Below are 60,948 nucleotides of genomic sequence, written 5' to 3'. Positions count from 1 at the left end.
TCCAAGACAATTTAGAAGTTCAACAGATCTGTCTCACTGAGGTAATGGGAAAGTGCAGTCCAACACAGGTGACCCTCAGGTCAGCTAGAACTATGCTGCAGCCTGGCCAAACAGAACTGAGTGTCTATGCATTTGACATAGGCCAGAAGTCAGATTTTAAGCCCCAATGGAAGAAACTTGAAAAAGTCACCCTTGTACTCCAGGAGCAACATATGAATGTGAGCCATGAAATAGGCTGGAAACATGAACACACACACACACACACACACACACACACACACACACACACACATACACACAAACACACATACCCCAGAACTTGACTATAAAAAGTTGCTGTGGTAAGAGGGAAGATTAAAAAACAAACTCAGAAAAAGATGTCAAAATTGTCTGCATGTAAAATTTTCCCCTGCAAAAATGTGAATTAATCTGTGGCTCAAAGAGAATTGCTGAAAGAACTCCGAGAAGATTTAAAGATACAAGAAAAAGAAGTGGAAAAAATCACAAGACAAACAGAAGGGAGAAAAAAGAGTGATACATGGGAATCATGAAAAAGTAAAGGAAGTACAAAAAAGGAGGGAAAGGTAATAAAAATATTTCCTGAAGAATGTAGACTTGGACAAATGGAAAATGAGGGACAAATCTCATTTTAAAAAAAGATTCCTTAAAAATTAGAATTGGGCAAGTGGAAGCCATTGACCAAAGTGAGATATCAAGAGAAGAACAAACTCAAAAGAACAGTGAGAGAAAAGAAGAAAATGTGAAGTATCTCATTGGAAAAATAATTGCTCTGGAAAATAAATCCAAGAGACATAATTTCAGAGTTTTTAGACTACCTGAAAGCCATGATCAAAAAACGTTTGAACATCATTACTCAAGAATTAGCAAGGAAAATTGTACTGACATTCTGGCATTTGAAGAGAAAATAGAAATTGATCTTGTCTTAAAAAAAAAAAAAGAAAGAAAGAAAGAAAGAATATTGTAGTCAAATTCCAAAGGGAAAATATTACAAATAGCCAGAAAGAAGCACTTCACATGTCATAGTGCTATAATCATGATTGTACAGAACTCAGCAGTTTCTATCTTAAAGGATAAGAAGACTTGGAATAAGACACTCAAGAAAGCAAAAGAGGTGGGATTTTCACCAAGAATTATCTACTCAGCAAAACTGAGTATAATCCTTCAAAGGAAAAGTGAATAGTTAATAAAACAGAGTACTTTCATACATTCCTGATAGAACAGAGGAGGAGTGATTTGAGAGGTAGTGGATCCATCCAGAGGGTGGATTTGAGAAAGTAATAGTCAAAAGTAAGGTTTGTGAGGAGAAACAGTAGAGACAATTGAGAGAAAAGCTGGAAATAGAATGGAGGAAAATGTAAAGGCATCATAACTGTAGTGTGAATGGGATAAACTTCCCCATAAAATGGAAAGAGAAAGGAGAGTTGATTAAAAACTAGTATCCTACAATATACTGTCTACCAGAAACACAATGGAAGCAGAGAGATACACAGAGTAAGGTGAGGGGCTGAATCAGAATCTATTATGCTTCAGATAAAGTAAAAACAAAACAAAAAACCACAGCTATAGCAATCAGGATCTCAGACAAAGTAAAAGCAAAAGTAGTCCTAATCAAAAGAGATGAGGAAGAAAACAATTCACATTTTGCTAAGAGGTACCAAAAACACTGATTCTAAATATATTTAGTTAGACTCCAAATGGTATAGCATCCATATTTTTAAAGAAGTTAAATGAATTAGGGTAAGTAATAGGAAAACTTTATTAGTGAGGGGATTCAATTGTCCCTTCTCAGAACTAGATGAATGTAATTTTTTTTTAAATTCAAGAAAGAAATTAAGGACATGAATAAAATTCCAGAAAAATTACATTTGATAAACCTTTTGAGAAACTTGAATGAAAATAAAAATTAGTATGTTTTTTCTCAGTAGAACCTGGAACCTATGCCCAAATTGGCCATATATTGGAGCATAAAAATCTTACAATCAAATGCAGAAAAGCAGAAATAACAAATGCATCTCTTCCAGACTATAATGCAGTAAAAACTGCATGCCATTAAGAGCCATGAGAAAAAAATACGTTAAAAATAATAGGACAATTACAAAACATTTCAACACAAGTAAATTCAGATTTAAATAATTGGGAAAAGATCACTTGTTCATGGGTAGGCTGAGCTAAAACAATTAAAATGACAATTCTACCTAAATTAATTTTCTTAATCAATGCCATAACAATCAAATTACCAAAAAATTATAGAAATAGAAAAATAATTCTAAAATTCATTAGGAAGAACAAAAGTATATCATGGGAACTAATGAAAAAATGTGAAATAAAGTGGGCTATCTGTACCAGATACAAAAACCATAAGCAGCAATCAGTAAAAATAGTTGGTACTGGCTAAGAAATAAGAATTGTGGATCAGTAATCAATAACTATAGTAATCTGATAAATCCAAAGATTTCTGGGATTAAAAAAATCACTATTTGACAAAAACTGCTGGGAAAACAGGAAAACAGTTTGACAGAAACTTGGCATAGACCAGCATGTCACAGCCTATACCAAGATAAGGTCACCTTGGATATTGCATGTAGACATAAAGGATGATACCATAGGCAAATTAGGAGAGCAAACCTGTCAGATCTATGGAGAAGGTAAGAATTCATGACTAAACAAAAGAATATTATGAAATGCAAAATGGGTAATTTTGATTACATGAAATGAAAAGGTTTTGCACAAACAAAAATAATGTAACTAATATTAGAAGGGAAGCAAAATGTTTGGAAGCAATTTGTTTGCTGCCAGTGTTCCTGATAAAGGCTTCATTTCTTAAATGTATATAGAGAAGTAAATCAAAAATTGCCTGGAGCCTCAGCAGGAACCACAGAAATTTTCACTCTCCAGACTGTTCAGAGTTGGGGGTCTGAATCTGGGAAGACTGAGAGAATCTCTGCTGAGTGGGAATGCCAGACCTAGTCTTTGTGCAGAAACATGGAAGGAACCAGCACACCGGAAGTATAGAAATAATGGGGCAGGGATGTTGCTGGCTATGGGTACTTGCAAGAAGAGAGAGCATTTGGTTTGGGGTTCCAAGTCATAGAGAAGAGCTGACATGAAGCTAGAGGCACAGTCCCCTCATTCCACAATTAGAGGTACTCACACTAATACTTCTTATTAAGAAAAAAAAATGAAAAGGCAAAGAAGAAAGAATCCAAACAGAGAAATTTATTATGGGAATAGGAAAAACTTCAGTTCATCTTCAGAGAAGTACAATAATGTTAAATGTCTCTATGCCCAGAGAGAATTATAGAAAAACTCAAAAAAAAAGTATTTTAAAATCAAGAGAGAGAGATTGAGGAAAAAAATTTAAAAATCAATAACAAAAAGAAGTTAACCTACTAGAAAAGGAAATGCAGTCTTAAAGAAGAAAATAATTCTTTAAAGATTAGAATTGGGCAAGGGGAAGCCAATGAAGCTATAGAAAACCAAGATATAATAAAACAAAATATCAATAATGAAAAAGATAGACAGAATAGAAACATAAAAAAACATAAATGTAGAACAGATCAAGAAGAAACAATATAAGAATAATTGGTCTACTTGAAAATTGTTACCAAAAAAAGAATCTTGACACAATAATGCAAAAAATAATCCAAGAAAAATGTCCTGGAGTGATAGAGCATGAGGGGAAAATACTAATAGAAAAAAAAAATTCCAATGATCACCACATCAAAAGGATCGTTTATGGAAAACATATAGGAATATTATAGCCAAATTTTGAAACCCCCAGATCAAAACAAGAAACAAAGCAAAGAAACAAAACAAGAAAAAAGATTTAAATATTCTGAAGCTACAATTAGTATTGTACAGGACTAATTATCAGCCACAAGAGAAGACTTCAGATCCTGGAATCATATATCAACAATCAAAAGACTTTGGTATGTTGCCAAAAAATAGATCCAGCAAAATTAGTTATAATATTGAATGAGAAAAAGAAATAGACATTCAATAAACTTGCAGCTTTTCAGTACTTTCAACTAAATCCAAACTTAATAGAAAATTTAAGATATAAGAGTCAATATCAAAGATTAATTTCAAGGAACTTAACACAAAATGTTTATTTTTTTACACGGAAATGTATTCCATATGTTTAAAGTTGACATCAATAATTGGGTAGCTCAAAAGAAACATTGGGGAAGAATTGAATATGATGTGATTCTAAAAAGCAAAACTGTCTAGGAAAAGGTAAAAATAATTGTTATACAAATGAATTATAGAAGAAGAATAGAAACAGAGGCTTTGGGGAAGAGGGGAAGGCTCATAATTCTGAAAACCTACTCAAATCAGGAATGGGTTAAATAGGCATTATTACATACATACCATGAAAGGCATAGCACTCTCCAAAACCTATAAAGACATAAAGGGTGATGGATAAGGGGACAAGGAAGAAAACTAAACCAGAGAACATTACAGAGTCGGAGGAGATTAAGTAATAGCAAGACAAATTAAGGAGCAAAATTAAAATAGAAAAGTTAGCAGGAATAGGAAAAAAGAGATATACAAACACTATAAAAAGAAACAGGAGTAGAATTTATTAGGGGAAAAAAGTAGAAATAATAATCATTGATCTCAAAGTCCAACTTAAAGATTCAATCAAAAGAGAAATTTACATGTTAACCATACTAATATGTTAGAAGCATGTTTACATATAGAAAAATGCATGTGTGTAGATATATATATGGGTCCAAAAATATGTAGATATGTATGCATCTAGCTCTATGTATGTATGTATATAGATATATGTATATAGGGGTGGGTATAAATGAAATTTGTGTGTATATCTATATATGTATATATGAATATATCTGTGCTTAACTATAGCCTGTTTTAGATAGATTTAGGGGAAAAATAAAAAGGAATAACAGGACTAAAAAATTAATTGGAAAGTGAGTGGGTAAAAAAACAAATTATACCCCAAAATTCCTTTCATTAATGAAAATAATAAGAATGAGACAACATACCAAAAATGTATGAGATGCAACCAAATGTGCTATTCCATACATCCGGATACTTATCACAAAATTTTGAGTTAGATATACAATGGACATCTCAAACTCACTACATCCAATATAAAACCTGATACTTTCCCCCATAATCTCACCCTTCTTCCAAAAGTCCCTTACTTTTCTTGAGGATACCACATTCCTCCAGTTACTCAAATTTACAACCCCAGGTTTATTCTTCACTTCTCACTATCTCTCAATTCCCATGTGTAATCAGCTGCCAAATCTGGTCATTTCAATGGCCACTACATCTTTTATATTACCCTTTCATTCACACAGCAATTACTCTAATTCAAGTTTTTAACACATGTCACTTGGTATCTAATTTGATTTCTTGACGCAGATCTCTCTCTTCTCCAATCCTTCCATTAAACTGCCACAATAATGCCCCTAACATGTAGGAACAAATGTCACTCCCCACTCAATAACTGTATTGCCTCTAAGATCAGATATAAACTCTTCTTTTTGGCATTTAAAACCTTTTGCCATCTTTCCAGCTTTCTTATGCATCGCTTCCCTTCAAATAGCTTGTGGTCCAGCCAAACTGTCCTTCTTCTTCCCCACATGTGATGCTCCTTCTCCAATTTCCACACCTTTGTTGTGACTGCCCCTCATTCCTGGAAGCTTCTTATGCCTTCTCTCAGCTTGTTCAAACTTCTTACTTCAAGACTCATCTGAAATCAGTCCTTTCATAGGAAGCCTTTCCCAGTTGCTAGAGACTTCCTCACCATTCCTCTCAGAGATTATCTCCAATTTAGCACATTTTTATCTTATTTGCACATAGTTGTATACATGTCATCTCAACCACTGGAACAGAAATGGGGAACATCTGGCTGACTGGCTGGCAGTATTGCTAAGGCAACTGCAGGCAGGATGAGCTGAAAGTCAGGTACAACAACCTCCCAACTGCTTGACTTCTACAAGTTGATGATTTCGTATGGCCCATGAATGACATTATAAATATCCAGATGGCCCTTGGCAGAAAAGATGTTCCCCAACCCTACATTAGAAGAGGAGCTTCTTGTGAGTAGGGACTGGTTCTATTTCTGCACTTAGTATAACAGCTGGTGTATAGTAGGCACTTAAAAAGCTCTCATTGGATTTTTGTTGACTTGCCTTGAAGGGACCATGTAAAGTTATCAAATATGAAGCAATTATCCAATAATGCAATTGACATACTTATAGCATGTTTTTGCTAAGCACTTTTGCAATCATGTGATCTTCACAACAGCAATCATTATTATTTCTCTTCACAAAAAAGAAAACTGGGCAGAGATAAAATAATTTGCCATAAATTACATAGCTAATACATTTATGATTATTTGATCATGTTATTTGTTACATACTTCTAGCATGTGTTATGTTACTATGTTACTATGTGTTTATGTAATCTATGTAATTATGTGTAATGCCTCCCATATTGATGGATTTATGTTTCAAGGTCATGACCACCCTATGTTCTAAATCAAAAGAAAGGGGGAGATGTTATGTTCTTACTAAGTGCTAATGAGATAATAAGATATTAGGTTCTTACTAAGTGCTAAGTCGGTACTTAACAAGGGAAATCAAATTGTTAATATCAAATATGAAAAGGGAGAAGTTTCCATCAATGAAGAGGAAATTAGAGCAATAATTAGGAGTTACTTTGACCAACTTTATGCCTATAATTTGGTTATTTAAGTGAAATGGAGGAATACCTACAAAAATGTAGACTGCCCAGATTAACAGAAGATGAAATACATTACTTAATTAGTCCCATTTTAGTAAAAGAAATAGATTGAGCTATTAATCAACTCCTTAAAAAAAAATCCTCAGAACCAGATGGATTTACATGGGAATTCTACAAAACATTTAAAGAACAATTAACTCAAATACTATATAAACTATTTGAAAAAATAGGGAATGAAGGACTCCTACAAAATTCCTTTTATGACACAGACATGGTACTGATCCCTAAACCAGATAGGACAAAAACAGAGAAAGAAAATTATAGACCAATATCCTTAATGAATATTGATGCAAAAAAACTTAAATAAAATATTAGCAAAGAGATTACAGAAAATCATTCCCAGCATAATACATCACAACCAAATAGGATTTCTACCAGGAATGCAGGGCTGGTTTAATATTAGGAAAACTATTAGCATAACTAATTATATCAATAACCAAATTAACCAAAAAAATATGATTGTTTCAATAGATGCAGAAAAAGCATTTGATAAAATCCAACATCCATTCCTATTTTAAAAAAATTAGAGAGTATAGGAATAAAATAAAATAGTCAGTAGCATCTATTTAAAACCATTTAAAACCAAGCATCAGATGTGATGGAGATAAACTGGAACCATTTCCAATAAGATCAGGAGTGAAACTATCACCATTACTATTCAATATTGTAATAGAAATGCTAGCTTTGGTAATAAGAGAAGAAAAAGAGATAAAAGGAATTAGAGTAGATAATGAAACCAAATTATCACTCTTTGCAGATGGTTATTATGGTATAATTAGAGCACTCTAGAGAATCAATTAAAAAACTATTAGAAATAATAATCCATAACTTTAGCAAAGTTGCAGGATACAAAATAAATCCACATAAAACATCAGCATTTTTATACATCACTAACAAAATCCAACAAGAAGAGATGCAAAGAGAAATTCCATTTAAAATAACTGTCAATAATATAAAATAGTTGGGAATCTATCTGCTAAGGGAAAGTCAGGCACTATATAAGCAAAACTACAAAACATTTTCCACACAAAGTCAGATCTAAACAATTGGAAAAATATCAAGTGCTCTTGGATAGCTCAAGTGAACAATACTACCTAAATTAATCTATTTATTTAGTGTTATGCCAATCAAATTCCCAATAAACTATTTTACTGACCTAGAAAAAATAACAACAAAATTCACCTGGAAGAACAAAAGGGCAAGAATTTCAAAGGAATTAATGAAGGTGGCCTAGCTGTACCAGATCTAAAACTATATTACAAAGCAGCAGTTACCAAAACCATTTGGTACTGGCTAAGAAATAAAGCATTTGATCAGTAGAATAGGTTAGGTTCACAGAACAAAATAGTCAATGACTATAACAATCTAGTATTTGACAAACCCAAAGACCCCAGCTTTGGGGATAAGAATTCACTATTTGACAAAAACTGTTGGGAAAATTGGAAACTAGTATGGCAGAAACTAGACACTGACCCATACCTAACATTGAATAAGGTTGAAATGGGTTCATGATCTAGACATAAAAATGATATTATAAACAAATTAGAAGAACATAGGATAGTTTACCTCTCAGACCTGTGGAAGATGAAGGAATTTATGACCAAAGAAGAATTAAAAATCATTATTGATCACAAAATAGATAATTTTGATTATATTAAGTTAAATTTTTTTGTACAAACAAAACTAATGCAGACAAGATTAGAAAGAAAGTAATAAACTAGGAAAACATTTTTACATTCAATGGTTCTGATAAAGGCCTTATTTCTAAGGTATATAGAGAATTAATTCAAATTTATGAGAATTCAATCCATTCTCCAACTGATAAATGGTCAAAGGATATGAACAGACAGATGAAGAAATTCAAACGGTTTCTAATCATATGAAAAGGTGCTCTAAATCACTATTAATCAGAGAAATGCAAATTAAGACAACTCTAATACCACTCTACACCTGTCAGATTTGCTAAGATGACAGGAAAATATAATGACAATGTTGGTAAGAATATGGGAAACCCAGGACACTGATACATTGTTGGTGGAACTGGGAACAGATCCAACCATTCTGGAGAGCATTTTGGAACTATGCTCAAAAAGTTATCATACTGTGCATACTCTTTGATCCAGCGGTGTTACTACTGGCCTTATATCCCAAAGAGATCTTAAAGTAGAGAAAGGGACCCACATATGCAAAAATGTTTGTGGCAGCCCTTTTTGTAGTGGCTAGAAACTGGAAATTGAATGGATGCCCATCAATTGGAGAATGGTTGGGTAAATTGTGGTATATGAATGGTATGGAATATTATTGTTCTGTAAGAAACGACCAACAGGAGGATTTCAGAGAGATATGGAAAGACTTACATGAACTGATGCTAAGTGAAATGAGCAGAATCAAGAGATCATTGTACATGGTAACAACAAGATTATATGAAGACCAATTCTGATGGAAGTGGCTCTCTTCAACAATGAGATGATTCAAACCAATCGTTCAGTGATTAAGAGAGCCATCTATACCCAGAGAGATCACTGTGGGAACTGAGTATGGACCACAACATAGCATTTTCATGCTTTCTGTTGATATTTGCTTGCATTTTGTTTTCCTTCTCATTTTTTTTCTAGATCTGATTTTTCTTGTGCAGCAAGATAACTGTATATATATATATATATATATATATATATATATATACATATATATATATATATATTGGATTTAATATATATTTTAACATATATAACATGTATGGAACTACCTCCCATCTAGGGGAAGGGGTGGCAGGAAGGAGGGGAAAAGTTGGAACAGAAGTTTTTGAAAGGGACAGTGCTGAAAAATTACTCATGCGTATGTTTTGTAAATAAAAAGCTTTAATAAAAAAAAAATAAGAAGAAGTGTAAGTAATATAAATTATCCAAACAAGAGGACCAAGAGAGGTCAGAAAGTGCATTGATCAACAAATATCTGAATTTCTTGGCAAATAAAGACATCAAAATGGACTGCAAATTAGTTTGTAAAATCTTAAATTTTTGTTATTTTCTTTTTTGGTTGACAATGGAAAAAGCACTACTTTGGGACCCTAAAATCAGTTGTTGATAGGTTTACACATTAAGTAGAAATGGCAGAGTGGATGGAGAGGAGGGAAACATCCCCAGTTGTCTAACCTATATCTTGCCACTGGATACTAGATGATTAGAAGAATAAAGCTGATTGACTACACAGTTCTGCTTCACCAATTCAATTCACTTGGAAGTCAAGACATCACCACCACCTCCCATGGCACCAATTTTTTACAACAATCAACAATACAATAGACAACAATAATCATAAGTTCAAAAGTTAAGAGTCCCTCTCTTAGTTAAATGTAAAAGTTCAGTTTTCCTCTTAATCATTTTCCATTAAAGAAAAACTCTGAGCTAAATTTCAAAGTGCAGTACTCTCATAAAATGTTTTAAACCAAAAGGAATTGTTATCTCAGCACCACTTGTACTTCATGTTACAGAAACTCATTATCTTCTATACTTTTAACTATCCTCATTCAAATCTAGGGCATCAGGTGCTATTTTATTTCAAGGTTATTGTCCACTTCCTTGCTAGGAGCAACCCAAATAAGGCAGCACAGTTTGTAGCCAGTGAGGTACAAAGGCCTTTTCTGTACATACTCAAAGGGCAACATAGACCAGGAGTAGAAGATGGATACCAGTGATTGTTCCACAGATGTTGCATATATATTCATTTAGAAAAGATTTGGAGCAAAATTCATTCATAATACTGTCTTGGAGTTTTGTTTCTGTATAGATTAAAATTATCCTACCTAACATTAAAAGAAACTGGGCAGAGTTCTGAATCAATGGCACTTTAGTAAAGGGTCTATGGTCTCCTCCAATGAAGTATACCTCAAATCTTCCTCACAATCTGAGATGCCTCTTCTTTCCAAGGCCCTATTTTTATAGGATTAGATGTCCAGTCATTCCAAATACAAAATAATTTCATCGATTGACATGTGATGCATAAAATAAAATAAGCAAAATAATGTCATTAAGGTCAAAAGTTGGATGAAGTAAGAAATATCTCCACATAAGATGACAGACTTCTCCCTTGTTTCAGCAGAAGGAAATGGTACAAGCTCTCATAGTCAGTGACTTAAATGGTCATAAGATGGTGATCTGCTCTTACTGGACAAGGGTTGGTACAAATGCACAAAAATGTTTTGTGAGACTTTCCATGTAGTTGTGTTCTCTTCCATGCTGGGCTTGGACATCATTACAAGACAAAACAAAGGTGGGGGCCGTTAACTTCCTATAATTAAGCCAGGGAATGTAGAATCTTCAGCCTTGGGGTCTTATATATATATAAAACTTTGATATGATTCTATCAGTTTGACTAATACTTATTGGAATAGGTTAGTCACCCAAATGAATTAGTTCTCACATTAATTTTGACTTTCCCTGGTTTAGGAATGAGATCTATATTTCTCTTGCTAGATTATGGATACTAACAGTTCTTTCCAAATTTGATAAAATTCTCTTATAAATCTATCAGAAAATGGGTTTTTTTTCCTTTTTATTCTTATACATCTAAATTAATTTTCTTTTCTGAGGTTAAACTATTCAAGATTTTTATCTGGTCTAATAGAGCATTTCCTGTTTTGGGAATTATTCCTTCACTTATTTATTGTGTGTTCTCACTTTCTTTAACATATACTTGTTCATAATATTATTATGATTAATTTTTTTATTCCTTATGTCTTTACTAAAATTTTTTACCTTTCTCCTGTTTTATAGATTTGGTTTTCTGCTTCCACTTAATTAGATTAGCTAAGCATGTTATCACCTTTATTAGTCATTTTCAAAGAACTCATTTTGGGTTTGATTTGCCATTTTTCATTTCCAAATTATCTATTTAATTTTTATCTAATTATATGTTTTCTTTTGTGCTTATTTTAGCTATATTTCTTTTCTTAATTTTTTAAAGTACATATTCAATTTATCTATCTTGTCTTTTTCTATATTCTGAATGTATGATTGCAATGATATAGTCTCCCTGTTCACTGCTTTAGCTGATTCCCACAAAATTTGGCATGTTATTTCATTATTATCTTTTGATTTTATGAAGCTATCATTTCTGTGATCTTTTTCTTTAACTCAGATGTCCTTTAGTATGTCATTGTTAAGTCTGCATTTGTTTGTAGTCCCTGAATCAATTTCCATTCTTATTTTACTAGGAAACAAAAGGATGTATTGATTATTTCTGTCTTTTTACATTTATTTGCAGTATCTCTGTGCCCTGGTGATTAACTTTTGTACAAACTCCATGTGTTGCAAACAAATATCCATATAACTTTGTCGTCCCATTTTTAAAATGCCATGTCTTTTAACTCTAGTTTCTCCAGAAGTTTGCTTATCTCACTTTTCATCTCATACTTCCCTCCCTTTTTTCCTTTCACTTACTCATATAGATCTGCCTTCCTTTCTTTTCCTTTATTTAGAACTGTTCAATACTTTTTCCTTTAATTTCATCCATTTTTCCTCCCTTTTTCAATAAGGAAATTTCTCCTCTTCATGGTCCATCTTTTCTGTTTTACCTAGATTCTCATTCTGAGATCCCTACACCCTACAGGTATAAAGGATGTTCAGTAAAGACTTGTTCCTCTGATTGGTGATGATCTGTTGAGAATTCTAGAAAATTTTCAGGCCGTCTCTCCAGAATTATGTTCTCATCAGTAATCAAGGTGGCTCAATTAGCATACCATACATCTTTGGCCCATAAATAGCCTTCTGAGTATCATAAAGATACTTTGGAGTATTACTACCTTTTTTTAAAAATACACATTTCTTTATGAATCATATTGGGAGAGAAAAAAATCAGACAAAAGGGAAAAACCATGAGAGAAAAAAAAGAGAGAAGAAAAAGAGGGAGGGGGAAGGAAGCATAATGGGTTGATTTATATTCAATCTCCATAATTCTCTCTCTGGATGCAGATGGCATTTTCTATGCAAAGTTTATTGAGATTGCCTTGGATCACTGAGCCACTAAGGGGGATCAACTCTTCAATAGTTGATCATCATGGATTATTATTATCAGGATAAAACTGAATCACATCTGTCTTCATACTGAACCAAGAATCCTGCATCTCTCTAAGCTTTGCTTGTGCCTTAATTTTGATGGAGTGAACTGCCTTCTTAGAGATGGATGAACTATCCTACTTGGCCATGGTCCCCCCCCCCAATAAAGTATACCTCAGATCTCCATCATGATGTTGGACTTTGATTTTTTTTCTCATTTAGCAGTTTCTGAATTTTCCATCATTTTCATTAAAAAAGTCTTCATGTTTGCAATTGTGCCGACCCAGATGAGTAAATGTAGTGCTGTACACCAAGTCTTGGAAAGCTGCCCACTCCTTTTTGGCTCATCTGTTGCCATCCATTCATTGGCTCAACTTTCCCTCCAAGTCAGCAACAAATTGTTCTTACTCACATAAGTGCTTTTTAGTAACATTGGAAATCAACAGTATATTAAGTCTTCTGGTACTCATCTTGCTGTGGGGCTGTGGCTTTTGTTGAAGGCAAATATTGAACATGGAGAGGATTAGTTTATGATCTGAACAGTACTCTGCATCCACATTGTCATGCTGCCTGTCTCTTCCCTTTACAATCACAAAGTCTATTCAATGCTAATGTTTGCTGTGAGGATGCATCCATGAAGTTTTATTGTGTTAGCAACAAGATCAATTTGCAATCATGTATGAACTGTGATGGACGTGGCTCTTTTCAATAATGTGGTGATTCAAGGCAAGTCCAATAGATTTGTGTTGGAAAATGCCATCCACATCCAGAGAGAGGGCTATGGGGACTGAATGCGGATCACAACAGAGAATTTTAATTTTTTTTGTTATTGTTGATGTTTGCTTGTTTGTTTTTTTCTTTTTTTCTTTTCTCTTTCAGTCTGACTTTTCTTGTGCAGCATGATAATTGTGGAAATATGTATAGAAGAATTGCACTTGTTCAACATATATTGGATTACTTGCTTTGTAAGGGAAGGAGTGGGCAAAGGGTAGGAGAAAAATTTTGGAATACAAGGTTTTGCAAAGGTGAATTGTGGTGTCCTGTTTCCTCTAGATTGTAGTCGTTCTCTTGGGGGCAGATTTATTGCAGGGCTTCTGGAGGCAGCCTGTGTTTCAGTTCAGTTCAATAATCCCAAAATGCAGCCAGGAGTTAAAGTCCAGATCGTTTATTGTGTCCTTCAAAATCCTGAATCTTTTCCTGGGGCCTGCTTAGCTTTAGTAGAGGCCTATGCCTCTTCTTGGCTCTTGAGAGCTCTTGTCAGAATGTCTCCAGCCAGCACTAATGTGGAAGTGGGAATGAAATTTTGACTCCGCCTCCAAGAGTATGGGATTGTGGGTTTCCCAGAAGACAATCCTAGTTGTGAATCTCCCAAAGTCCTCTCCTCCAAAGTCCCCTGAAGTTCTCCCAGGAAGTCCTCTCCTTGACTCAATCCTGGCTCTGAATCCTGGCTTTTTATATCCTCCTAGAGGGTGGGCTTGTGGGTACTCCCTGGGCTTGTGGGAGCTCCTTAAAAGTATACTCTCTTAAAGGTGTAAATGTAATGTGTGGGCCAATGAGCAAACTCCTTTACAGGTATGAACTCCTTTAAAGTTGTGAACTAAGTGTATAAGTACCTTATAAGAATCCTAACAGTGAATGTTGAAAACTATCTGTGCATATGTTTTAAAAACGTTAAGCTTTAAACAAAGCTTAATAAAGTTTGAAAAATAAAAATTAAAAAAAAAATTCATGGAAAAAAAAGGCAACTCTGTATACTCAGGGATCTGAATCCCACGACTGCTTACCTTTGCTGCCTGTGCGTAGAGTGGTGTTTCCCGCTCCAATTCCATCCGCACCTACTGCATCATCAGTTGTCTGCTGCCACAGGACTTTGAGAAATGGTCACATTGTCTGGCTGATGTCTTGGGACCCAGGCACAGGCTGGATTTCAGTGGGGCGGGGTTGCACAGAGTTGTGGGCCTCCCCCTCTCTTCCATAGCCGCCACAGTGCAGTGGCAGTTAAGACACCTGGCCGTGGCTCCAGGTGCAGTGGATGACCTTGGCATCTTGGATAGCTAACCAAGTTCTAAGCACACCACAGCCCCGGCTTCCGCTGCCTTTATGGTCCTCCTCCAGCCATCCCACCGGAGTAAGCCTTCACTCCTTGGGGGAGACATCTCCTAAGTCACCTACGAGTTTGGGATCCTTTGCTTACCCTTAAGCTGACTTAGCCTGTCCCCAAAAGGGCCTTACTGGGCTGTGGCCTCGTGGAGTCACAGATGAGAGACAGGGGGAGGTCCTAGTCTTACAGCCCCAAATGCCCAACAGTTCTGACCCAGTCTCCTGAAAGCTTTGTCAGGGTTCCTGATCACAGGCGTCCACGCCCAATTTGGGCTGCATTTGGCCTTAAGCTCTGGCCTGCTTGTGAGGGGCAAAGTTCCGAACAGTGACGGGTGCCCCGATTTTTCCTCAGAGAACAGGATCCCCTACTTTCCATTACTCTGGCGGGGCAGTTTCATCGGGATGCTCTTTCTGCTGGGAAGGAGAAGGGGCTGTGTCTTGGGGAAAGGAGGGGGTGGAGGCGCTGGGGGAGGAGCGATGACCAGCCCAGTGGGCGGTGGCCCAGGTGGAGCGGGAGCACGGGGCGGAGTTTAGAGGAATGGGCGGAGTTTAGGGCAGAAGAGACCATTGTGTGGCGGGGGGCAGACTTCAGGGAGCAGAAGCAGTGACAGTCCTTAAGTCCCTGCCTGTGTGACTGAAGGAAAGGGCTCAAGCAACCCAGCGGTTGGACAGGGTCCAGCTCTGGGGACAGGGAGACATCCACCCCCTCCCAGTGGTCCGGAAGTAGGAAGTCTCTGAGCCGAGACCGGAAGCTGGAAGCCTTGGAGCCTAAGTCGTTCTGCCTTCCCTGAGGCTGAAATCGCCCTGTCTTCCTCTACAGCTGACATCTTTTTTGTCTTCTCTGAGCTGAGATCGCTCTGCCTTCCCTGGTCCCGAGATCGCTCTGCCTTTTCTATAGCTGAGATCGCTCTGCCTTTTCTATAGCTGAGATCGCTCTGCCTTCTCTGAGCTGAGATCGCTCTGCTTCCCTGGTCCCGAGATCGCTCTGCTTCCCTGGTCCCGAGATCGCTCTGCCTTCCCTGGTTCCGAGATCGCTCTGCTTCCCTGGTCCCGAGATCGCTCTGCCTTCCCTGGTTCCGAGATCGCTCTGCCTTCCCTGGTCCCGAGATCGCTCTGCCTTCCCTGGTCCCGAGATCGCTCTGCTTCCCTGGTCCCGAGATCGCTCTGCCTTGTCGATAACTGAGATCGCTCTGCCTTCTCTGAGCTGAGATCGCTCTGCCTTCCCTGGTCCTGAGATCGCTCTGCCTTGTCGATAGCTGAGATCGCTCTGCCTTCTCTGAGCTGAGATCGCTCTGCCTTCCCTGGTCCCGAGATCGCTCTGCCTTCCCTGGTCCCGAGATCGCTCTGCCTTCTCTGAGCTGAGATCGCTCTGCTTCCCTGGTCCCGAGATCGCTCTGCCTTCCCTGGTCCCGAGATCGCTCTGCCTTCCCTGGTTCCGAGATCGCTCTGCCTTCCCTGGTCCTGAGATCGCTCTGCCTTGTCGATAGCTGAGATCGCTCTGCCTTCTCTGAGCTGAGATCGCTCTGCCTTCCCTGGTTCCGAGATCGCTCTGCCTTCCCTGGTCCCGAGATCGCTCTGCCTTCTCTGAGCTGAGATCGCTCTGCCTTCTCTGAGCTGAGATCGCTCTGCCTTCCCTGGTCCTGAGATCGCTCTGCCTTCCCTGTTCCTGAGATCTCTCAACCTTCTTTGAGCTGAGATCTCTCCGCCTTCTGGAAGCCAGAACTGCATGCTCAGGTAGGTCTCGGATAGAGCCCCGCGCATATCCTGGCTTCTGCCGGCTGCCCTTGCCTTTAGGTCTCCATGGTTTGCGTCCTCCCTGTCTGCCCGCCCCCAAACCTTTTCTAGACTCCCAAACACTACCCACTCCTCCTGGTTCCCCCGCCCCAGACTGACCATCACACTTTCCCAGACTGCAGACTTTTCCCATAGAAATCCAGGAGTCTTGAATTCAGTCTTCCCTGTTCCCTCCTCTTGGTTAGCGATTCAGGTGTCGTGCCTTCAGACCCGGTTGCCTTGAAGAATCCTGCCTTCCTATCCCCAGAACTCCACCTTGGACAGTTACCAAAACTCTTTCCTGATCCCCTGGATCTTGGGCTGGTACCATTTCAGGTCCCAGGCTTGGGGCTCCCTGTCTCCACTTTCTTTGTAGGGACTCCATGTCCCTAAATTTGGTAAGCTCTACCGGGACACAGGCTTCCTGCTTTCTCGGGTCAGCTGTTTAGCTGGAGCACTTCTGTCCCTCCAGTGCCCCGACCTCCCTGCCTTGACCTATAGTGGCCAGTCTTGCTTCTCAGAACCTACCCCTGCCCCCCCAAATCTCCTACTTCCTCCTCCTTCTTTCAGAGCCCTGAGTTAAATCCTAGGCTGGATTTTGTCTCCCAAGTCATTCCCTAGGGTTTCTGTTTCAGAGCCCTCCCCATCCGCAGCCTATCATAGCTTTCCTCTCTTATGTGAAGCAGTGTGGGGACAGGGCAAACAGGGAGGGCAGAGGACCAGGTCTGGGGAGAGCTCTGATTCAGGAGCCATAGAGGATCTGGCTGGTCTCCTCCCATCTGAGATCAGTAGTTCTGGGGCTGTATGAGGATGGGGACTGGAGCTAGAGAAGCATAGTAAAAGAAGGAGAGGAATAGTTTACCTGTCCAGGGCATCTTCATTTCCTGGACTGACCTTCCCAACTCTGTGGGGTGGAATCTCTCCCCTGAGAGCAGGGCAAGGGCTTTGTAACTCCGAGAACCTCACCCTCTGTAAATCCCAGGAGTCCAGCTTCCTACCCAGAGAAAGAGGAGCAAGCCCTCTACCCTTCTGGAATCCCTCTTCAGCTCAGTCTTCAGAAGTTAAAGGCTTGGCCCAAGCAAGTACTGGGTCAAATGCAGATGCCAACATTAGAGAGGAATTAGAATGGTTTTATTGTGAGGGCTCCTAATACCAGTCACTCAAAGTATGAGCACAAAGGCAGGCAGTCAGCCTAGGACTAAGATGATGGGGTGGGGAAGATGGGATTTTCTATGAGAGGAAAAGGGAGGCACTGTCCTGTGGGCTCCTGACCTTTCTGATGGTTATCAGAAAGCCACAGAATTGTCCATGATTGGGTATGACCTCTGATAGCTAGTTTTGGCTGTTGCTACAGCTGTGGGATTATAAAGGTGGGGGCTGCGGACCCTGAGATAAAGACCAGGGACAAGATGGAAGAACCTGACAAAATGGAGTCACCTTGGTTACTTTGCTACCTCCACAGGGAGCCTGGAGCCAGAAGGAATGGGCCCTGGGAGCTTCAGACCTCCTCCACAGGTGAGTACAGTCTATTCAATGATTTCTCTCCCTTGATCACATTTTCACAAACTTTAGTTTTGTTACCTTTTCTTTTCCTGAGCAGAAATAACAGAGGTAGGAAGATGTACTGGATATCTGTCTCCATTTTTGCATAAATACCATTCTCATCCCAACTTTTGTTGTGTTACTTATTCGCCCATTCCCCATTTATGAGTAATTCCTCAGATACCCTTTGCCACCTCAAAAAAGAACTCTATGTATTTCTGTACTTTCTTTGAGTTTGTTTTGCTTAGGATTAATCCTTCCCCTAATCTCTCTTACTTTTTTGGAATGGAATTATTCTTTCTGGTAGTTTTGTATTTACTATCTAGACATGCTCTTAAGTTTGGAGCATTTTCCAACCTGCCCCTAGCTTAAACTAATAATTGTCATACTGATATTTCTGCTGATTTCCTGGGTTTTTCCAAGTAACTCATCCTAACATCAGCATACAAGGATATTTTGATGCTCTTCTTTACCTGTTTTTATTCCTCTAGTTCCTTTCTCTTGTCTTTTTGCAATTGCCAGCATTTCTACAAGACTAGGAAAGTAACCATCCTTGCTTCCCTCCTCCATTTAATGGAAAAACTTCTAATGAAATCCCATTTTGTGTGATACTTTTGGTTTTAGATAGATGTTTTTATGCTCTTGAAAGTGGTCCTATTAGGCCTATACTACTAATTGAATTTTTACCATAAAAGAATGGTGCACTTTATCCAATGCACTTTTGAAATGACTATGTGGTCTTGGATGTTTTGGTTTAGAATATGATTAGTGATAGTCATTGTTGTCCTAACATTGAACTATCCTTGCATCTCATGCAAATCTCATTTGATCAGAATGAATGATTCTTGGATAATTCCCTATAGTCATTTTGATAGGACTTTATTCCAAATAATAATATGAATACATTTCTCAAATTTCAATAAGACTCTTAATAACTATGGTTCCAAGAGTTGACTCTGATACTCATAAAAAGAATGACCTTTAGACAAAATCCTTCCCTGTGTTTCAGTTTCCTCCTATAAATTGGTGAGGGTCTGTGAACTCTTTAATTCTGAAGTGTCTTTTAGCCCTACAACTTATGATTTTGGTGATTTAGGAGATAGTGACATTCAAGGATGTGGCTGTGGACTTCACCCAGGAAGAATGGGGCCTCTTGAACTATCCTCAGAAGGAGTTGTACAAGGAGGTCATGTTGGAGAATGTCTGGAACCTGCTCTCCTTGGGTAAGGCATTTTCTCTGGTAACTGAATCTGCAACCAAAGGACATACTTTCATTGGAGGGGTGATCAGTCACCAGAACAGGTTGGTCTCTTGTGTCCAAAAAGTAGGATCCTCCCGTGGGCTGATGTTCCTGTAAAATGTCTTTGCAACCTGAGGGTGTCTTTCTCTTACCAATTCCAGGTACTTTCAAGCGAAAGATCAAATCAGTGTGGAAACATCTCAAGTGCAGCTGATCTCAAGGATTATTTAATTAACCTCTACCTGAACATGAATTTTGTCTGCCAAAGCTCTGAAAGCTGGGTATAGATGTGAAAAATTCTTATGTTTAAAGAGCATCAATTTGTCTTTCAAAGCCCCTAATTGTCCCTGTATAAGAAGTTTGCCCTTAATTTTCCTCTTTCTTGCCCCTAAATTTCAGCACAGGTGATGGGAAAGGAATGGAAGGGATTAAGCATTTGTGTTCACTTACTATTTGCTGGGTGCTGTGTCATGTGCTTTTTTTTTTTTTTTAATACTTTTTTTTATTAATTTTATAATTATGACTTTTTTTTTTGACTCATACATATCCATGGGTAATTTTTTACAACATTATCCCTTGCACTTCCTTCTGTTCCAAATTTTCCCCTTCTTCCCTCCACCCCCTCCCCTAGATGGCAGGCAGTCCCATACATGTTAAATGTGTTATAGTATATCCTAGATACAATATATGTGTGCAGAACCGAATTTCTTGTTACACAGGAAGAATTGGATTCAGAAGGTAAAAATAACCTGGGAAGAAAAACAAAAATGCAAACCGTTCACACTCATTTCCCAATGTTCCTTCTCTGGGTGTAGCTGATTCTATCCATCATTGATCAATTGGATGTGAGTTAGCTCTCCTCTATGTTGAAGATATCCACTTCAATCAGAATACATCCTCATACAGTATTGTTGTTGAAGTGTATAATGATCTCCTGGTTCTGCTCATTTCACTCCGCATCAGTTCATGTGAGTCTCTCCAAGCCTCTCTGTATTCCTCCTGTTTGTCATTTCTTACAGAGCAATAATATTCCATAACATTCATATACCATAATTACCCAACCATTCTCCAATCGATGGGCATCCATTCATCTTCCAGTTTCCAGCCACTACAAAAAGGGCTGCCACAAACATTTTGGCACACACAGGTCCCTTTCCCTTCTTTAGTATTTCCTTGGGATATAAGCCGAGTAGTAGCACTGCTGATCAAAGGGTATGCACAGAATGGTTGGATTCTTTCCCAACTCCACCAACAATGTATCAGTGTCCCAGTTTTCCCACAGCCCCTCCAACATTCATCATTATTTTTTCTTGTCATCTTAGCCTGACAAGTGTGTAGTGGTATCTCAGAGTTGTCTTAATTTGCATTTCTCTGATCAATAGTGATTCTGAACACTCTTTCATATGCATGGAAATAGTTTCAATTTCATCATCTGAAAATTGTTCATATCCTTTGACCATTTATCAATTGGAGAATGGTTTGATTTCTTATAAATTAAAGTCAATTCTCTATGTATTTTGGAAATGAGGCCTTTATCAGAACCTTTAACTGTAAAAATATTTTTCCAGTTTGTTGCTTCCCTTCTAATCTTCTTTGCATTAGTTTTGTTTGTACAAAAGCTTTTTATTTTGATGTAATCAAAATTTTCTACTTTGTGATCAATAATGATCTCTAGTTCTTCTTTGGTCACAAATTCCTTCCTCCTTTACAAGTCTGAGAGGTAAACTATCCTATGTTCCTCTGATTTATTTATGATCTCATTCTTTATGCCTAAATCATGGACCCATTTTGATCTTATCTTGGTGTTAAGTTTGGGTCCAGTCATGTGCTTTTTTAACATTACATAAATAGCAACATTGTTTTAAAAATGACTTTGAGCAAATAAGTTATTTTGATTAACATAAATACCCAAATTCACTATACAGGACAAATGAAGAAAGACATTATCTGCATCCAGAGAAAGAACTGATAAATAGAAATATGTACAGGACAATATGCCTATTTCTATGTAAATAGCCATCTCTAGGATGGGTGCACTCAAAGTGATGGGAAAAAATTTACTTGATAATTTTGTGGTCTATTTGAAAGGAATAGTAAGTTATGCTTTATAGATTTACAGCTTCTCGTGTACTCATCTTTTTTATTGTACTGTGTTATAGAAATGTTTTTATTCCATAAATTAAAAATGAATTAAATATGTTACTTTATCCTCACAATAACCTTCCAAATGAGATGATATTATTTTTCCCCACTTGAGAGTTGAGAAAACTGAGGCAAACTGATGTTAAGTACTTAAGAAGAGGCACACAACTAGTGATTGTCTTGAGGTTCAATTTAAACTCAGGCACTCCTGACTCTTATGTCCAGGTCTCTCTCCATTGTACTATTAGCTCCCTATCACATCAAGATAATGGAGAATATGAATGGGTCTGTCCTTCTATGAAAAACATGGGCTGAGACCATCCTTTTTGATCAGGCTGGAGACTGCTCTGGCCCAATAACACTTGTTAACCAGTGTGGAGTTAGAAATTTTTTTCCAGAATGGAACCTAAAAGGATGGGAGTTGGGGATTGTGGCAGAGGTTTTGGCTCTTCCTCACAACAAATTGTACAGCAGATAATGTGGCACATTTTTGAGGAGTTACTTGCTTTACAAGCTCTATGAATGACCATAGATTCCTATGAATTTGAATATAATGGGTTGAATCTCAAATGGAGCAGTTCTAGATCCTCACTCTTTTTGTAAAAAGAACTAAATTATGAGCTTCTCTCCTTTATCTCTGTCTGGTTTCCCTGCTCAGGCTTTCCAGTTCCCAGAGAAGATGTGATTTCTTATTTTGAGGAAAGGGAAGCACCATGGATGCTGGACCAAAAAGGCCTAAGGAGCTGCCCTTCAGGTGAGTGAGGGAAAGCAGGGATATGAGAGAGATAAGAAGAGCCTTCTTGGTCTTGTCATGAGGTGAGTGCTAGAGTTGGGGTAGAAAGACCTGCCTTAGAATTCTTTTTCCACTTTTTTTTTTTTTTAAAAGCAGTGGCTTCCTAGGCTAGTCATTCAATCTCAGTTTCCTCATCTATAAAATGAGAAGTTTGGATACCATGGCCTTTTAGCTCCCTTTCAGTGATCCCATATGAAATCATTGTTTGGAATTTGGGGACATGGAATTCTCCTCAAAGTGCCAAAAGGGATTAGGTTATCCAAGATGAATTCTCTCTTAGAACTTCAAGTCATCAAATATTTTAATTGCCTGCTACAAGCCAGACCCTCAGATGAGCACCAGGAACATAGAGATATGAGACATTTCTTGTTTTCTTGGTGAGACAGACTACCCACCAGTGGGTAAATACCCACTGTGGACTGGATAAAATGGTACTAATTTAATGCTGCATCAATCACTAATTAGTGAGGATAGTAATGGTCTAAGGAAAGCAGAATTGGGGAGGAAATAGTCAAAATAAGATAAAAGTCATAGTCAGCATTTATAAACTACCTACCTATATATATATGTTGTATAAATGTCTCAATTTATTCTAATAAGAATCTAAGAGTTACTATAATAATTATATGAATAATAATCTATTTAAAATTATCAGAAATGGATAATTTACTGCTGAGGGATGGAAATCCAATTTTTAAAAAATTCTCTACAGAGTTCTAATGACTATTTACTATTAAAAAGATTTAGTTTTCTATTAGCTCAAAACAAGTACTGCATAAAATAACTGATGTACTTGCAGGTCCATTGAAAATACTGCTTTGCTTTTTCAACATAATGTTTTTATATAAAACAACATTTGAAAAAACAGAATTTCTTCAGACATAACTTGATATTTTTTACCATTAGTAAACTGGCTACACTCTCACTGAAACACTACTGAATGACTAACCCATGTTGCCAACCAGTTTCTTAGAGAAGCTGCCAGGTAGAAAAAGAGTAACATAAATAGAGGATAAATTCAGATTAGAAAACAAGCCCAGCATTTCAGTGAATGGCACTTTGAGATCAATAGAAAGATTGTGGCCTTCCATGCTGATTTCATGATGGCCTCACATGGGGTATTCCTAATGACCAGGGTTTTCACAGAGGGGTTGCCATCCCTTCTGTGAGAATGCAGACCCAGGCAATATCTTGTTCTGGTGATTACAGGTTGGATGAGGTGTGATTACTAGGTAACTCAGGAAGGAGAGAACAATTCTTGTGCAGTGAGACACAGCCACTGAGGGTCTTGTGTGGCTGTAAACATTTGCAGATGAATGTCTAATATTCCTGGAATTTTGCAAACAATCTAATATCAAGTGGAGAATCTGAAAGACTATGTTGCCCTTAGTCAGTTTGATGGAATCACTGCACAATTCCCCAAAATAGTGTATTCCTGATCATGATATTTTAGAATCACTTCAGAAAGCTGTTACAGCTGAAGCATGCACATACTTATTATCCCAAAAGATAAAATACCTGGAATCAAATGGTACAGTTATTGATCACAAAAGTTGCCACTGACAAATTTTGGGGTCAAATCCCTGGGAACATTGTCTTAGCCCTCCAAGGGAATTGTGAATTCCCTCCAAAGGGGAAGGAGTATAGAGGGACCAATAGTGAAACATGCTCTTCCCTTCTTCACCACAGGAAGATAAACTCAAATTCTTGTATGAAACACATTTTCAAACATGGAAAATTATACCCATTCTTAAAAATTGATTTGTTAGAAGGATTTTCATTTTATTTTATGTGCAAAGGCATTTGAAGATAATTTTGAAAAAAAAAAGTAATGGTTATCTCAAAAAAATTAATGGGTCAAGGTAAAAAAATATATCTCATACCTCAAGTAAATGCAAAACTTTGTTAGTATTTTGCAACCTTAGACAATGCAACATAAAAAAAAATAGGATTGAAAGTGATCATCAGGAAAATTCATTATTCTTACAGGTAATATATACACAATAATATTTAGCATATATGCACCAAATGGTATTGTATCAATAAAAAGGATTGAAATTATTGACAATGAAAGGGAAAGATTGTGAATTGAGAAAATTTGTCAAGTACTGTGAACAGAACATGCCTATTCACAGTTTGAATTCTAGTCTCAAGTGGGGAGGAATTGTGTCAAGTCACATTGCCATTCTGAGCTCACAGCCTAAGTGTGCATATGATGAGATTGATGGCTCTTTTTGTATCACAAGTTTATTGGGAAGATCCACTGTAATTATGTGGGAAATTAAATCATCTTTGGAAACTAAGTTAATAGGATTTTAAAATGATTGGTTCTGTCCATTTAAAATATTTCTCTTTGGGAAAATAGGTAGTAACTGAGTTTGTTCTGCCTATTATGGGGAGGGGACATAAGAGAGTGTGTGTCTGTATGTATGTTAACTGTATTTGCTTTATCTTTTGGGGTTTTTTCTTTTTTAGGAGAGATCAGACTCCAAATGAAAAATATTGCAGAACTCAGCCCTTCTGTGGATGAAATTCACAAGCAAACATTCATGAGTGGTAGTCTTAGTGATTTTACTTGGAGAGAAATCTGTGCTACACATGAGAGAATCTACACTGGACATAAACATGATTATGACCAATTTTTACCGAGTGCTCTTCTTATACATCAGAGACTCCATACAGCAGAGAATTCTCATGAATGTAATCAAGTAAATAGCTATTGTAATACACATCTGAGAGTCCACACTGGAAAGAAACATTATGAATGTAATCAATGTGGAAAGACTTTTACACGGAGGGATGGTTTTAATGCACATCAGAGAATGCATACTGGAGAGAAACCTTATAAATGTAATCACTGTGGAAAGGCTTTTAGAGTTAAGCGTTATCTTCTTGCACATCAGAAAGTTCACACTGGAGAGAACCCTTATGAATGTAAGCAATGTGGAAAGACTTTTACATGGAAGAGTGGTTTTTTCCGACATCAAAGAATCCACACTGGAGAGAAGCCTTATAAATGTATTCAGTGTGGAAAAGCTTTTACATGGAAGAGTGGTTTTATTCACCATCAGAGAACCCACACTGGAGAGAATTCTCATGAATATAAACAATGTGAAAATTCTTTTAGAGTGAGAAGCTATCTTATTGCACATCAGAAAATCCACAATGGCCAAAAACCTCATGAATGTAAACAATGTGGAAATGCTTTTTCACAGAACTCAGGTTTTATTCAACATCAGAGAATCCACACTGGAGAAAAACCTCATGAATGTAATCGATGTGGAAGGGCTTTTACACAGAGGGTTCATCTTATTAAACATCAGAGAATCCACACTGGAGAGAAACCTTATGAATGTAATCAATGTGGAAAAGCTTTTACATGGAAGAATAAACTTACTAAACATCAAAGAATTCACACTGGAGAGAAACCTTATGAATGTAATCAATGTGGAAAGGCTTTTAGAGAAAAGAGATTTCTTACTGAACATCAGAGAACCCACACTGGAGAAAAACCTTATGAATGTAACCAATGTGAAAAGGCTTTTAGAGAAAAAAGATTTCTTATTGAACATCAGAGAATCCACAGTGGAGAGAAACCTTATGAATGTAATCAATGTGGAAAAGCTTTTACACAGAGGGCTCATCTTATTAAACATCAGAGAATCCACACTGGAGAGAACTCTCATGAATGCAATCAATGTGAAATGTCTTTTAGAGTGAAACGTTATCTTATTGCACACCAGAGAATCCATACTGGAGAAAATCTTCATGAATGTAAACAATGTGGAAAGGCCTTTACACGAAAGACTGTTTTTTTTCAACATCAGAGAATCCATACTGGAGAGAGACCTTACAAATGTAATCAATGTGGAAAGGCTTTTACATGGAGGACTGGTTTTTTTCAACATCAGAGAATCCACACTGGAGAGAAGCCTTATGAATGTAATCAGTGTGGCAAGGCTTTTACATGGAGGACTGATTTTATTAAACATCAGAGAATCCACACTGGAGAGAGGCCTTATGAATGTCATCAGTGTGGAAAGGCTTTTACACAGAGGGCACATCTTACTAAACATCAGAGAATCCACATTGGAGATAATTCTCATGAATGTAATCAATGTGAAAAGTCTTTTAGACTGAAGAGTTATCTTACTGCCCACCAGAGAATCCACACTGGAGAGAATCTTTATGAATGTAAACAGTGTGGAAAGGCTTTTACACAAAACACTCATCTTATTGTACATCAGAGTAATCAATGTGAAAAGTCTTTGAGTGAAGAGCTATCTTATTGTACATCAGAGACTTCATAATTAGGAAAATCCTTATGAATGTAAGTATTGGAGAAAGAATTCCACAGAAATCCAATCTTGTTCAATGTCAGAGAATCCACACTGAGGGGAAACTTGATGATTGTAATCAATGTAGTAAAAGCTTTAGCCTAAAGTCAGTGCTTGTTTACTATCAGAATTTGTGGGTGATATAGAAATCATATATGAGGAAGGCATAGAAATGGAGCATAGAACTATTTAGCAGAAAATTCACTCTGGGGACAAGGCATCTATGAACTCAAGGATTTATAATGAAAGGAAACCTTAGGAATGTGCTCAGTGAGACCATGCTTTTCTCTAGCATATGGAGGTCACTGGTGAAGGTTAAGTTGAGAAAAATAATTCATAAGCTTCCTGGAGGAGACAATAGGCTCATAAGTCACACAATTCAATGAAAGAATAATTCTGGATGATCTCAGAAACAAAATGTCTTCAGAATAAGGAAAAGATATTTTGTCATTATTAGGTCAACTGGAGAACAATATTGAATAAAGGGGAGAAAAATGATTTCTTTGATCAAAGGTATAAAAATGGAGGAAATTTCAGGGAATATTGTAGTCTTGTGCAGGCCATCAACATGCAACATGTCACTGAATGTGACAATCAAGAAGCTTCTCATTAACTTGAGATAGTTTCTGCCTCCTGATTTTTGTGACCCAACAATTCTGGGGATGAGGAAATTATTCTGCTGATGAATTTGAGACAAAAAAAAACTATCATGTAAAAAACAAAACAAAAAAAAACAGCCACTACTGAGCAGGCAAGCGGTCTTGCAATTCTGTCTAAAAAGCTTCCCATGCTTCCTCCTACTCTGTCAGCCTGATAAGGAAATCTAAAGGAGGAACTAAATTCCATATAAGAGGCTTCTGTTGTGCTTGCCACATGCACTCTATAAATCAGTGAAAGCCTTAGGTATTTGTGACAGCAGCATACTCTAGAGTAATGGTTTCCCATTCAGAGACATGTTGGACCTAAGGGAGCAATTCAAAAAGCACTATGGGAAATCTCTGTTCTTTCGAGCTAAGTCTGAGAAATCTTCCTTTGCCAGGAAAAAAGGTTTCTAACCAGATTCATTTGGATGTTAATGATGCAAACCACCTCTTGTTTCCTAGTCACTGGAAGTGGCTTCAGGGGCCCTCTAGTCCAAACTCATATCTGCACATACCTGATAGGGAACCTGTTATTAAGACACTTATCATGTCCAGCTGCCTCTTGCAGCCTACACTCTTTGGTCCTAGGGAATCCCTCTGGGGCCAAGCAGAACAAGAGTGATTCATCCTAGACATGAAAGCCTTTCAGTTCTTTCAGCTGGTCCTCTTTTGGCAAAATCTCCATCATATTCATAGGTCTTCTCTAGATGTATTCAGACTTATCAAAATCTCTTAATTGCCTCCCATTCATCACAGATAGGTGGAAACATATATGTTCTTTGTCATGTTTATTTCTGTATTGTCACTTGTATTAGACTGTGAGCTCCTTGTGAGCAGGGAATGTCATTTGCCACTTTTGTGTCCCTGGGTCAGAGGTTCAGTTCAGTGCCTGGAATATAAAAGGTGCTTAACACATGCTTGTTGACTGACTGTTATAAACTGGTCTGATCAGGTCAGGCAAAGTACAACAGGACTGTTACCTCTATCTACAAAAAGTGGTTATCAGGACTTTCTTAGTCCTTTTCCTTCCCAATTTGTCTTGTCTACAAAATGACCAATCTCCCATTGACACAAAAAGGTGGGGAGAGGGCAGAGATTCGAGGAAAGCAAATGAGTCTTCCTTCATCTCCCTGAGCATGAGGTGGAAGAAAATTGTGACAATTGTAATCATCTTATCTGTTGTGTTGTTTTCCTCCCAGGGTTTCTATTGCTTTTGCAGTTTCCATTTATAAATGGTACCATTCCTTCTGATTGTACTCAAAAAGGCTCAAAAAACCCCATTTAGAGTCACTCCAGGGAACCTGTGGAAGAGATTCATAAAGTATACATGGGTGGCTTTCAGAAATGGAATATGGGGTCATGGTTGGTAAAAGCCATACCAAGGGTAATAAAACTATTACAAGGACATCGTATCCAGAAAATAACGTGTGTGTGTGTGTGTGTGTGTGTGTGTGTGTGTGTGTGTGTGTGTGTGTGTTATGTGTGTAGAACTTATTCAAACTGATCCCACAGCCCTCTATGAAAGCCATAACAGGGAGGGAACAGTCTTAGCAAGGACACAGTGACTGGTAGATGGCCTTGCTTGTTTAGAGCCATATCCAACAGCACTAGCCTGCACCTGGATTCTAGCAGCATCAAAACTTTATCCAAAAGCACATTAATATATACCATAACACTATAGCTTCTGCTTCCATTGATTTCTCCAAGTCCCATGGGAATTTTCAGGGGTCATTGTGAGGTCACTCACAATTCAGGGGTCACTGAAACATCTGATGGCCACCCCAGTTTGTCCTCTTTATGTAACCTACATGATGATGAAAGGACTTTTATAATCCTAATAAGAGTGCCTGACCTTTCTTCAGTACCCCTAAGCCTCCTTGGTTGAGGGAGGCTCCAAATTTCCTTGGGAGGGGAAATCTGGACCTTACAGATTCCTATTCTCCATAGACTATAACCCTGCCTGTTGGGTACCAGACCTCCTGATACTTAATGCCACCTGCTACAAAGTTAAACCTTGATGGAGGGCATCACACAGTAATAATCTGCCTCCCCCAATGATCATTTCTCCCACCAATGCTGCTTCTTGTGGCCTGACTGTTCAGTGATGACCACACTCGCACCCCCTCATATGCCATCTTCACCAGGAATTCTGAAAATAGTCATTAATGTACAAACCTTCATCCCCTCCTTGTCTACACTCTTCTTCACTGTTTTTACGCCAACCAGACTTCTCTAATGTCCTCCCCTTTTTAGAGTTAGGGAAGAGAGAACTGCCTTAGAATTATTTTTTTCCATGTGTTTCTTATTCCTGGATTGGTCATTCAATATCAATTTCTCTATCTGTAAAATGGAGATGGATGCCATGGCCCTTTAACCCTCTTCCACTGATCATCTATGACCATATAACACTGGAATCTGGGGCATAGAATTCTCAAAGTGTTATCAGCCTAGTCCATTTTAATACTTTTACTTTCAAAGACACAATAAACAATAAGATTTTTCAGTCTGCAAAAGTTAATAATCGCTACATACGGGCCTAATTATGCCATCCCACTATCCCCTCCTCCAAACACACTAAAGGATAAATTTTACTCAGCGCTCATACATGTAACAGTTTTTGTGCAAACAAAATTGGGAAAGGAAAAGATTGAAAAGGAGGGAAGGAGAGAGGGGAAAAGGAATGGAGGGAGGAAGTGTGTCAAACTTGGAATGCCAATCAGATGCTATGCAAATTTACCATTATGGCAGCCACTTTTATAGGTCCTGAAAATTTTCAAGGGTTCAGACATATTTATTCTTTTAAAGAAATCCCCTTGAGGAAAGGGCAAATTTTAATGCAAAGGAACATACTCCTAATGGCAAATTTTCATGGATCTTTTGATTGGCAGGTTGATAAGGGAATTTTTTTGTTTCTTTTTTTGGATAGTGGATTTCCCCAGTAAGCAGAAATTTGTTTCTCCTGTGAATTTTGGCTATGGGCGGCTGGATACAATTGTGGAGTCAGGAAGTCCCGAGTTCAGGCTTCTATATATTTGAGATATGAGACCTTTATTGAAGAAATTATCAATTCCTATCCCCACCCCCCTGCCCCACTCCCAGTTTTTGGCTTTCCTTCAATTCTTGGTTGCACTGGTTTTATCAATACAAAATTTTTTAATGTAACCAAAATTCTCCATTTTACATCTCATCATGTTCTCCATCTCGTTTACTTGTGAATTCTTCTCCTATCTGATGGGTAATATGTTCTAGGGTCCTCTAATTTATTTATAGCTCTATGTCTAGGCTCTGTATCCATTTTAACTTTATGTTGGTAGATGGTGTAAGATGTTGGTCTATACCTGGTTTCTGCTAGACTGCTTTCTAGCTATAACATGCATTCTGAAGATGGGAATTTGTTCCAATTAGAGAATGACTGGAATAGAACTCACCTGCTGTGTTAGCTTACATATGCTTCCATCTTGAAGAGCAGCCAGAGAAGACAGGAGACACTAGTTCCTCAGAACTCCTGAGCTGCTACCCTGATTCTGATCCCATGTCTGAAAATTTCAGGTCTTTGTTTCACACACCCTCCACCATGACCTGAGACCACCTTCTCACCCAGAGCAGCTCCATTTTGCCAACCCAGACCCGACAATACTGGAAGCAAACTGAGCAGCAGCCCTGGTCTGGGATTCAGCCAATATTTACTACAATGTCTAAGTATTTCTGAACCAGTTAGCCTACGACTGTACTTCCATAGTCTAGATTTGGTTCCTTTTTTTTAAAAAGTGTCCCCAATTGCCTCAGCAAAATAAACAAATAAATAGTAAAAATAAAAATAAATGTGTCACTGACACAGATTGAGTGTTTTGCTCCTGACTCCATTTTTCCATCCCTCTGAGACTTTTAGTGTGTGATTTTGTGTAGCCAGGGATGTTTAAGAACATGTATTCTGTTAACAGTAAAACAGACTGAACAGGGAGATCACCTTGGGCTCTGCATATTATAAAGCTGCTGCTTCTCTGACTGCTTCCCCCTTCTCTGCAGAGCCTGTGATCTGCCAAGCATGGCTCTCTACAGTTGGTTGTCCACTCTGGCCTCCAGTGCCTTCAACTAGGTGTTTTTTCCCAGTTTATCTGGTATTCAACCCTAGCTTTTGGACGGTTAACTGATGCCATGGGCAATTCATCCACTAAGGATGTGATTAAGATGGCAGCTCTTTCTCCAGATCTCAGCCAACCACATTATGAACTTGGTCCCTCCCAAAAGAGACTCCTCTTCTGCCAACCATTAACCATCACCCTTTACTTCCCCATCCCCCAGCTCAAGACCTCCTTAGTCAAGGGAAACCTGCACGTCAGCCCCCACTAACAGAGGTTGGCTATGTGAGCTCAACAGAAAGGGAGGGTCTTCAGTTTCCCTAGCCAGCCACTGGAGACACCCACTGTGAAAGCTTCTTCAATCTTCCCAAACAGCAGCTTCCTCCTCCCCAAGGCTCCATGTTCAGCTCCACAGGCAAGGAGCCATCAGAAAATTTTTCTTCTTGGGCTTACTCGCCTGGAAAGACTGAAGGTTCTAAACTGAACTTGGGCCTTCTCAGAATTCTTTTCTAACTGAATTTCTAGCCTTCTTACTGGACGAAACGGCTGAGACCCTCTGCTGTGTCGTCTGGGGGTCTCCATCCAAAGTCACCAAACAGATGTCAACAAAGTCATTTCCACTCTTCTATTGGATTACCTGGAGAAGGCCAGTTCTCCCATCTTGCACACTCTCAGAGCCCTCGTGGTCCGTGAAAGGGGACAGAGAAACCCGGCACCTCCGATGTGTTTCAGAAGTGATGGAATAGGGAACTCCATAGGACAGGAAGAGCTGCAAGCTCCTCCATGCATCTCAAGCCTGCAGAGACCAGTGGAGACTCCAGGAAAAAGTCTGAAGCCTATGTATTTTCAGAGCAAGGATGCGTCGGGCTCCAACATGATACCCAACTGGCTTCTGCCTTTGCTGGCTTATTCCTCCCATTGAAAGCAAGGAACATTTCAGGATCCATGAGTTGTCAGGGAGGAGGTAGACTCCTCAAAGCATCCCACTCGGAGCACTCACAGGCCCTTTGATACCCAGATTGTCGGTGCTTCAGAGAATGCCCAAAAGGACTTATAAATCATCTCAGATAAGGCAAGGAGAACGAAGCAGGAAGACTAAGTTAGGCTTAAAGTCATCATAGATAAAGAAGTTCTGTAAACTTAGTATACATGCACTAGCTGCCTAGCAGCTAAGGACTAAAGAAAAAGCAGATCAAAAATATGGGAGAAGCAAGGAGAAAACCTGTCAGGGAAGGGGACCTCAATTTAAGGCACTCAGGTAAGCATCTCCCAGGGACCAAATCCAATATGCCCTCATTGCTATTTTAAAGTTTCACCTTAACACTCTGACCCTTGTGAAACTGAGGGAGGTAGACCCTGGGGACTTTGCTCATCCTTGGGTTATGGGTTTATCTCAGGAAGAGGCAGTCAGAGTCTGGGACTTCTGCTCTTTTCCTACCCTGAGGTTTTCCAGATAAAGTGGATGCATCAGTCTGATTACTTAGATTCTTCCAGGCACAGGAGAAAGAAAGGAAAAGATGGATGGGTGAGTGAGCTCCTCCCTGTGAAGAGTGGGCAGCCCCCTCCCAGACCCTCTAGATCTAAACAAAGTCTGAAAAAGCACTAGCACTAAGCCTGATGGTGCTGCTCCTTCCTCAGCTTTCTTCTTTCCCCACAGGAATGGAGGAAGCTAAGAATGTCTTCCTAGAGAATAGTAGGCGTAAATTTGGGGATCCACTGATTTCTTTGTGCTCTCTTTATCTTCAGGTTTATCTCAGCCTTTCCCTAGCACAGACTAGACCTACAAAGCTGAGGATAATCGAGGCAAAGTGGACAATTGATGAATGAATAGCAGGTGGGTGGGTCTATCTTTCATACTTCTCATCACGTTGTAGATTTTCTAGCTACCTCTACATCATCTAGCCTTCCTCCTTGCACAAATAGCAATAACAGAATGGTCTTCCTACCTCATTCCTCTATTAAGCATGGATGGAAACAGGAGAATTCTTCCCTTTCCAGGGCAGAGCAAGAGAAATGCTATTCATCCATTCATCCATCCATCCATCTATCCATCCTTCCTTCCTTCCATCTACCCATCTTTCATCTATCTATCCATCCATCCATCCATCCATCCATCCATCCATCCATCCATCCATCCATCCATGTATCGTTCCATTCATCCATCTTTCTATCCATCTATCCATATATCTAGAATCAAAACTAGGAAAAGGCAACATGTGAATAGCATTTATCATAGACTGACCACTGTGTTCTCTGCTCTGTTCCTCCATTTAGCCCCCATCCCCATATGAAGAGAATAAATACAATTTATCTGGCTTTTTTCTGTTTGCTGCATCAAAGGAGATGTGGTAAATAAGAAATGCAGGAGGCACATCAAATTTCAGAGCAAGCACAAGGAGACAGCAAAATGATCTTGTGTTCATCTCCTCCCCCCTTCCCAATTGAATTACAAACACTTTGATATCAGTCTGGAGAAATATTTCTTAGCCAGAGCAAGTGATGTGCAGGACAGGTGGGCGGCAGCAAGAGGTTAATGACCTAAAGTCCTTAGGAGAAGTGCAAAGAATTGTGCAGACCAGCCTGGAACTAAGAGGGATCATCTCTATGGCCACTGAGCTAATCCTCATTTGAATTCATTGTTAATATGCATAGAGGTTCTCCTAGATACTGATTGCAAGTTGATGAGCATTACTGGGGGAGGAATTCCCCTCAACCCACACCCATCACCCATATCAATATTATGTGCAGGGGCAGTTTGCTCTCTATGATAACCAACTTTTGGCGACAAATACATATGTATACATGAATGCATGCACAGGTACATTTGCATATATATATATATACATATCCAGCTATGTTAAATATATTGATTTATAGGGACAGTTACATATGAGTGTATATTATATGCGAAAGTGTAGATAGGATTGACTATCCTACAACTCCCTCTATCTCTTATTCTTACATTAAAATTGTTTTTTACACAAAGTAGGGTTTCACGATTTCATGTTTATCTTTTTTGGTAATTCTTTGTATCCAGAAAGCTTCATGGATGTTTGTCATAGGAAGAAAATTGGAAACAAACAAAATGAAAATATCAGCTACTGAGCTGCTAAGAGAATTCTGAATAGCCACTGATTTTTATCCCACCTCCTCTAGAGCCACCTTAAAATTTTCTCTTGTTCTGCCCTCTTCTCTCCTCTCTCCTCAGGGGAACAATATTGTAGACTTGTCAAATACCAAACTCACCAATATTTTGACAACCATCAGTAATAAATAGAGTACACAGTTAAAAGTCTAGGACCTCCAAATGTCAAAGAGAACATCATCCCACAGTACAGTAAACAATTAAAAACTAACATTAATCACCTACTATGTGCCACCTGCTTAGCCACTGGGCTTTACAATTCTTATCTCATTTGATCCTCACAAAGCTTTGGGAGGAAGGCTTTCTCCTTTTTACAGTGGAGTAAACTGAAATAAATGGGTGAAGTGACTTACCCAGGGTCATACAGGAAGTAAGTGTCTGAAGTTACCTTTGAACTAGATGAGTCCAGGTCCTGACTTTGTGCAGCAAACCTGAATGCCATCACTTTCAGCAAACAATCCAAAGCCTAGATGGAAACACAACACACATGTTAAGCAGACCAAAAACATACACATACATCCATGGTGCTTTCATAATTTTGCATTTTGGCCCATACAAAAAGGGGCCAAGCTCCTAGTTCCACAATTACTCAGGATATCCACAAGTTCCTGTACAACATGCTGCACATTGATAATTGGCACTGGATGGTCTCCTCTGCAACAGCTTGTCTCACATTTAGGGAAACCAAATAGACCTAGCTTTTCCTTCCTGGCCCCTTGAACTGGGGGGCAGCCCCGATATGGTCCCCATAGATCCCCTGTCCTGCCCCCCTCCCCGTGCATCTGCAGAGCTTTGTGAATCACCTTGGCACTTAGAACCTCCCCATCTCAACCCACCCCCACAGTCCGGGCCCCCTCTAAACACAAGTCCACTGGACCGGAGTTGGTCAGAGCATCTTGGCTCTTTGCTGCCTACAAATGTTCTTCCTCCGGTGCCCAGATGGGCCAGGAGAAAGAGCCGGCCCTGGAGCCAGAAAGTAGAGCTCAAATCCCGCCTCGGTTGCTTCCTAGCTAGGTGACTCCTCCACGTAAAAATACCTACTCGGCAGGTTGTGGTGAGGAGCAGCCGAGACTATAGATGTTGTGGAGCTGGCGAACCTGAAGGTGCCCTTATGGTAGTGAGGGTCCTCATGTACAGAGGTGAGCAGGCTCCCCATCCCTTCCTTCCTTTCTGCCTGCAGTGAGGACGACCCCCAGCAGGGGCCCCTGTCTAGTCCTAGCTGTTCTGTGATGGTAGCATGCCCATGAAAACTGTCTTCTCCACTTCCATATCTTGGGGGAGGCATTTACACCATGAGAGAGGTTATTTCTCATCTATTCTTTCTAACAGTTGGAAATTCCAAAGCCCTTTGGAAAGAAAGACACAAGAGTTAACTTTGTACATGAAGAATAAGATGGATTATGGAGCTGTCCTTGGTCCTGATCAAAAAAAGGAAGCTTTCTAAGAGTCATTTTTGGAGAAATCAAGATCAAGATCAGGAAGATGTTTCAGAAGAGCATGCTCTGTAACTGATGCAGGGGGGAAAAAATAGCCAATGTGGAAAATCAAGAACAATTTATTGTAAAGCTAATTACTGAGAGAAGAAAGTATGTAAGTCTACAATGATCTATTCACATTCAGATAATATCCAAAGGAAAGAATGCTTATGTTGAAAAGGGAAAGGAATAGAATTTATAGTGTTCCTACTGTATGCCAAGCACTATGCCTTTGTAAATGTTATCTCAATTGATCCTCATAAGAACTTTGCAAGGTTATCTCTAAAATAATTATTTTGCTCTTATTTTCTCCATTTTACAATTGAGGAAATGGAGATAAACAGAAGCTAAGTGACTTGTCCAGGGGCACACAGCCAGAAAATAATCTGACGTAAGATTTAAACTCAGGTCTCCTTGAATCCAGACCCAATGTTCTAGCCACTCTGGCATCTGGTCACCTTTGGGTTAAAAAAAAGCAACACATTAAAATATTTAATAGAATTAATACAAAGGGACAAATTACACTTCTTAAAAAAAAAAAAAAAAAAAAAAAAAAAAAAAAAACACTACACAATTCCTCTCTGTTTGCTGAGGAACTTAACTGATCAAAGTGTACATTCTTACTAAAATAGCCCCCTGGGAAAATCAGTGTCTCTGTTAGTGGACACTAAACTGAATCCTCAAGATCATATGAGGCCCTTTCTAGCTTAGATCTAAAATTTTGTGTTTTAGAAGCTTTCCAGGTCATGTGATGGCATAAGGTGGCAGACAAGATATTTTCTCTGATCCCCAGAATCATTTAGACCTCTCCAAGACAGAAATTATGTATCAAAGATAAAGCAATTCCAGCTGTTTCCATGGTGTAGACATCCAGAATCCAAAAGGGAGGGAGCCAAACCCGAGCACTGACCCACAATGACCATGAGCTCACTCAGCACCTTCCTCCCACCTCCTATACTAAGAGCTCCAACTCCCCCACATATCCGTCCCCTTCCCTTTTTTCAGTGCCATGGAAATACTCAGGCCATCCTCGCTAACTTAATCATAGCACTTTAAAAGCAAAAATATTTCCAGAGATTACAACCCAGAAGTACCCAGAAGCTGTAATGCTCTGACCTACAGGCTGTGAACTACAAGTGTTGGGCCAGACAATTAAGGAACTGAAGGAGCAGGGATAGCTCACCAGGGCAGGAAATTGTTCATGTGGGGATTGTGCGGCACTCCAAACCTCAAGGAAGAGCCCAGTATTCAGCTTGGGACAGTTAAAAAGTCAAGTGGAACAGTGACTTATTAGACTGGTGAGCTGTGGATTGCCCAGGGTGAACAAAGACTAAGATGTTTTAAGATCCAACCCCCAAGTAAACTAAAAGGGAACACAGAAATGACAGCTAAGAAAAAGAGGAGAGAGTAAAGATTGAAAGTATAAAAAAGAAAAAAAATCAAAGATCATGAATATAAACAGTTCATGAATATAAAGAGTAGGAAAACCAGTAACAAATGTGATGTTCAGATATCTAAGGTCCATAATACAAAATGAAGGAAAATGGCCCAGCCTTTGAGACAGAGAATCCAGTGGCTCCTAGGTGCTTTACATGAGAAATGAACATTATGAGAGCAGAATTTGCATCCTGCAAAACAAAAATGATCAACAGAATAGAAACACTTGAATATGCTGTGGCAGGCCTCCAAAGAAACAAAAAGATTCCCGTGGACGGGGAATGAAAATACACAGAAGGGAAGAACAGTCCAGCAGAAGAAAAGAACAGGAACATTAAGCACAAGATATAGATAGATGAAATCTGTATGATTGAATGATGGATCTCCCAGTACATGACAGGATAAAAAAAAAAAGCTTATAAGGTTATTACTAGAGAAATGTGGTTATAAAGCTTCCCAGAGCTTCTGAACATAGTAAATGGAAACTACAATCTAAAAAATTTCCAGGAAAAAACCCAAGACTGCAAACTCCAAAGAATAGTTCACTTTAACTGTTAAATCCAGAAACCACAAGTTCTGCAGCCATCAGGGAAAGGTCTTCCCATAAAAAGGAAAGGACAATTCCTGCAAATCTTAACCACATAGGACAAAAAATGATTGCTCAAAACAGAACAACTCGAAGCATTTTTAGAAAGAAAACCAGAACTGAAGACATTTTCTTCTCAAACATCCCAAGCAACAGTAATCCTGGAGGAGTTAATAAATGCAACAGGAAAGGGCAGAAATGGCAACAGATATGGTCAGACAAGATCTTTCTGAAAGTACACAGAAACAGGAGTGGTGGCACAAATGGCAGATATCAAACTGAATTGTTGGACTAGGGGCATTATGGATAGAATATGCCTCCATCTGCCTATGGATGAAGTCTTTTTTGTGGACCACAGTACACAAAGGGAGGGTTTGTGCAAGGTGGGGAGGAAAGCAAGGGAATAGAAGGGAGTGGTGCCCCAAGTCAAATCAAGGGCTAGCAATGAGGAGATTATTTCTGTGGTCAGAGGAAGAAAGGCAAAAGGGAAAAAATGAGGCCTTCTTTTGGAGATGGGAGGGGCTTTCAAAGCCCCTATGGGTAAAAGGAGATGAGGACATTACCCAGGAAACCAGAGGAATTTGGGACCTGGAAAACTTACTTGTCCAAGGAGAAGGGAGTTGGAAGCCTTGGGAGCAACTGGTACCAGGAGGAGTTGGAGAGCATGGACAGAATATTTCCAGACAAATGTAAAGGAAAAAAATGTTGAGAAGGTAGAAATCTGTGGTGAGGGAACATTTAACCACTAACCACTGGGCAGTATCCTCTCTGACGGTCAAAATCAACGCTTTTCTGAGAGGATTCCACAGGGTAAGCCAAAGAAGGCAGCAGCAGAAAGTATACACCGTGCAGATCCCAACATGGATACTCTGGAAACTTTAATTGTATAAGAAAAGAAAGGAGAGACCAGAGGATTTGGGGGATCATGAATGAGAGAAATAGAAGGTGGATAACCAAAACAGTGAGGAGTCTTTTTGGAAATTAAAATGAGGGACTGATGGGAAAAAAACTTTGCATCAAGTGAATTCAGAAATTTAGGAATTCTCATTTTGCTATCTGATAGCAAAAATAAACATTCCAAAAGTAAAAAGGGATAAATAGGGAAATTATGCTGAAAGTATAAACTAGCCAATATCAGTAATAAACTTATATGCTCTCAATGCCTAAATTTATAAGGAAAACATAGGACAAAACCAAAAAAGCTGGTTCTCTGAAAAGACTAATCAAATTGATAAACCTTAGCTAATCTGATTAAAAAGAGTAGAAAATCAGATCAATAGCACTGCAAAGGAATAAGGTGAAACCACAGTGAAATCAGATTTTTTTTAAAAATACAGAACATAATTATACAAAGTTATATGCTAACAAACTGAACACAAACTAGAGGAATGCCTTCAACGATATAAAATACCCGAACTATCAGAAAACTAGAGATCTTCATTAACTTTACCGAAGAAAAGGAAAGACCTACTGGTAAGGGAATATCAAAAACAAATCCTCAAAGAACTTTTTTGAAGGATGGAAATGGGTTGGGAGAGCAAGAGAGTTTGAAACTTCCTTGCTTGTTTTGGGTATGCAAGAAGCTGATAAGAGGGAACCAACCCAGACCTACTTTGTGAACAGTAGAGGAAGAAAAACCTGCTCACCCTTTTGGGAAGAAGAACTTGAAATTTTGCAGTCCTTTACCACTTACACTTTAGTATAGGCAGGGTTGGTTTACCTATATCTTTATTTTCCTATTGAAGCTGGCTCTGATTTTAGGTAGATAGGGTGGATGAATGATGATTAGCTATCTCTTTCTCTGTCTCTCTCTGTCACTCTCTGTCACTGTCACTCTCTCTCATTTGAGCAACCTTATTTTGATTAGATATTTCTCAATCTGAGTGAGGAGTGGTATATTCAATTAATGTTGAAATTTTGACAGATTGGATAAATCGGACTATTTTGGGAGTTTTCATTAGGGATAGAAATTTTAGGGAAGGTTTAATTTAACAGCCTAAATTTTGTGGGTTAGTAAGAACCTGTTCATATAGGGTAAACATGGTAAAGGAGATTTGAGAACAAATTACTATCCTCTGCTTTACACTTTCTCTTTTACACTTAATACTCTCCATGAACCGAGTTGTTATAATCTCGTAATGCTCTAATGGTATTGATTACAACTTTTGTTTGTAGTGGCTCATATCCTCTGGCTCATCTGGCCAAACTCACAAAAGACTTTCTAATCCAGTCTTCTGGAAATGGCCAGATCAAGAAAAGGACAAATTCTTACAAGCCTGGGGAATTAAAAGATGAGAGAATGTCTGACTAGATTTTGAAAGATTTGGGAGCTCCAAAAATTTTGGAGATTTTGAAATTCCTTCCCTAAGTACCTTAACAGTTACTTGTGACCATAAGAAAATGGGTATGAGAACCAATCCCATACCCACATTGAGCTGGGAAGTGTCAGAGACAGGGAGTAAGTAGTTTTCCACTTGAGCTCCAAGCATGTCATTCAACTTTGTAGAGACTCATCAGTTAGTCCCAAAATTTCCCAGGCAGATGACTTCAATGCTTCCTCAGGGTGAACAGATGGTGAGACATTTATAAACAGAGAGGTGTTCGATGTTAAAATTCTTTAAAGAAGCAGAATAGATGGCAAAGGTTATGGTGGAATGTTGGGGCTATTTATAAAATGATTTAAACTTACAACTATTTTTTTCTATTATATGACTTGTGGTTTCCAATGAGAGGGCCCAAAGATTATAGCTATTTTTGGCCAAGTCTAAAAAACATTTTTTAAAAGATTTGTTTGCAAAGAGTAAAAAATGAGGTTAATTAGTAGGCTCACAATGACATAAATTTAGTGCTCTAAAGGGCTTGAAATTTTATCTAGCCTAAAGAAGGAAAGTGGTAGAAGTTTCTGTGATTTCCTACATATGAAAAATTCAGGAAAATCATGATTGAAATGAAGACTTAAGATTTCTAGGGCAATTTTTCTTTTTTTGTCTTTAATGACACTATAGGATGCTGAACAATCCCCTTCAGTTGATGAAATAAATATTTTAATGATAAGGAATTAGTATCTCCTTTTAAAGATATTTACAAGGCCTGACACTTTGATGAGTACAGATAAAAAAAAAAAACTTGGTAATTCTTAGAGAAGATTTTCAGTGAAGGATTTTCCCAAGAATCCTCAAAGTGAGAAAGTTTGGAGAATAGCGGAAATTTTTCTGCACATTGTTCTATTCATTTTCCATGCAAGTCTCTCCATAAACCAATTATTTCTAAGTCTGTATTTCTTTAACATTGTGAAATAGAAACAGTTGAAGTTGTTCTTTTACCGAGAGGGAGCAATGGAGATCCTTCTATAGGTATATTGTAATTATCCAATGATGTCCACACTTGGAAAATTGAAGTTTGAAGATTAGTGTCAGGAAAATGAGGGGGTTTTAATTTTTTATGTTAGGAATTTGGCTACTGTTAAAAAAAATGGGCTTAGAGAACAAATACCAGCCTAGTTGGTACAGGATGAAGGAAGGAAGGGCAGTTTCCCCTTTGTGGATTTTAATTTCATATTGATGTCCAGCATTTCATAACCAAATGACCAAATTAACAGAGTGGCCCCAATATAGTTCTTTGAAATTTCAGCTGTTTTTCTCTAATATTTTTACCTATTGAAGTAAGTTTCATTTTGATTCAAAATAGGTAGATGACAGGACATTTGTAAATCTGCAAGATAGTATATTCTATTTGCTAATGATGCAATTCTGATACTTTGCTTGGAATTATTTGAATAATTTGTGTTCTTCATAATTAATATGGTAGTTCCAAGAAAGGAGATATTTAAAAATTGGTTTTGTGAATGTGTAGACCATAGAGATAGATGTGGTAAAGTTCTGAAAATGAGATACATTACTATTTATTCTCTGCCATTTTCCATTAACTTTTTTCCATTACTTAACATTAACTAAGTTGGTGAGTATTGACATACATCTCCTCTTTAGAAGGAGGGGACATAGTGAGGAATAATGTATGGGGCATCTAGGCATTGGGAGCATTCTTGCAACTAGAGCATCTGTGTGAAGAGATGTCCCTGCAAAACACAAGCATGCTGGAGTAACTCATGCTTTGGATACTGGAAAACTGCTGATATTTTCTATAGATAACTTCTCACTGTTCTCTCTGGGACTGGCTCCACTGGAGGCTTTGTAGCCACTGTTCTCCAGGTCTTTATGATGCTCTCTTTCCCTAAGACTGCTTTCCCCTGAACTTTGGATTATTCTCCACTCTGAGTGTTCCTCAACTCTGGCTATTTTGAGGGCCACCTGATTGCCTAGATATCACACAACAAAGATCCTATGGTTTCAGCTCTTTTCCCAGCTCTTGGAGCCATCCACAAGATCCACTGGGATTGCTGTGGTTAGTAAGCCTTTCCCTTCCATAGGAGAGCCTACATCCCTTTCAGTCAGCTCTGTGAGCCTGCTCTTTTAGGCTCTTTCTGTCCCTGAGCCAAGGTGTTATCATCAGGCAGTCTGTCTCTATGTCATTAGCGTGCTCTGAAGGATAGGTTTCTATGGGATTAAAGACTGAATCCTATGAATTGAAAACTGAAATTTCTTTAGTAAAAGAACGTCAGGAATGTGAAAATCAGTCTACATGTCTAATCTTCGACAACATTTGGTTCAAAACCCCTTGACCTGGTGCCCGGCCCACAAATCTCTCCTTTTAATCTCTTCTCTGAGTCGTTGGTGATCTAAAATAAGAGATATCACTGATATCTTGCGTCAAAGAATCCCGAGTCAAAAACACCTCAGAGAGCTGCAATGAGGGTTGACTCAATGGAGGCTGACTAGAATGAAGATTGAGAAGACTGTGATGAGAAACCATGGTTCTTTTCAACCATATGGAAAATGTCATGGGGGAAGGAGGGATAACATTGTCTGGCTCCAAGAGGATGTCACAAGAACCGTGGGTAAAAGTTAAAAGCAATACCTTTTTTTTTTCATTTCCAACAGAAATCTTCCTAAAAGTTAGGGCCCTTCAACAGAATGGGCTGTGTTCTAAGGCCATGGACTCCCATCCTCTTCAATGTCCCTCCTCTGGCAGAGGGGTGGGGAAAGAGGTAAGAGTAGAAGCCTTCAAAAGCCTCTCCTGATTCTCAGAACCTATGTAGCCAATGAACAAAGACAAGATCATTCTACAAAAGTGGTCAGAAGCAAGTAGATTCCCACATTATCATGGAAGGAGAGCCAATTCATAAGATCATGATACTCAGGATGTGCCGCTGCTTGCTCCCAAAGGGAGACAACGCTCTTGTTTTTCTAGTGGATTGCTAAAAGCTGGGGCATAGTTCACATAAACCTAAACTCACAAAATCCTTGGATAAAGTTCTGTCTGTCATTTTAATTTGGGGCTTTAATAAGGATCTATTCAATTTGAACCTCCCTTCTCCACTCTCTCTACTCAAAAAGAAAGACAGATGGAAAAGGGAAAAGAGCAACAGAAAGAAGCAAAAGGAGCATGGAACAAGAAGGGGAAAGAGAAGGGAATTCCCAACTTTGGAAATAATGCCTTCTCTAAGGCAAGGAGTTGATTGAACTTACTTTGAACCTGCATTTCAGTCTGAAGATCACTCCTGAGTACAAAGTGAGAAAATAAGATGCATTTCCTTCAATAAATTTCATATCAGCTGTTGCATATTCAACATGTGATTAAAATTGTCAATGAATGTAAAGTTCCCCCACTCCTAGACAAAAATTGCCTAAAAAGGGGGATAACTTCCTTTTGCTGTATAATCCAGAAGATTTCAATTATGGGGTGAGAAATAGAAAAAAGGCTGTCCTTGCCCTTAAGGAGCTTACAATCTGGGGGAGACAACATGCTAACAGATATACACAAAGTAAGCTAAGTACAGGATAAAGAGGGAATAATTAAAAGAGGAAAAGGGCAGTTTGGTGGTACAATGAATAGAGTGCAGGGCCTGGAATTAGAAACCACCGGGGTCCAAGTTTGGCTCCAGGAACTCAACAATCTGTGTGACTCTGGGCAAATCACTCCATGTTTGCCTCAGTTTCCTCATCTATAAAATGAACTGGAGAAGAAATGGCAAAGCCCCTGTTATCTCTGCCAAGAAAAGCCCAAATGGGGTCACAGTCAGACAAGACTGAACAACAGCAGTAAAGGAGGAAAAGACCTGTAGTTAAGAGGAGGTGGGGGTTTTAGTGGGGACAGGCTGCCAGGCATGGATGAGAGCCAGAGATGATGCCTGAGATGAGAAATGAGGCAGGGTGGAGAAGAGGGATGTAAGAGGTAGGTAGGACCACGAGCTTATTGACCTGCCCTTTAGGAAAGGCAGCCCTCCTTCTCCAGCAAAGATGGTGGGGGGGAGGGTCAGCACCAGGCAAGTAGTAGTAACAGAAGAGAGGATGTCCTAGAGTTCTTGCAAAGGTGGACTTGACAAGCTTTGGCAACCCCCTGGCTAGTATTTGAGGCTGGGATCTTGAGGGACTGGGAAGAAGGAAGGTAGGAAGTGGGGAGGGTGTGGCAAATGGAGAGTTTATCCAGTTTTGAGATGTGTAAAAGGCAGTGGGAGGTGGGAGGTTGGCAATTTGAATTTTGGGGGGGGGCAGGAAAGATATACATGAGATCCTTCAGTATAGAGTGGTCATGAATCCATGGGAGAGTGAGGTCTTTTAGCAGGAAAAAAGATGAAGGCCCTGGACAGAGTGCCCCATCGGCACCTCAGAGAAGCCTATAGTTTACTTGTCAAACTTACTTTGTCCATCATACAAGTGGAAATTCTTTGCTGGAATACTTGGGTTATAACCTGGAAACTGCAGTCAAAAAAAAAAAAGTTTCACACTTGAAATTCTGAACCGTGGCTTGATCCTGGAATCCTAGAATGACAGCGCTAGAAGGGACCTCAATGGTCCCACGCTCCACACCCCACAATTGACATTCACTTTTGTTCTACAGCTTTGCTTGTCAAACTCATTTTTTTCTTTATCTGATGAGATGTCATCATCACTCTGTCTCGTCCCCAACCATCAGCTGGAAACTGGCACCTCGACAAAGAAGACTCCAACTTACAGCCTGGAACGTCCTCTTGCAATCCTCGAGAGGCCTACAGGGTTTTGTTTGGTAAGATCACTCCTCGAGCTCATTTTTGTCTTCCTCTTGCATCCATCTGCCACAAAAGCAGTCATGTTTTAGAGCAATCCCCGGTGAGGCGTTAAGAGGAAATCATTAATGGCTGTTAGTAGTAGTGGGAGATGACTGAGGTGGCAGGGCTGTTAGCATGAGTCTTGAGCTGCCGTTACATTACAGATCACCGGACTATTACTTACACCCCTTGGTGTTGAGGCTCTTGTGCTGGGACGGGGGAGAGGGAGCTCCCACGGAGACTGCCTGGAGTTCCAGAACCTGTGTCCCCATCGTTACCACCATCCCCTCGGTGATCTGGATACCTCACTGGGCATCAGCAGAGTTTACCACTCCAAGTGTCCGTGCACCGCAAAACTAGTGGGCTTTGCATCCAAATCATTCCATCGCGGCTATAGCAGGCCCCTACAGACGTTCACCTATTAAGAGATGGACACATGCCCCAGCCACTCCTGAAACAGGGAGATTGGCCATGCGACAAATAAGGATTTGCTTAGGTTACTGCATTTTCCCACTCCTGAGGGTATTTTCTTTGGAACAGATGCCGGGGGAAGTCCAGGTGCTCGAACAGAGCCCAGGCTATCGACTGCATTCAGGCCAGTGAGTCTCGATCGGGCCCCTTGACTGAGTACATCGCCATATTGCTGCTGCTGGCCAAGAACAGAGGCAACACGGCCATCATCTACCAATTGCCAAAGCTGTACTGTGTCGGCGCCACACAAATCCGTGGGACCTGGACCCTTGCTGGAGGCATGTCAATTTAGCTGTGATATCTGGACCCAAGAGCCCTGGGTCTGACAGGCATCCCACAGCAAGCCAGAGTGACTTTGGCTGCCCTCGCCATTCAGGATCTGAGCCCGGTCAGCTTGGTTTGCTGCAGGCAGTGTCGTCCACATTTGGTTGGTCTTTAAGGATGAATATCTCCCTGGCTCAAGCTCCAGGCAGAATTTGTGCTTCAGGAAAGCAAGGTGCTAACATTTGTGCCATCAGCCACTGTCCTTGAGCCTCCGTGATCATAACCACTCATCCGACGCCGAAGACCCAGACCTGTAGGCCATTGGTGCCAGTCGCATGATGCCGCTTGGCTGCCTCTGCAGGGAACAGCAGGGGATGCAAGGACGTGACATGAAAAAGCAGCAGATGTCAAAAAACTTAGGGTGTCCAAGGGAGGAGGGGACACTGACGAGACCCTTCTGTAGTCTGACTTAACCAAAATTCCTTTTCCTTTGGCGTCCCTTAGAGTATGTTGGTCATTGAGCCAGGTGGGAAAGGATAGGGAAAGGTGAAGGGAGGAAGAGGGAAGCTCTGTCTCTCTGTACCTGGGCAGACCTTTGTTGGTGACCTGGACTCCAATCTATATTTGGATCTGGGTCCATATGGAGGAAGGCAGAGTGAGCAAGAGTAGCACATGTTTCTTGCTCTGCAGGACCAGCCACATTTCATTTTTATGTGGAAATTCTGGAATTTGCCTTAGAATGGTGGCACTTATCATAATTAAGGTCCAATTTTGTGGGTGGAGGGGTGGTGGACCAGACATAGTGCAGGAGGTTTGGGAAGAAAATACATTGTCATCCTCTGAGGTACCATCTTCATTCTTCCTCTTCACACTCTCCAGGAACCCAAATATTCTAAGTTTATATTGTTTTATGGTGTGAAGGAGAAGGTCATTTCAGAGGATGACGTCAGTCCCAATTGTTAAGCAAGAGAAGCAGTTTTTTAATGATACTTAGCTCTTGATTGAGCTAATCCATAGAAATGCTAGAAAATCATTGCTTCATCTGGTCACTTGATCAAGCAGTCGGAGTAGGCTTTCTCCTCCATTATCTGAAAAGTGTTAGAGCAAAATCAGGATGCTATTCTTAAGATCCTAGAGTGTCAGTCATCTAAGCTTAAGAGATAGATGGGACCTTTGAGGTGCTATTGGATAGCACTTTCTGTAGTTTTACTTACAAAAGTGTCTGCCTCCATATTCAATTTTTGTTAAAAATGGAAGACAAAAGCAGAAGAGAGAGGACAGTGAGCCATCATCCCACGTTACTCCTTCCTTGAGCACCTTGCAAGTATGGCAAGGTACTGATGGTCATCTGACAAGCCACAGGGGAAGATTGAGCCCCCAAATCTTGAACTCAGTTTCCTCATGTGATGTTTAACCTGCTAATTGTAATTCTCCTTAAAATGCTTAAGAATTTGAGGACTTGATATCATAGAGGAAGGAAGAGGGTCCAGGTTTTTCTTTCTGGGTCTAGACAGACCTTTTCATTAATACCCAGTGGTGGTTAGTAAAGGATGGTCAAAGACATAGAGTGGTCCCTCCAAAGTCTTCTCTGGAACAAAACTGTTCATTGCAGTACCTTCTCTCTATCCCTTTGGACCATGTGAGGAGACTAGGTATGTCTCAGTTGGCCCGAGGTAACTCATTTCTATAATTCAGAAATTCTTTAAAGCACTATATGAAAAGTCCCATGATTATGAGCAGACTGTTGGGTCTTCTTTGATAAATAAATTAATTTTCTAAACATATTTTCTCCTTTAGGAAGTTTTATAAAATAGGAAACCCAATTGTTGTTCCTTCTGAAGTTGTTAAAATGCATTTTCAGTTTTTAATGAACACATGATCATCTCTGATTTGGTAGCCTTGGCAGGTCATTAGAACTGGAGAAGATTTTAAAGGATATCTAGACTATCTAAGGGAAGTTCTAGAACTCTTCTCTGATAGCATCCAGGAAGTCTGGTTCTTTCTAGTGGGTCCACTGAGGCCTGTGCCAATCCCGAGAGAGTGTGTCTTTGCCTGGGGATGTTCTTTGTCTGGGCCCTCTCCTCCTCACTTTCTCCATCAGGCATTTGCTCTCCATTCTAGCTGAGTCTTTTTGTCCGGGGGGAGAAGTCTCTCTCTCCCAAGCTGTGCCCAAGACCCCCATGGGTCATCTTTGGGCATGTCTGTGAATTGGGACACATAGGTTTAAGAGGGAGCATTATCAGGTAAGAGAACTATTGTTAGGATTTCCTTTTTTTCCCCTTTGCCATATAAACTGGTAGGCTGCTGTTAGCTAGATTTAAAGCTAGATTTACTTTTGTTGGATGGGTGAGCTTATTTGTAAAGGTGAGGAATTAGTTCTTTCATCTTCTTGAATTTGTGAGTAGGTATGTGGGAAACTAATTTTTATATAAAAAGCTTTATATAAGCAAAAAACCTATCTTACCTAGTCCTGATCAACCCACATACATTTTTTAATCTATACCTTTCTTGTGCTAATATGATAGCTTTAAAATGGGGAGAGTGATTGGTTTTGTTCTTTAGGTATATGGTGTCCAAAGTCTTTGAAGTGTCTATGGTTTTATAGTTCCTTGGAGTGACACTTAATTTCTTCTCATTCAAAATTTGGCCACTTTGGGTGAAAAGAATAGAAAATGGAAGAATTCAAAATGAAAGCAAGATCTTCCGTTTTCTTCTGAGATACTATTGCCTCAAAAAGTAAATTTTTTAAAAAGGGAAGCAAGAAGTGTTTTACATAATAAAACTCACTTGGTAAAAAGTAGAAAAAAAAACTTGAGAAAACTAAAATAGATGCGGCGAGGTCTTAATATGTGTACAATAATTGGTTTTGTATATATGGAACTTCTCAATTATTTTGCCATAAACTATTTTGTTGGATAAGAAAAAATAATATTGGGAATTTAATGTCATTTATTATGACTAATATTGATGACTCAGAAGCAAAAATATAGAAAATGTGAGTTTTAATCACCTATATAGATAGGTGTTCTATGGGGTTTTTTGAGGATGAGGAAAGGTTTTTGTTTTTGGAAACTAGAACCATGGATTGTTTTTACTTTTGTTAAAAGATTCTTAAAAGAGTTGGAAGGGCTGTGGGAAAACTGGGACACTGATGCATTGTTGGTGGAGCTGTGAAAGAATCCAACCATTCTGGAGAGCAATCTGGAATTATGCCCCAAAAGTTATCAAACTGTGCATACCCTTTGGTCCAGCAGTGCTACTCCTGGGCTTATATCCCAAGGAACTACTAAAGAAGGGAAAGGGACCTGTATGTGCCAAAATGTTTGTGGCAGCCCTTTTTGTAGTGGCTAGAAACTGGAAGATGAATGGATGTCCATCAATTGGAGAATGGTTGGGTAAATTGTGGTATATGAATGTTATGGAATATTATTGTTCTGTAAGAAATGAGCAGCAGGAGGAATACAGAGAGGCCTGGAGAGACCGACATCCACTGATGCTGAGTGAAATGAGCAGAACCAGAAGATCATTATACACTTCAACAACGATGCTGTACGAGGATGTATGCTGATGGGAGTGGCTATCTCCAACACAGCGAAGAGTTAATCCAATTCCAATTGATCAATGATGGACAGAATCAACTACACCCAGAAAAGGAACACTGGGAAATGAGTGTAAATTGTGAGCATTGTTTTTTTTTATGTTTTTCTTCCCAGATTATTTTTACTTCCGAATACAATTCTTCCTTTGCAACAACAACAACAACAAAATTCAGTTTGCACATATATATTGTACCTAGGATATACTATAAGATATTTAATATGTATGGGAATGCCTGCCATCTAGGGGAGGGGATGGAGAGAAGGAGAGGAAAAACTCGGAACAGAAGGGAGTGCAAGGGATAATGTTAAAAAAAAAAAATTACCTATGCATATGTACTGTCAAAAAAATGTTATAATTATAAAATTAATAAAAAAAGAAATTTTTAAAAAAGATTCTTAAAAGAAAAAGTTGTCACTTTGGATTATTTTGCTACATATTAGTAAGTGCTTTGGAGGAAGCAAGTTCATCGGTCTGCCTTTCTCATTCTGGTTTTGCCAGTACAATGCTTTGCAAGTCACTCTTTCCCTAATGTGAAACAAGCCATATTTATTGACACAAACATTTCATTGTATTTTGTATCCTAAGGATTAATCCATTATGATGTTTGAATACGTATGAAAATGAAAGCTATGGAAAGTTTTGATTTCTCTTCCTACAAGAATATAAAACTATTATTAGCTTTAGAAAGATTTTAATGCTATGAATGAAAAAAAAAACCACTCTATAATTTTGAAATCAAATTATATGTAGTGTAAATGCTTTCAAAACAGGGGAATAAGATAATTGAGAACCTCAGGGCAGTAAAAAGCCCTCCAAATGTAGGATCCAATTCCAAAAGGCAAATATCCCTTGAGAATGGGGCCTCCTAGTATAACCCTAATGCTGGATAAACAGCTGAGAATTAGGTGGGAATCACAAATTCCAATATGTTTACCCCAAAATCTTTAATCTTCTACCATAAATTTGGAAATTTTCTTTTGAGATTTTTAAATCAGATTCATTTAAAATCTGTATCAAAATTATAACTTGAAGAGTAATTTCCTTATTGATGGTAACCCTAACCCTATTGGTCATTTAGGGCTCAAAGAAGATGTAACTGGGAAATGTTTAACATATAAATAAAATATGATACAACCTAGATAATGTCAATTTAGGGTTTTCTAAGTCAATCTGCAGTCTGGTTTCAACTGGAGTTTGACACCAGTGACTTAGAGCATAGCTTAGCAACAGTGACAGAACCTGGGACTGAGAAAATGGGCAGGCCTTGTTTCATTGCATTTTGCTTTATTGTTGCATTATTGCAGATGTTGCATTTTTTACATATTGAAGGTGTGTGGCAACTCGGCAGCAACCATTCTCTAGGCACCATTTTTCCACAGCACTTGCTCGTGTCTTGTCTCTGTGCCACAGCTTGGTAACTGTCACATTTCTAACTTTCTCATTGGTATCACATCTGTTATTGTGATCTGTGATCACTGATCTTTGATGTTGATGTTTGGGATATTTGGGGTGCCATGAACCACACGGCAAGATGGAGACTTTAACAGTAAATGTTGTGTATGTTCTGATCCCTCCACCAACCAGTTGTTGATGCAGCAAATTTCTTAGTTTAAGAAACTGACACAGCCACCCCAACCTTCAGGAATCATCATCCTGCATAAAATAAGAGGATACCACCAGCAAAAAAAAAATAAATTACTGCTCTCTGAAGGCTCAGATGATGGTTAGCATTTTTAGCAATAAAGTTTTGTGGGGTTTTTTTGTTTTAAATTCATGATATTGTGAATGTTATTGTTTCATTTCTCAATTTTCTTCTATTGTAAATTCTGAGAAACAATTGTTTGAGATACTGTTTAGGGAATGATAAAATTGTGTCATTGGAGAATTTGGTTTTTTGACTCAAGTACTTTTAAATTATTAGCTTATTAGGAGCTACTGTCATAATGTTAAAATTTTTAAAGCATTTAATTTGGTACATTTTAAAGGGAAGAACAATACTTCCTCTCAAGAGAGAACTTGAACAGGATCATAAAATCTTATCAACCCTATGAAAAACTTTTTGAATTGGTTTATTGAGAAAATGAGTCTTCTCCTTTATCACAAACACGACTTGATAAAGGGGGGAGAATTTACAAGTTTGTTTAAGTATATTGACATACAAAAAGTTTGAGATAGTTTCTGGATAATTAATCATTTTATTAATTATGCTTGTAAATAAAGAGGTCAATGGCACTCTCAAATGCCAAAGACCCCCTCATGGAACCCATTCAAAAATTTTATGCTCTTGAAAGAATGAGTATTCCTGAGGGTGGTGATCAATTTTGATTAGTTAACAATTAATGAGAGAATGAATATTATATTGAAAAGTGAACCTATTCTGATGAGGGGCTGGGAGATATGACTTATCACTCTTGCTCCCAGACTACTACCAACCAGGGCAGTCCAAATAAAGAATCTATCTCCCTTCTTCACACACACACACACACACACATACACACACACACACACACACACACACACACACACACACACACACACATACACACACCTGAGAGGAACACTCTCAGTACAAATGGACTTCCCCATTTGGGGGCAGTCTGAACTAGATCAAGAAAGAAATTAATCCAATCTCATTTTGAGCAATGTCCTTCGGATGCTGGCCTGACCTAGTAGGGAAAAAAGAAATGGGAAGAGGAAAAATCGTGATTCGTCTTGATAATTGTTCATTTAATAATCATTTCTCTCATATACAGTGTTCTATGTTATGATTTGTGATTATAAAAGTTATAAAGTTACACATGGAATATGGAATATATTGAAGTTACATCATGAACTAACTTAATCTTAAACTGTTTTAGGGACATAATTTTGCTTAAATGGGGTAATGTACAATACCTTAAGAAATGGCTATCTGTTAGTCTGGAGATTGATTATTGCCAGTATGCTTTGAGGATATTTTTTGAGCAAATCATTAGATATTCATGATCTGTATGGCACTCTAGATTACAATTATTTTCTTAATTTATAATGATTTTTTTAATCCCAGGATGAGTTTACTTTTGGGAAAGAATTAATTTTTAATAAGGAAATATTAAGTCTGGTAAATTTGTTATTATAAAACATGAGAATAATAATAAACATCTAATTATAAACTAGGATTAGTGAGACTTTGCTGTTTAAGCTTAAATCTTTTTGCTGATTTTAAACCATATTTGCAGGTTTATTTGTGGCATTCATCCAATGTTTTATCAATTTTTTTAAAATCCCAGCAGGGACAGCTAGGTGGCACAGTGGATAGAGCACCAATTCTTAAGTCAGGAGGACCTGAGTTCAAATCTGTCCTCAGACACTTAACACTTCCTAGCTGTGTGACCCTGGGCAAGTCACTTAACCCAATTGCCTCAGCCAAAAAAAAAAAAATGTATATTTAAAAAAAAATTGCCAGCAGCTCAAGGGGAGTGATATCTGTAAACTAGTACCAGTGGACCTGTGTCCTTGGGGTGACCTTGGGAAGACTGAGGTAAGACCCTCTTGGTTCAGTTTTCCCTATCTGGCTACTTCTGAGTCCGATTTTGACATCCTATCATAGAGCTGGCTGCCAGAACCAAGGATGCTTTATCCTATTATAGAAGCACTGAGTCATTTTGTGCCCATACGCTTAGGTGTGCAGGACCGGTTCTAATGCTGTTAAAGTACCACCCTGCTTTGTCTTTGTATTGCAAAGGGCAGATGGTCAGTAAAAGGCATTCGCAAAATGCTGAATAACAGATCAGTCTTAAAACACATCTAAATTACTAGGATAGGATTCAAGGATGTAAGATCTGATGTAAGTCTAAAATTATAGATATTTCCATATCCTAATCATTAAAGTAGATAACTACTTGAGCTTTTCAGCTACCCGCTAATAATTATATATTCACATAGAAGACTGGATTCTTGAAATTAAGAGACTGTGTATAGAGCATATTCTGAAATGTGATGAAATAATTTACATTAACTATGTCCCCACTGACTAGAAATGGTCTGTGTGTGATCCCTATTCCATTAAAAACTGAATAATTTTCACTGCAGACAACTCATTTGATATACTTGGTGCTCTATATACAATTCAGAATTACTTAATATAGTAATACATCACATCCCATTACAATCAGAATAAAATGAGTATCTTAGTTTAATGCATTTGTTGTATAGCCATTGAACCTGCCTATAGAAGTCATCTGCTAACAAAGAGGGTCATTACTTATGTGGACATGGACAGGTTTAGATCCTTAGCAGCATCTCATCCTCCTGAGAGGGTTTCCAGAAAGCCCCAAGATCAGACAATTCTCTGTGTGTGGTGGTGGAGACATTTTCAGTCATGTCCAACTCTTCATAGCCCTTCTTGGGATTTTCTTTGCCAAAAATATTGGCAAATTTTGCCATTTCCTTCTCTAATTCACTTTACAGATTAGGAAAGTGAGGTAAAAAGGGTTTAGTGATTTGCCCAGCGTCACACAGGTAGAGTGAGACCAGATTTGAATTCAGGAAGATGTCTTCCTGACTCCAAGTTCTATGGATCACTTCTATGTACATATCTACATATATGCACATATAAATATCAAATGTAAATTATTCCAATGAAATATACAGACAGTAACCATGTTGTGAGTCCTAAAAATTGGTTCAGAATTTCACATAGTGAAAACCAGCTCAAACTTTATGATTCTAATCCTATCAACAGCAGAGCTTTAAGATCATCCTAAATTAAGGATCCACAGTTGAAACTTCAGAGAATTTAAATTTCTACATGCCATAGGCTATTTTTATCTTTATCTGATAGACATGTTAGCAAAATAAGTTGCTATCGTTAAAGAAATTCAAATAACTGAGGAACCAAACTAACCCTTTAAAAATGATTCTTTTGTGTATTCCCAGCATAAATAGCATTTTTTAGCTTTGCTTACATATCTATTTGGTAAATTATCAATCTCTTACCAGAAGGTCTCATTTTACAAGTCAGATACTTCAGCTTCTTGTTGACAGTATCTATATTGGGTAAAGGTTTTAGATAAAGATATTTGCCCTATGAATTATTGGAAAAGTAGAATTTAAGTGACTGTGCTAAATTGTGCTGAGATCTGTTTTACAGAAATGTCCAATCTCTACTACATGTGACATGAAGCAGAGAAGGAGATCTGCTAGCAGAGGCAGGTTTGAGAACAGGCCCATTCCTAGGAGACTTGTGAGCCCCCAAGATAGGATGGGCTGATGACACGGATGCTACCTGCCACTGTCTCTGTAACGCCAACTTGCTCAAACTGCCCCAGTGGAGCCTGTCAATGTGTCAGTCAATCTCATCTTTCTCCTCCTCAAGCTATTTCAGAAGCCTAGGAAGAATTGCTCATTGAATCAAAGTGGGAGAAATGAGAAAATTAAAATTATTCCATATCATTCTAAAATTGGTTTTATTCTATTCTGTAACTGACAGTGTTCTATATTGTTGCCCCATTTTATATAATTGCTCAGTCCACATTTTCTCATTCCAGAGTCAGCTTTTCCTATGAGTTGGTTATAAGTTAACTTATCATTCTCAAAGGGTCATCCTTGCAAAATTCTTAGCTCCTTAAACTTTTCTAGAAGCCAGAGAATCAGCCAGCTCAGGTCTATTAAGCCCTGCAAGATGTTGATGGATTCCACGTGAGAAATCACTGTTTCTAGTACAAAAACCAAAACTGGCTCCAAGGTAAGTGAAATGCATTCCTGCAGGAAGTGGGTATGCTGCCTTCATACAGAGCAAGATTCAGCTTTTTATCCTACTTGCAGTACGCCTGAGTCTCTCCTTCATTACCCCCATTAGTTGGGGAAAATGAAGTTAACACATTTTTCCCATCCACCTGAAAAATCTTAACACGTTTCTCCCTCCAGATACATCAATCCATGTTCAGAAAATGGCTATTCAACTCTACCCAGAGGTGGAGAAGTTAACATTCATAAAGCAATGAAGCATACATTTTGATCCTTATCCTAGTTTCCACACAACCCTCATTTGGATTGTTCTAACCAAGTTCAAGATAAAATAACAGGGTGTTACTCTCACTTCCATATTTTTGTGGAAATACAAGATTTTTTGTTTCTCACACAGAACAATTGATGTTCCCTAATTGTCAGAGTGGTCACCAAGCCTGATTTCTTTAAAATGTCACATCATCCCCACCCCACAATGTTGTCTACTCTGTAACCAATTATACTGCCTTCCCCAAAACGACAAAACTCCCTCAGGGAGAGAGCCTTAGTCACTGAGAGGGGCTACAGACCCACTTCATTGGTTACTGCTAGGCTAAAAGTGCTCATGCCTACACCATTGTCTCAATTTGCCTGAATTTTATCATGTAATTCCACATAACTGCTTGCTTACATACAGGAGTGACTCAATGTCAATGCTACGAGGCAGCTGGGAGCCCAGTGAATAAAACACTGAGCCTTGGGACAATTACAAGCTGTGTTAACTTTTACCTGCCCCAGTTTCCTCAACTTCAGAATGGGAATATTAATAGTATGCATCATATAAGTTACATATTAAAGATATTCACCCTAATGAATTATTAGAAAAGTAGAATTTAAGTGACTGCACTAAATTGTGCAGTCCATGGATTATTATGAGGATCAAATGTGGCGAGACAAAATGAGGATACACTGATTTATCGCATAACAAATCAGAACCAGAGCCCCTCAGCAAGGGCGTCAACAGGCAATCACAACTTGGATCCAAAGAATTCACAATCCTTACAAAAGTCTGCATATTGATATTAGCTCAAAGGAAGATGCACAAAGAGGCATGTAATGGGAGGGTTGGAAAGATACAGGAAAGGGGTGGGAAATGAACAAAACCCCTAAACGGAAGGAGCAAACCACCCACTAAAGGCTTTTCCCTTGGGATCTGCTAGACCACGAAGATAAAAGGGTCTGCAGCTACAGGACCTAAGTAGTTTCTCAGTCTTGTTCAGATCATCTTGCCACCCAAGAAATTCAGTTTGGGGTGAAAATTGCCAGCTCTGGAGTTGGGGGAAAGGGAAGCTTCATCCTTAACATATTCAGGGCCTCCTGCATACTCTAGACCCAGTGTCTGGAAAATAGGGAAACTCAAAAAGACATGCAGAGCTTTTAAAAGTCTTAAATAGGGGAAAACAGATGTCCTTAAAAATCTATTTTAAGGGGTAGGTGGTGCAGTAGGTAGTGCACTAGTCTTGAAGTCAGGAGTAACTGAGTTCAAATCTGGCCTCAGACACATAACACTTCCTAGCTGTGTGACCCTGGGCAAGTCACCTAACCCCAATTGCCTCAGAAAAAAAAAAAAAGAAAGAAAAAGAAAACTAGGAAGAAAAATTAGGGACCTCTCAAATTTGGAGGGGGAAGAGTATCACTGAAATTTGGACACTGTTAATTGTCTTCTTGTCATTTAGAAACCTTAAAACAAAATAAAATACAAATACCCAATAACAGACAGATAACCAGGCTAAATACTTATTTGCCCAAGCATTTAGGATACAATGATTACATATAATCAGACTGAAAACAGCAAGGTATGACATCATTGAGTTGCATTAACAATTCTATTGACCATTGCTCTGACCATAAAGATCAAGTTACAGGAAGAAAAATTGCAAGAACATAACTATAGCATAACATAAGCAGTCAAAACTCAACCTTCAGCACATACAGGATAAAATAGCTTTAATCCAGTTTTATTCCAATCAATTGTCCCACTAACTGTCAGAGGGTGGAGCTTTAAAACTCCCAAATAACATTAACTAAGTAACTATAAGCCCAAGAAATTCTACTCCAATAACAGATTCCATTAACCTTATAGTGATAACAGTAAGAAATCTATCCCAATAAGTTCACAACTTAAACAATTATCATATTGAATCAGATGTTTCACAAGTGAACATTATACATGCAAATCAGTTTGCTTTTTAAAATCCTCAATATATAGAGAAATATTTTGCTATTTCTAGAATGAGGATTTAAAAAGCAAACAGCAATTGAAAGGCGCTAAAAAAGATATAAAAAAGGCTTTTAAAATATTTTAAAAGTGCTTTTTTAGAATACAGTAACAACCTCATCTTTGTAGGGCTAAGGGAAAAAAGGGACACATGTCAAAACTGATTTAATAACAGCAACAACATTTATACAATGCTTTATGTGCCAGGTACTAGGATGTAAATGTTATCTTATTTGAAAATTGAGTAATACAGGTTATAAGAGGCTTGCCTAAGATCTCAAAACTAGAAGGTAAATCTGAAGGCAGACTTTAATTCCTGGCTTATATGAAGAAAAAAAAAACCATCATAATGTTAAAAGGTGTGAATACACTTGCCTTTTCCCTGCCCCCCCAATTTTTCTCCCTTTTGTTTTCATGATTTATGTCAATGACACTCCACTCAGTTTTCCATATCAGAAATCTCAGTTAAGATTAACTACCTTTTTTAATTTCACTTCCGCCATCATACTGGTTACCAAATCTTAATAGCTTTTCCTTATTTTCCCTCAGTGTTCTTTCAGTCATACAGACTGGAACCCTCAAAGCCTCCCTTCAATTCTCCTACATCAACATTCAGTTATTTTTTTTTTTACTTTTTCCAATGCCAACATTTCTTTCTATATTCTAGAGTTTAGAATTACAAGACCATCACACTATCCTAGTAATAGGCAGCTCTGTATCACCAGCCATTCAGAGACTCTGAATAGATTTTCCCATTTCCACTCACTGTTACCTCTAAACAAACTTTCACATTATTGACAGATTATTCTTCCTTATTTGTAGATGTGCTCTTATTATTTCTCTGGTCAATAATCATCAGTGAAGCTCAAACTTCTTTTCTTGACTTTTAAGGCATTTTTCTACCTACCCTACCTTTCTACTCTTATCTCATACTCTGCCTATACAAGTATAGGAGAAGTCCTATACTTGGAACTTTTGTCAGAGTTGACAGCTGAACATCACTAATAAAAATCCCACACTTTCTTGACTTTACTCTTTTATGTTCCCCATACCTCCACTTTACCTCTACTCCACTTTACTTCATCTACAAAATTCTTAACATCCTATAGTTAAAGTCCAATTTACTTCCTACAGGATGCCCTCCATTATTTATGACCTTCCCAGTTCTGTTGGTGAATTTAGTTTAATGTTGTTTTAAGATTATCTGTATATGTGTCATGCCTGAATCCTATAGTATACAATGGGACTTCTTACCTAGGATTCTAAAACTTTGTAAGAATTTCCCAGTCAGCCTTAATCTTGACAGGCATAAAAGATTTAACAATGGCACCAGCTGAGGTGTGAATACTTTTCCATTGGCATTAGATGGTTTGGCTTAAATGACTATACTCTTAAGCACACAGAAATTGATCTGCTCTTTCTTAAGTATCATTCTTCCCTTAGCCAATATCACAGACAGGAAAAACAAAACAAAACCAGTAAACTACTTTCTAAAGTAGCAGGAAGTAGTGGGGGGTGGGTGAGTTGCTCTCTTCCCCACTTGTTCTTTTTGCTGCAAAAACCTTTCTCTTCCTAAAATCATGCAAACCTTTAATTGTTCCTACAAATCAACCCTTCATAAATCACCTGCATTCTTTCCAGTTCTCTTCCAAACTTTTAAGATTTCACAATAGCTAGATAACTCCATAAAGCATAACTTACAATATTAACAAACTGAATCAAACCAAACTTCCTCTTTTTTTTTTCCTTCTGCCTGAGTGTTTGACCACAATTAGTATCTCTTATCTGTGCAGGCAGAGCTCAAATTGCATTGCTTTCCCTTCCTCTTTAGTAATAGAAGTATCAACATTCAAACACATTCCAAGATATTACTCAGAATAAACAAATCTAATATGCAAAGGCAGTAGCAAAATTATATTTCCCATAATTTCAGAATCATCCCCAATATTCCTAATCAAATGTTTGTGTTTTTTTTTTCTTCCTGAGTTTCAATCAGATAATGTTTTATTACTCTCTACTCTAGTAGGCTCTGAAAAAACTGCTTTAAGGGAAAAACTTTCCTGTCAGTTTAAAATGGCCAAGTTCCACTTACTTACAAATTAGTACAACAGGTTAAAAAGTTTAAAATCACAAGCAAATTTTTAAATAACCAATTCCCAAATTCCTTAATCACTGTTCTTAAAACTTAACAAAGCTTTTAAAACAGCAAAACAGACTAGGGGCTTTTTCCAGGACCCTCACCCTCGGAGAGAAGTTTGTTTCACCTTGAACACTTCCCTTCAGAATCCAAGGGGAGCTTCTCTAAACTTCCAAGCCCACTTAGTGCATTTTTCTGCCTTCCCAGAGAATGCCTAGATATTCCTTGCAAACTTCTTTTCTTTAAATGTTAGCACACTGCTCTTTTATATTTTTTTTCTTTTCTCTCCCTTTTTTCCCTTTTCTCCCTTTTCCCCACAAGATTACTGCAGTTAGACAGAGAAAGTTTTTTTTTTTCAAATTTCTTTCCTGAGCCACTCTTGAAAGAATTACTTCTCTGAATGAATTTCCATTTCAAACAATTCAGCCTGATATTTTTCTAAGTCTGCCACACAGAGGCTGAATTCTTATCTCTTACAAGCTTGCTAATTTTTAACACAGAACAAAATGCAAACAAACATATACAGAGATACATGCAGAGCTCTTTTTTCACCTTTTCTTTAACAGGGCTCTTCAACCAACAGACAATCAATCATACAGGACACACAGGGCAAGACCCACAACCAACAGAACAGACAGACAAATCACACAGAACACCCAGGACACAGATTGCAACCAACAGAACAGACAGACTAATCACACACAGACAGAACACGGAATACATATTACCAGGGAACTAGATAGACCGGACCATCACACAGCATCCTGTGGAGGTCAACAAGGGCTTTGATGTTGCATGCAACTTAGCCACTTGTTTCAGGAGTACTCACCAGACCAGGCGGCTGCAGGGGCCCCTCAAGGTCTTATTAACCAGAACTGGATTTCAAGACGCTCTGTGACAATTTTGAACTGAATTAAAAAATTGGGGTCTCAATTGCCTGGTCGGCAGAAAGAGGTTTCTGGAAACTGGGGCTAAGAAACATCTCTCGGTGGCCACCCCCTAGGATCCATAACCTCTTTTGCCCTCCAGGGAGAGGGACTGGCTGCCAGACTGAGCCAAAGGCTTATCTCGATGGGACCTCCAATGAAATGGACAGAAACGAGATAGACAGCTCTGACCAGATTATTAAATTTAAAAGCATCATTTATTAGCTGGCCAGCAACTGACCCCACTAGACAGGCTAGTAGAGATCAGCCCCGAA

The 60,948-nt window shown here is 38.7% G+C and overlaps 1 protein-coding gene across 1 annotated transcript; it reads left to right on the top strand.

Moving 5' to 3' along the window:
- The first annotated feature begins 18,169 nt into the window (after positions 1 to 18,169).
- Positions 18,170 to 37,563, top strand: LOC141540475 (uncharacterized). The gene is made up of 7 exons (XM_074264579.1): positions 18,170 to 18,245; positions 19,369 to 19,495; positions 22,313 to 22,408; positions 24,923 to 32,762; positions 32,902 to 33,029; positions 33,251 to 33,338; positions 35,979 to 37,563. Exons 1-4 carry the CDS (start codon positions 18,213 to 18,215, stop codon positions 26,755 to 26,757), a joined length of 2,091 nt encoding a protein of 696 aa, XP_074120680.1. The 5' UTR covers positions 18,170 to 18,212; the 3' UTR covers positions 26,758 to 32,762; positions 32,902 to 33,029; positions 33,251 to 33,338; positions 35,979 to 37,563.
- The last annotated feature ends 23,385 nt before the right edge of the window (positions 37,564 to 60,948 follow it).

Source organism: Sminthopsis crassicaudata, chromosome 4 (assembly GCF_048593235.1).
Source record: "Sminthopsis crassicaudata isolate SCR6 chromosome 4, ASM4859323v1, whole genome shotgun sequence".
In the NCBI taxonomy this organism is placed as follows: domain Eukaryota; kingdom Metazoa; phylum Chordata; class Mammalia; order Dasyuromorphia; family Dasyuridae; genus Sminthopsis; species Sminthopsis crassicaudata.
This window is presented reverse-complemented; position numbering and strand designations above follow the sequence as displayed.

What these genes read in the sequence shown, in the direction of transcription:
- LOC141540475 (XM_074264579.1), top strand. Translation starts at nt 18,213, where the DNA reads ATGGGCCCTGGGAGCTTCAGACCTCCTCCACAG. An exon ending in GCTTCAGACCTCCTCCACAG is followed by an intron (nt 18,246 to 19,368) that starts GTGAGTACAGTC and finishes TTGGTGATTTAG; the next exon opens with GAGATAGTGACATTCAAGGA. An exon ending in CCTAAGGAGCTGCCCTTCAG is followed by an intron (nt 22,409 to 24,922) that starts GTGAGTGAGGGA and finishes TTTCTTTTTTAG; the next exon opens with GAGAGATCAGACTCCAAATG.